Raw genomic sequence first — 72,089 nt, 5'->3', positions numbered from 1 at the left:
GGCTCCTGGGACCCATAGGGTCCAATGTTAACCAATGCAGCATTGTGCCGCGGTCTTCGACCGCCTACCGCGACGGTGTACAACGCCAGCGCAGTTACCTCACATCCCATTGTCCCACTTTACAGGTCAGGCAGCTGCCATTTCAGGGGCCCACATGGCTTCATTTTCAACTGCGTCACACATACCTAGGCCTAGACTCAACACACATACAGGACACTTTTTGAGTATGAATGGTGTTCTGTGTAAGCTGTGGGTACGTACCTCTGAGTTGTTTGATTCTGTGTTCGCTGTTGTCCTTCATAGGCACCGTCCGCTGGGACATCTGAGGAGATGGTGGCATCCTCCGGTGTACCGACCGTTGGTGGACCTGTCGACAATGGAGGAAAGACACGTGATAATCACATACAGGTTTGACCGTGCCACAATCCAGGAACTGTGGCCCATATTTATACTATGTGACGCAAAACTGCGCTGGCACAGTTTTGCGTCAAAAATTTTACCGCCGCCTAACGCCATTTTGGTGTGCCGTGCGGGCATCATATTTATACCACAGATGAGAGTCATTATTTTTTGGGCACACCGCAGCGTCAACTCGTAAAGCAAAACGACGTTAACGTGGCGTAAATGACTGTGGGTCGATTTACGACCCTGCAAACCGGATATGCGCCGTTTTTTGACGCAATAGCATTAAAAAAAACGCAAACACCGCCATTACACCATAGGAGAGCAAAAATGGATCCCAGATGCCACTACAGACCCCAGAAAGATGACAGCAGACCAGGAACCAGCCAGGAGGACCTACACAAGAACCAGGACACTTTTAAGAATAAAAGAAAGTGTTGCTTTAGTGCAGAGGAGCAGGAAATTCTGGTGAAAGAGGTGACGGGACACCAGCACCAACTGTTTGTCACATCAAAGTTACCAATCAGTAGGAGAGAGGCTATATGGCAACAAATTGGCGACAACATTAACAGTGTGACTGAAGTACGCAGAACAGTCATCGAGTGCAAGAAACGCTGGCATGACTGCAAGCCCAGGACCCAGGAAAAGATGGCCAGGAACAGGAAGGCAGCACTGCAGACTGGAGGGGGGAGTCCAGCACACCAGGAGGCCCTGGCCCACATGGAGGAGATGGTCGCAGCCGTCATCCCTGAGGAGATCGTAACAGGGATTCAAGGACAGGACAGCGCAGACTACCAGGAGACAACGCACATGCAGGGTAAGTCGCATGGGAAACTAAAATGCACTAATGTCAATTGTGAGCAGGGGGGGACACCGACCACTAAATGCATGGAAATCATCTAATACATGGAGTGGCATGGGTAAAGGGGTACGGCATGGGGGCATGGTCTGTTCTGAGAAGACCTGGGGCACACCATTACACAACACCAACAACAGTCCCATGGGGGCATGCTGTCATGCCAACGATGGAGCAAAGGCAAAGCCACGCCAGGAGGGAAGGCCACAACGTCAAACTGACATCCCGGCACACGTCAGCCACCATACCCCCTACATTAACTAGGGCCCTATTAACAACCTCTAGCCATACCGACAACTGGAATGTAACTGCTACAACAGTTGCCACTACCATCTCCGCTCTGTGTGCAGCTCAAGTAGCCAATGGCAGTAACCTCCCCATGGATCATACACACCTAAATTAGGGGGTGAGGATGAGAAACTTCAACAATCCCCAGAAACAAGACAAAGGCCCCAGTACTCTCAAATGTCAATGCCCATAGTTGTCGCAAACATCAGCCAATGTAAAGAACAATAGAAGCTACACAGCACTAAGGACACACCCATGCTGCATACGTCAGGGTCCATCCTGTGCCTGGGTAACAATGCTACATCCCAAATGTCATACTGCTCAGAAAACAGCATTGGGGGGGCACATGTAACTGGTCACTGAAATACACCTGCACAGTGAGAGGAGGAAATAGGACACTGATACGATTATCAGGGCAATCCAATATAACACACATTCCCCAACATGAGCAGGACACATTACCAATGTCAACATCCATATCGGATCATAACATTGCCATGCATAGGATATGCCACATGTCAATTGCATTTAGGTGGATGTGAAAGATCAGAGATTGGGGCAGGTCCAAATTGTTAAGTGTGCAGCCAGGGCCATCAGTACACCCACAGCCATTGAAAGGTCTCACCATGAGAATGGATGTAGACGGAGGCTTGAGTAGGAAAAGAAGGTGGCAATTCTCTATTTGGCATAAACCAACACCTAGAAGCAATGAGGCTGACAAGTCTGATAACTCAATAACATACATGTGACACACAGGTGGGCCATAGGCCTGGAAGAATGCCCATCTGAAGGACTGGAGAAATTAACACAACACAAGATCACAAAGTGAATTCATCAAAAGGCAGGCACGTCACATCAAAATTGCCACAACACAGACACACTAATTGTACCCTGTTTCATTGCAGAGGAAGATGGATCTCCTGCCGATATGCCTGTCCCAGAATTCCCTGATGACATGGATGACGAGCCGATAAACATTCCCCAGGAGACTATCCAAAAGGTCCTTGACACCCTCCAGACCCCACCTTCAGTCACAAGGAGGAGCACAGAACAAGCAGCCATCGCAGAGGATCCACCCACCACCCCAATTGTAAGACCTGCCAGCTCCAAAACAGCTGAGGACTCAGACGGCACCAGCTTTGAGGGAACTGTAGTTGGAGTACAGCGGGAGCTGGCCAAGGAGGTGCGGGTGGGGATGCAAACTATGGCAGCCAAACTTGAGGGGATGCGTTCGTGCATGATGTAATCTGCAGATCAGGCAGCAACTATGCAAGCCCTAACATCCATACTGAAAGGACTACAAGAAACTGTCAAGGAATTCACCACTGCAGTAAGGGAGTTGCCACAACACCTCGCACCCCAAACCTTCCACTGCATGCACAAATGGAATCATGACTCCCTCAGGGCCGACCTGGCTGCCTACCATCGTGATGTGGCTGTTATTCTCAAGAACCAGCAGACCTTCCTTGCTGCAGTACTGCCCTTAAGACCTTCACAGGGAGCAGCGACCGGGATGTCTGACTCCACGTCTTCTAACACTGAGGTGTGTGTTCCCCTTGACAACCAACAACAACAAGGACAGAGGAGGCAACACACACATCAGAAGAAGAAGACATGGAACAGATCACATTCACAAGGAAAATGACCCGGAAGCACTAGTCCCTGCCACATGGCCCACATTTACCAAGGTCCTGCGCTTTGTAACTTGCCAGTCTTGCAACAAATTTACTCAAGCACTGTTCTGCAAACCACTGTATATCTTGTCACCCAGCCCAGTGATTGTCTCTATCCTACTCATTGCCAAATCCTGTCCCTCTGCACTGTCTGAAACATCAACCCCAGCATGTCAAAAGCATTTCCGTAACCCCTTGTGTTGGATCACAATGTAAGATGTCACTATAATGGACTCACAATCATGGACAATGTACAGATAGCACTACAGCACGTTTCAATAAATAGCACTTACACAACAAATCTGTCTCTGGGTAATGTGACATATCAACTGTGCAGTAGATAACTGAAATGTGCCTACTGTCAAATTACGTAGCTTGTCAATACAACTGTCCTGATAATATGTAGTCAGAGAATTCTGCACAGTGCCCATGATTGCATCATACTCTGCCCATCCTGAAGGACAAATCTGATGAAGTGAGAAACCATACACTACCATGCTGTGGTGGACAGAAGAATGCTTCCTCAAAACCAAGTCTGGAAGCACTGTTTGTGACTTTCAAAACACACTAATCAACAGAAACACATTGGGATCCATATTAACTGTGATTGGTGGTTGCAACGAAGGGTCGACACTTTGCAAAGTAGCTCTGGGCTAGCTGCCAATTGTACAGCTCAGTTGGGATTTGTTTGTAGCATAGGACACAGATGTTATAGTAGAAAATTGATGTACACTGAATCAAAACACACGATCAAGTACCATTCAACACATTCAATTAAGGGTTAACCAAATATTTTTTTTCATGCTAATCACAGATGAGGATCTTACCTACCCTAATCTACCCTGACTACTCATTATCCACAACTGTCCCTAACTAACCTAAGCTACACTTACTTATCACATGTAACGAAACGTTCTAAACATCTACCCCCCACCCCCCTTATGAGACGGGACACATGGAGGACAACACATACTAACCTAAACACATACTATACTATCCTATACAAACATATATTTTTTTGTAATTTTTGGGTAATTTCTTTTTGTTTTTTAGGATTTTTTTTTTTTTAAACACACAAAAACCCCAACATAGCCCCCCACCCACACACTCACACATGTAATAAGTAAAACTAGAAACAAGCAGGACCCCCACCCACTAACACTAACTAACGTAACAGCCTATACTAACCTAACACTAAGCCCCCTAACTATAAGAACAAGGAAAGAGGAGGGAGGGGAGGGAATCATGTCCATAGCAAAAAGTCTAGAGGTTGGCCCTCCGGAGGGTCCTCTTAATGGACTTAGCACGCCGGTTAATGTGGCGCACATCCCGGCTCAGGTGGCTCAACTTGCGCAGCACTTTGTCCATCTTGCGATCCATTTGGTTGAAGGCTGCAGGGTCAACAGATGGAGCAGTGGCAGTCTGGGTACCAGTGGAGGAGGTCTGTGTGGGTGTGGTGCCAGGCCTAGTGGGCTGTCCTGCACCGGTGGCAATGCTGGGGCCTGGAAGTCCAGCATATTACGTACCAACAGTGGCAGCTGTGGGTGGGGCCACCTGGCTCGGATTGGTGGTTGTGCTGGTGGTGGCTGTGGTGGGCAAAGTAGGCCCACCCTGTGGGAAGGTACTCCATGCCCCGGAGGCCCGTTCATGGCGATATCGCCGGGCCTAGCAGGATGTGCTCCACCAGCAGGATGTGTTGGTATCGCATGGCCCGGCGCTGAAATTCACGGACCTGGTCTGGCGTCATGTTAGCAGCTGTGAAGACAAATGCAGATATTCTACATTAGTAACTGCATTGTGTGAAATGGCACAGCAAGTTAATCAGACAATACATCTACTGTACTTGTAACAGCTCATATCACAATACAGATCATTGAATGTCCCTGAGGAAGTACATGGCAGGCCAGACTACAAAGGTCACATCACACATAGCACATCCATAACCTACAAGATGGGTAACAACTGGCTTTGACTTGCAATCTGAGTTATGCCAGTTTTCAGCTAAGAATCATGCTGCATATCCTTCGCCAAGACCTGTGCTACAAATGTCAGTATATGGAAAGCAATACTAAAGCCACATGGTCTGCAAGTTGTAGCTGGACTTGCCAGTATAGTACCAAGTGCCAAACCTGAGTGTGTATACTAGTTTGCAACCAAACCGTCACTTATTCAAATGTATGTGTAACATACTGGTAGCATCAGTACTAGGCACCCCATTCACAAACCCATGCCCGTGGTTGAGGGGGGGTGGACAAACAACTATAATTTGCCAACAACATGTACACCGAGGAGTGTATAGAAAACTCCACACATGTTTGTCTCTACAGACACACCACAGGTAAGGTCTATCTACAATTAGGAGTCAGCAAACCCTAGAGCACTCATAGGGTCAGACATGTCAGGAAATGCAGAACTTGGTACACAACATATACTTCAGTGAGGCCTGACTTACATCAGACACAGAGTTGCTAGAACACCCATGATCATGAATTGCATGCACACCTAGGCCATTGCACTCAAGTTCCACATACTTGTAGCTCTACATGTGGAAGTACATGTGGCTAGGAGGTTCTACCTACTGCTTCAAAATTACGTAGGTAAATAGGGAAGCAGATGTCTTTTGGAAAGCAATTTGCTGTACCAATATTAGAGAATGTGGGAATGACAGGCTGACAAAATCGGGGCTGACTTCCAGTGCGACTCTTGGTGATACAAGTGTCATACACTTGACTAACCCCTGTAATCACAGTGGGGCTTACAGGAATGGCCTACAATCCCTACATGATACCATTGGATATGCATTGGCCAACTCAGAACATGTGAGAAACTGAATTCCCACTCATGGAACAAGAGAAAAGCTTGCCCAACGCATCACACCTTGCTATGCGTCCAACTCACACGAGTCCATAACCAGCAAACACAACACATAACAGACATATCAACACTTACTGGAGTGGTCGGGGTCCTCAAATGTCGCCACCTCTCCCACAGTGTAGGGTGCCGGTCCACCTGTAAGGTATGGAAGGAAGAAATGTGCTCAAAATCTGTGCACAGCGCAACAATTTCATAAACATATACAATGTGTAGGCTGAATAAGGAAATGGCAGCCATTCAGACATGATGGTACTGCATCTGCTATGTCACGGCCAACTTGTACATAGCATGGGTCTCCTGTGACAGTTACACACATATCTGCACACATACATTGGCCCTAACTATCATGTGGTTGCAAACATGCCCCGTAATTGGTGAGCAGAAAAAAATATGGAGTGTAATCGTCTCATCATGTGCATCCAAGAGAGACATCCAAAGCCTGGTTACTTGAGGACTGCATTACCAGTCAAACATGCCTTGTGGCCATGACACATTTATTACACATAGGTCCAATGTACAGAGGGAGGGGCAGGGACTTTTGTAAGCCATCCTGTTGTTACAGTTTATTCAATTGATGTGGCCCAGCTATTGTGATTTGCACCAACCATGGAGATGTGAAGCCATGTGCATGCACTTGGACTGCCATCCATATTTGGATTGTGGCACAACTAACTCCAACAAACATTCTAAGATGTTAGCTAAGGGCACCTTACACCTTTTCACGATGTTTTCAAATCCAGAACTGACATGTATCCAAAAAGATCAAGGAACACAATAATCCCACACATTCATAGCACTTCTGTGAACGCTTTCCTTCCACACTCACCAGACTCACATGAGACATATGTCTGAGCCACTTTGCTATTATCAATTGACGTGAAGGCAGCACTCATTTTCTGCATCATGTAGTGATTCTAAAGTCAGTCTAGCAATTGCGTCAACAAAGTTGGCCAAAATGTTGGTACATCTGTACTTCTCTGTCAATAGTACCCTATATAGACAAGATTGGCTTATATTTTGTTGAGCACGTGCTACCTGACAGCTAGCAATTGTAAGCCTTGCCATAGTGCATCAATGATCCCTTCATATTTCTCCAGCATTACACACAGTCAGCAAGTTAGCTGGCAGACATTGTACTAATCCCCTTATGTCACTACAGAGCATTTAATTGTGCACATTAACATGAGTCGTACTCACCAACAGTGCCACCAATCCACATTATAGTACACGGCCTGTAAAAATATCTGGATGCTGGCTAAATTTCACTCCTGTGTGTCAAAAAAAATGACGCAAATACAGTTTTGGTAGTCAAAAAATGACGCATAACGCTAGGGACGTCAAAATTACAGTGCATTAAGTTGTTTTGGGCAATTTTACTTGTTTTTTGGTTATGTTACATTTGGGACACATCAGAGATAGGCTGACTGAAGACAGTATGGTGTTGATGGTGTATGTTCACATGTGTGACATCATACTGCAGTGGACCATGATCGGCTACTCCCTTCACAGTACTTTTACTGTTGGCTGACGCAATAGTTGGTCATAAGTGTGGCCTACATACATGTGTTGCACAAATTGTGCATGTTTGGCATAAGGAGAGGATAGCAATGTGACGCACATATGTACAATACTTAAATGCCTTTGGCTCAAATTGTGTGCTTTGGCAACTAATGTATTTGTTGATCAAGTGTGTGTGTATCACATGAAGCATATTTGTACATATGCTTGTATGAATGTGACGTCCATGTGTCCAATCCTTAGATGCAAGTCATATTGGAAATGAGCGAGGGCATGTGTTAGTCATACACGTAACAACACCCGTAAAGTGGACTTCCAAGTTTTAGGGTCATGTAGACACCACATGTGACATAGCATGCACCAGATGGATGGCAGACGCTTGTTCAGGTCAAAGGTCCACATTTTCTACATCCTATGTCCTACAGTATTGGTAAGAGCTTCCTAGGCACTACTTGGTGAATCCCACAGTGAGTCATACACATGCATTGAGGAAGTGGGTACCATGTTGTTTGCACAGACAGACAAGGGTGAATCTCAAATGTATGACTACACCACAGTTGAGGCCATAGAATTGAGCCCCAACTATCAAGTGGCTGTGGTGGACCAGCATACAAGACAGCACGTGTCCACCTATTTCCAGTGATAAATTGCACATAGGTGTCTTGTTCATGTGTGTGGTCCAATGATGATCCTGTATATTTTTTGGGGTATAATTTGTCACAGTTCGGTCCAGGACTCATCATGAGTCAGTGGCAGTTATTCCTGTATCTACTGAGTATCCTTGGTTGATCAATGTGAGTAAAGTGGATGTGGACATGTGAACCAACATGTGGATGGTCCCACCCTGTCAATAAAGATGTGTAATGAGACAGTCAACAAGGCAACTTTGGTGTGCTAAGTGAGATAATGTTTCAGGTGTCATGTTCCGGCAGGTGTCATTACAACATTTGTACACAGGTTGGCCTCTGCACTTTCCACTGCATCTGGGAACATTATAGCCTCTGTGCTGATTATTCTCGCAGCTATTCACCACACACGGCACATCACTATGTTGTACGCACTGTGATTCTGTATGTGAACTGTCATGATCCTGACATTTGTGTATTATTCATGAACATTATCAGAGGTTGCTGGTTGTGCTGAAAGCCCCGTACTCAATCCCTGCCTACGGCCCTGGGACACTGTCATACTTTGTCATTCATGCATAAATGCAACCCAGACAAGGGATGGGCCATGAATTTTGCTTTTCCAAGAGTATGTAACTCAAGTGGTACAGTTAAAAGGCAGATGATGCTATACAATGTATTTGTGTATGCAGTGAAGAAGCCCATGCCAAATACCCCCTGATGAATGAGAGGTTTGCTAACGCAAGTGTGGTACATATGTAGACACAGGGATACTTTAGTGTGACGCACAGACAGTTGCCAGTCAGGCTGACAGAATGCAACGTGATTCAGGATCCAGCTACTTGACAAGTTACATAATCAGTGGTCTGACTAAGACTGTTTGGAGGACAAACTAGACAGTTGACATGTAAAACTGGGTATGTCCTGTGTTTTTGAAGGTGACAAATGAACCCAGTGGCTGTGTTACACAGCTTAATTAGTATCAATGCTTAACTGTGTATTTGACATAATGGCAACTCCTATGCTGTTCCAGGCATCAGCAGGGGCAGTGCTTTTTGAAATGGGTGGTGTGCATGGAGGTGATCAGAGGTGTGGGCTGCATCTGTTTCTCACCAGTCCTGTAGGTGAGACTTGCATTCTAAGGGCCAACAGACATTTTCATACGGGAAGCAATCTACAGGTGCTAACATGGCTTTGAAACTAGAAGACAGTGTATAAATTAACCTGACGTCCTTGCAGTCAGATGTTCTATGACAATGGCATACCATAGGAAAGGGTGTAGCACACTGGTTTGCTAATGTTGGTCTGTGTGTGTAGAGGAGGGAATATCAAGGTACAGATCTTAGTATTCCAGGGACCTCTTCCGACAGGTGGGTTGTGACCAGGTGCATGGGTGTGTCAGGAGTTAGGAAATGGGCTGACATGTACATGGAATGTCATGTGTGCAATGATGCTCATATGAGTGGCACTTGTGCTGTCTCTGTTCTGCTTCTATGGGACTCTGGTCACAGATAGTCCTTGCAAATATTGGATGCAGTTGGACTTACTGCTGTCAAGGGTCTGGTCAGGCATTCCTATTACTGATGCCAAAGCACATTGACTGCCTCATGTATGAGGCTTGTTTTCCCCTTATTGAGTGATGGTGTCTTAGTTGTGTGCCATATGCTGCGTTGGACCTTGATTTCAACATGTATGTGTGAAATAGTTGTGGTCCTCTGCTATTGGCCTTCAAAGGAGAAATGTACATGATATATGTCATTAAGAGTGTGTGTGTATGTGACCATTGTATGTTAGGCATCACATTAGCTCTGGGATGTTCTGTGTCCTACTCAGTATCTCAGCAATGCTCCATGAGGCAACACTCTTATTCAGATAAGTAGAGATGAAGGTGTGCAAAAAGGAATAGCCAGACCATGATATGGTGATTAGAATAGGTGTTTATTTAAATTTGTTAACTAAAGTGGTGAAGGTGATCATATTCAAAAGAAATTGTTGATGATCTGTTGCCGCCTGCGTATACCAGCGGCCGTGTTCTGTAGTTCCCCCTCATGTTTCAGGCCAGCATCCTCCTCTTCCTCCTCTACAGGCATGTGTGGCTCTGATTCCAGGAGGGGAATGTTTCTTTTGATGCAAATGTTGTGCAATATTGCACATGTTAGGATGATCCTACAGATCATCTCTCGGGAATATAGGAGGCTACCACCAGTGATGTTGAGGCACCAGAACCTTGACTTGAGGATGCCGAAGGTCCTCTCGACAATGCTGCGTGTCCTCCTATGGGCATCGTTGTAGGCACGCTCTGCAGCAGTACTTGGGTTGCCAAATGGTGTCATAATCCATGGCTTGATGCCATACCCCTGATCACCTGCAAGAGAAAATAATTGGGATCATGTGGATGTAGTTGGCACTATTGAAATGACCTTTCATGGCAGTAGTTGTCTTGTGTTGTCTGTGACTCTGTTGTGTAATAATGTGGCATCCTATGCTTGTAGGATGTACCATCTGCATTGTGTTGTTTCCTTGGCTGAACGAGTGTTTGTCTGCTAACCGTTTGTCAGCAGTACGTTTTGAAATTTGCAGTACAGTGTGCCCTCCCTAGCATTGTGACTTGTGATCCAGGTGTCCGTGTGTCTTCACTGGGGGTGAGATGATAGTTCCATGCACAGTTAAAATTGACAGTGTTGTTAACACGTTCATATCAATGTACCCTGGACATCCCATACCTTTAGACTTAGGCAATGGATTAATGTAAAGGTCATTGGGACACTTACATTTTGCAAGATGACATTTGGGCAACCCACTCCACACGTTGTGATCTTTGACGTATTAACATTAGGCTGTACAGTAATTTCCAATGTGTGACAGGTTCAATGGTGAGCTAAGAAACATGGCTAGCGATGTCACAACCTCAGTATGTTCCTGTTCACATGTTGCTGTTGTGGTGTATGTGTTGTGTGTCCTAGAGGGTTGCTGTGCAGTGTGTATATAAGTAGGTTTTTGTACTTACCAACAAGTAGTCCATTGCCATACCGTCCATCCTGGAAGTGGTCATTGATGGTGCAGTGACGGAAGATGAATGAGTCATGTACACTCCCAGGATATTTAGCCACAATGTTGGTGATCAATCCCTGGTGATCGACTATGGCCTGCACGTTGATGGAATGTGTGTGCTTCCTGTTGCGGTAGAGGTGTTCAGTTGCAGCAGGTGGCACAAGGCGTACATGTGTGCAGTCGATTACACCAAGGACGTGTGGGAAGCCCCTGATGAGGTAGAACCCCTTTTTTGTTTCCTGCTGCTTCTGCAGTGTGTTAGGGAAGCACATGTGGCGGGGTATCAGTCCAATGATGGCATCCAGTACTTTGGGCAAAAAGGCAGAGAATGATGGTTGTGATATTCCGGCAACCAGGGCACCAGTTGTTTGGAAAGAGCCACTTGCCAGCATGTGAAGTACGGCAAGCAGCTTGGTTTCTGTTGGGATGGTGCGGGGTGTCACCAAAGTGGGGGCCAACTGCGGTTCAATGTTGCGCAGCAGCTGCTGAATGGCCTGCCAGTTCAACCGGTACCTCTGGATGATGTCGTGTTCCCTGAGGCCCTGAAGGGTGGTTATGGGGCGGAATATCCTCTCCTGCATTCTGGGCTACCTTTAGGGTCCCTGCTGGTGTTGTTGTAGCTGCTGTTGTTGCTGCTGGGCTCTGCGTCTGCGTGCACGCTGGATTAGAATCACCTCCATGGCTCCCTGTTGCTGCTCTGCTGCTCTGCTGTTTGTTCTGTGTGTTCTGATTAAATACAGGTGTGTTTGCCCCCTTTTAACGCCTGCCCTGGCCCAAAAGCATAAATACGACGCACAGCCGTTTAAGCCATTTTTGGGACGGGGACGCCTACCTTGCATATAATTAACGCAAGGCAGGTTTCCGCATCCAAAAAATGACGCACATGGCGGAATTTTGTCGTCCGCGGGCTCGGGCATCAAAGTTTAAATACGGGGCAACGTTTGCACTGATTGTGCGTCAAAGTTTTTGACACACAATCGGCGCAGACGGAGTATAAATATGCCCCTGTGTACCCAGCTGGAGCCAGACCTGATGTCAGCTATCCGCCATCCCACAGGAATCCCCCCTCAAGTGCAGGTGCTGTCAGTGGTCCATTTCTTTCCAAGTGGGTCATTTCACACAACAGTGGCCATAGCATCAGGGATGTCCCAGCCTATGTTTTCCAACGTGTTGTCAAGAGTGTTGTCTGCCCTGCTGAAACACATGCGGAGCTACATCGTTTTCCCTCAGGTGGAGGATTTGCCTACAATAAAAGGTGATTTCTATGCCCTGGGACATATCTCCAACATCATCGGTGCCATTTATGGGACCCATGTGGCTTTGCCCCCCCCCCTCCACAGGAGAGAACAGGTGTACAGAAACCGGAAGAGTTATCATTCGATGAATGTACAGATGGTATGTTTGGCAGACCAGTACATCTCCCATGTGAATGCCATGTTCCCTGGCTCAGTGCAAGACGCTTACATCCTGCGGAATAGCAGCATCCCTTATGTGATGGGTCAACTTCAGAGGCACCTTGTGTGGCTATTAAGTGAGCACCTGGAAGCTAGTTATTGGGAATGGTTGTCTAGGTCTGGGGATATCCCTCCAGGTTAGTGTGTGTTTAACAGTTGTCCCTTGCCATTTGCAGGTGACTCTGGTTACCCCAACCAAGCGCCGTGAGCGGAGGAGGGGCAGGAGCCCTTTATATTTCTGTCGCGCTCCCGCCGTCGCGGGAAGCGCCGTGAGCGGAGGAGGGGCAGGAGCCCTTTATATTTCTGTCGCGCTCCGCCGTCGCGGGAAGCGCCGTGAGCGGAGGAGGGGCAGGAGCCCTTTATATTTCTGTCGCGCTCCCGCCGTCGCGGGAAGCGCTGTGAGTGAAGGAGGGGCAGGAGCCCTTTAATTTTGAAATCGCGCTCCCGCCGTCGCGGGAAGCGCCGTGAGCGGAGGAGGGGCAGGAGCCCTTTATATTTCTGTCGCGCTCCCGCCGTCGCGGGAAGCGCCGTGAGCGGAGGAGGGGCAGGAGCCCTTTATATTTCTGTCGCGCTCCCACTGCGCGGGACGGGCGCGGGCGGCGCCCGGGCGAAGCCCGGGCCAAGGGCGGGCCCGTCCTTCGCCCGTCATCAACCGGAAGAGGCCGGGCTGGGCCCCCCCCCTAACGTCTACTTCTTCTGCCTGTGGAATCTCCATCGGGGTGCTGTTTCAGATACTGTGTGAGTTTGTTATCAAATATGGGGAAAAGAAAGTCTAATGTTCAGAAGGGGGAAGCCGGGTCCAGCTCCTTTCAGTCCTCTATTACTAGTTATTTATCTTCTGTGATGGGGGCCATTGAATCCGAACTTGAACATGTAGAAGAAAGGATTGGGGCTGTCCAAAGTACTGTTCAACACCCCCCCTTGGAACCTACCATCCATATTTCCACTTTTCCAAGGACTGGTCCTGCATCACTGATCTTGCCTCTGAATACCAGCCAGTTGGGCGCCGATATACTCCCCATTACCGACCAAATTAATTCTTCTCTCCTTTTAGCTATTCCTCCTCCTGAAAGCTCTTGCTCTCAGGCCGATTCTCCCCCTTTGAAGAAGAGGAGAGCCGGGAAAAAGCTCAAAAATACAAAAAAGGCCCTGGGCTCCAATAAGAATCTACCTACCTCCCTGGCCCATAGTGACCAACCCCCAATCCCCCTGGTCTCCTTCCCCAAATGCCCTCCGAGTAAGGATGCTCCTGAAGATCTTTCTAGTTTTATTGACTTGACACTCAAATCCTTTTGCGCAACTCTTGAGGCAAAAATTTCCACCTTGATCGCTAGGAAGCTCGATTGCTTTTGTAACGATGTGACCAGGTTTTTATCTAGTTTTTTAAAACCAGGTCCTTTATGCACGGGAATACTTCATAGCCCCGAACCAGCACATCAGTCTACTCCTCCCCCTACTTTGGTACCCCAAGGAGTAAGTAATTTTTTGCCTGATCCACGAACCGTCTCTGGTCAAGGACCTTTCGCTGACAACCCTGCATCAGGGCCGATAAGGGAAGTCTATTCCTCTAGAACGCATGACAAAGATCCTACTAAACTTACTAACCATGCAGACTTTTTACATTTACCACCTGCCTGCAACCCGTACGTTCTGGTTCTCTCAAATGTTCCTCCTCTGGAGTGCTCCAAACAAGAAGATACCCACTCCCTAATTAGAAAAGCTGGTCACTGGTTCAACTTTAATTTCAAATCCAATTGTTTCCACAATGATAAGATTCTCATGGCCCGAAGAGTGAGGAGGGTAGGACACTCCAAAGTATTGGAGGAGGGAGACTATGTTGTTTTAAATTTTGCTAATCCTCGCTCAGTAGACAATTTTTTGACCAATTTGGACTACTGTAAAATGTCAACTAACAGGATTCAAATACATCCCCTGTATCATTTTTACGACCCTGTGCTCCTACCAAACCGCATTGTCACTAATTCTAGTATTCGCAGACCAGATTTTGAAAGGCAGGTAAATGTACCCTCTAGCAACCGGTTCTCGACTCTCAGTCACCTTGACGTGAACGATTGACTTTCGGTGACCCACCCCTGTTCTTCTAAAAAGGAGAGACCAAAGGCTGGGAATGTCCACGCTGAATGTATCTGGGACACAGGAAAGCCTGATTTGGACCTGAAAGCTCCTATAAATACTAAAGTTCTAATGTCATGTCCTGTGTCTAGACCATTAACTCTGCTTAGCTGGAACATAGCAGGGCTGCGATCCAAATCTGACAATTCGGACTGGAAGAGCTTCATTTCCTCCTACGATATAATCTGTCTACAGGAGACCTGGTCCAAAGACACGTTCCTCCTGAACGGTTTCACCTCTTTGTGTCAGCCGGCTTTAACCTCCCAGATGGGGAGAGCTAGTGGCGGCCTCTTAGTTCTCGTTTCCGTACATCTCCCGCTTTTAAAAGTGTCTTTAATCTGGTCTTCCCTTTATTTTATGGTTGTCCTAGTCTCTATTTGTGGCCAAAAGGATATCCTTATTTTAAACTTTTATAACAATATCCCTCGGGGCCTCCTTATGGGTCATTTGGAAGAGGTAACGGATTTTATAGATTCTTCACATGCTTTGCAGAATAGTGACCTAATCATTATATGGGTGGGCGATTTCAACACTCCTCTGTGCAGCAAAGAACACATGGACCTGTGTGCCTTTCCTGCTGAGGGCAGAGAGTCAGTATTTCATTTTAACCATACATCTGAAGGAGATGCCTTAAACCTTTTTACTTGTAAATTTGACTTGGTCCATGTTACCGAGAAATTGGCCCCTGACGCCTGCAATATACCAACCTTTACAGGGAATTTGAGGGGGAGTATTATCGATTTCATACTTATCAGCTCCTCTGATTTTTACGTAATTCAAGAATTCAAGATTACGCCCCACTGTGCGAGTGATCATAACCCCCTTAGTATTATATTGGACCTAAAAATTATTCAGGCACCTAATAATAAAAGCTTGAGCGCTGCTACTGTTTATAATCCAAACTGTGGCATACGTTTAAAATGGGACAAAATAGATCCAAAACTTTTTAACCAGGAAATTGTAAGAAGTAGGTCGGACTCGATTCATATGTGTCTCTCCCAGCAGTTAGATTCTGACCGCATAGTGCGTGAATTTGAATTTTTAAGCACTGACATTTCACGCGCCTTGGCGGTGGACAGGCCTGCGAAGGGGCCGGCGGCCCACAGATGGTTCGACTCCGCGTGTTCATCTGCCCACAAAAAACTCAAAGATGCACTTAAAGCAGTTCCTCTCTCCCGTCAATTAGTTAAAATAGCCAGAGTTGATTATAAGGCTGCCATTGACAAACGGAAATCAGAAATTAGGTCCAGGGCCTGAGGCGATCTTTTGGCTGCATCTGAGCAGAAGGACACTTCTAAATTTTGGAAAGTGATTAATCACTCATACTTTTCTGGTCACCACTCTTTGGCCGATGACTGTCTTATTACTGAGGATGTCTGGTTAACTCATTTTAGGAAAGTCTTCTGTTCAGGAACCTATGAGAATTTGCATGTAAATCCCTCTGCACCTTTCAATTTAGATTCCAAAACTAAGGCCCCAAACATTATTTTTGACCTCCACGAGGTCAAAAATGCTATTAATAGATCAAGGCAGGGAAAAGCTCCCGGCCCCGATGGGGTTCCCGCTGATCTTTTTAAATCAGAAATTGATCTTTGGGGTCTGCTAGTTACAAATGTTTTGAATAGTGTGGTAAACAGTAATGTGCCCCTTTCATGGAAATCGGCCATTATTGTTCCTATCTTTAAAAAAGGTAATAGACAAGATCCTTCCTGTTACAGACCAATCTCTCTTATTGATTCGACGGCAAAGATTTTAGGTAGTGTGATCTTGTCCCGGTTAGAAGACTGGGTGTCCGAGGCCCAGATTTTATCCGCTATTCAATTTGGTTTTAGACCTGGTGTAGGCACAGTTGAGCAAGTTTTAAACTTGCAGCTGATACTCAGCAAATATGTGACAGTCAAAAAAGAGTCTATTCACATGGCTTTCATTGATCTAACCAGTGCCTTTGATATGGTTAATAGGTCAAAGTTATGGCAAATTTTGGAAGCCTTAGGCTGTGATCCGCCTCTATTGGAGCTTATTAAACGCCTACACACAGACAATTTCTGTTCAGGTCGGCTCACATGGGCAGAGAACCTCCCCCATCCCGTCAACTAGGGGCGTAAGGCAGGGATGTATCTTAGCCCCTTTTCTCTTTCTGATTTATATAAATGGGCTCTATGATTCACTTTTAAAACATGCAAAGGACATACCGAAGATGGGTCAGAGACACCTTCCAGTTTTATTATACCCTGACGATGCAGTTTTAATTGCCCGTACTGCAAACGGTTTACAGGGACTACTGGATGCATTTTACGATTTTATGCTGAATCTGGATCTGAAAGTAAATTACCCCAAGACTTTTGTTATGACTTGTGGCCCACGCAATACAAAGTCTAAACTATTTTCTATGGGAGGGCACACTCTTAATAAGGTCAAAGAATTTTGTTATCTAGGCATGTACATGAGTTCTTCTTTGTCCTGGAAGACACACATTAATTTTAAGCTCCAACAGTTGATAAGGAACAATGAAGCAATTTTTCGCTTTTCAAATAAACTAGGTCACAGACCCCCTGCTCAGTTGAAAACTCTTTATAATTCCAAATGCACTGCATCAGTCCTTTATGGGGCAGGCGTCTGGGGCTATAATAAAATACCGTCTCTTCAGAGTGCAGAAAATAAATTCCTGCGCAGATTATTGTTGGTTCCAAAATGCACCGCAAACATAATCTGCCATGAAGAACTGGGTCAGTGCTTTTTGGAGGACAGGGTCTTTATGGCTCCCCTACTGCTGTGGATCAAATGTTGGTCAAACCCTATGGCAAGTTTGGTCCAAGACTGTATCTCTGATTGTCTTCAATTGGAATACTCAAATAGGATTCCCTGGCTTATGTTTCTGCAAAACTCCTTTGAGAACCTAGGGCTTAGATATATGTTTGACGATCCCCATCTATTAACCACAAACTCTAGGTCTGTTTTTAAGTCTACTTATTCCAAGCACATATCAGAGCTGAGATTTTATAGTTCCCTGAAATTGAAATCTTTCGATTCTTAATCTCGGATTGTGACTGTTCCATGCCTTGAACCCTATTTGTCTTGGTTTTCAAGTTTTAGAATAATTTCCTTTTTAACACTTTTTAGACTTAATCTAATTCATTTTAAGGTAGCTTTCCCTGAACCATGTTTCTGGAAAAAGGATTTACCACTTTGTCCCTGTGACTCCAAATCAACCCAGAGCACTTTGCATTTTTTTCTTTTTTGCCCTTTATATGCTGCACCTAGAGGGGCCTTTATTTTACCCACGTTACGTCTTTTTAGACCTATTCATTATAAGGAAGCCCTGCTATACTTTCAGAGATTGCCTAATATCCAAATTTGTCACCATGTATTAGACTTTGTCACAGCTTCTTTACGTATTAGGAAAAGGCCTACTCCTTTTTAAATATCTTATGTACGTATAGTATATCTTTTTAACGCTAACATTTGTACTTTTCTGACTTTGGGATTTTTAATCATGTCTAGTATATTTATCTATGTATGTTAAGGGGTTTCAGATTGGATGTTCATCTGGTGCTTCCAGTAATGGTTTTAAAGTTTTATTTTACTATTTATAGATTGGGAAATGTGTCTTGGTTTGTACTTTTATGGCATTTGCCGAATAAAGTTATTTGACTGACTGACTGACTGAATGCCATGTTCCCTGGCTCAGTGCAAGACGCTTACATCCTGCGGAATAGCAGCATCCCTTATGTGATGGGTCAACTTCAGAGGCACCGTGTGTGGCTATTAGGTGAGCACCTGGAAGCTAGTCATTGGGAATGGTTGTCTACGTCTGGGGATATACCTCCAGGTTAGTGTGCGTTTAACAGTTGTCCCTTGCCATTTGCAGGTGACTCTGGTTACCCTAACCTGTCATGGCTACTGACCCCAGTGAGGAATCCCAGGACAAGGGCAGAGGAACGCTACAATGAGGCACATGGGGGAACCAGGAGGGTGATTGAACGCACCTCCGGCCTCCTGAAGGCGAGGTTCAGGTGGCTCCATATGACAGGTGGATCCCTATTCTACTCACCAACGAAGGTGTGCCAGATCATCGTGGCCTGCTGTATGCTTCACAACTTGGCTTTGCAACCACAGGTGCCCTTTCTGCAGGAGGATGGTCCAGATGGCGGTGTTGTTGCAGCTGTGGAGCCTGTGGACAGTGAAGACGAGGAAGCAGAGGAAGAAGACATGGATAACAGGGACTCAGTGATCCAGCAATATTTCCAGTGAAACACAGGTAAGAATACAAACTTGCCTACTACATGTACTTATACACTACTACCTCTCTACTGTCTGTCTTTTTCAACCAGTGTATGGTCACTGAGTTGTCACTTTCCCTTACAATTTCACAGATCTGGGTCCCACAGTGTGACATCTGCTTTGATTCCTCGTGGACTAGAGCTGTGTGACAGGTATGTTGACATTACAAATGAAAGAGCTTTTTGCCACAGTTATTGCTAATACAGTATTCCGAAATCACAGACAGACTCCAGATTGTTTTGTGCTTTAAGGGTGTTTATTTCAGTGCTCAAAATTGGAGAGGGTAGCAAAATGGTGAGGGGTGATGGCGGAGGAATGTCCATGGCAGAGTCCAGTCTATTAATCTCACAGGTGCATTGCCCAAATGGGCATAGGAAGTGGAGTTAGGGCAGTTTAAGGATGGACAGGGTGACAAAGTGGGACAGTAGGATGACAATCATGGTGGTCTCATTTCTTGGCGGGGGTCTTGGCATCGTTCTCTGTCTTGTTCCTGGATCTCAGGGACCGTTTGCGAGGTGATTCTCCCTCTGCAGGGGGTGGGGTGCTGGTGTGGTGGTCCTACGGCAGTGCCTCCTGTCCACTAGCACCGGCGGAGGTGGTGGGCAGTTCATCGTCCAGGCTAGTGTCAGGAGCCCCTTGCAGTGCCACAGTGTCCCTCCTGGTGTTGAGTACTTCCTTCAGCACCCCTGCGATGGTGCCCAGGGTGGAATTGATGGTTCTGAGTTCTTCCCTGAAGCCCATATACTGTTCCTCATGCAGGCGCTGTGTCTCCTGAAACTTGGCCAGTAACGTTGCCATTGTCTCCTGAGAGTGGTGGTATGCTCCCATGATGGAGGAGAGGGCCTCGTGGAGAGTGGGTTCCCTTGGCCTGTCCGTCCCCTGTTGCACAGCAGCCCTCCCAGTTCCCCTGTGTTCCTGGGCCTCCGTCCCCTAGACCGTGTGCCCACTACCACAGCCCCCAGGTCCCTGTTGTTGTTGGGTTGGTGGGTTAGCCTGGGTTCCCTGTAGTGGTGAACACACTGCTTATTGACGTGTCCTGGGGACGGAGGTATGGGCCCGCTGGGTGGGTGCTGGGCTGGTGTTTCCAGAGGGGGGAAGCTCTGTAGTGGCCTGTGACTGGGTGTGGGGAACCGACTGTCCCGAGGACCCCAATGGGCTGGGCTGGTCATCTAGATCCAGTTGGACAGAGGTGCTGTCATCACTGTGGGCCTCTTCTGTTGGTGGTGTGGACATGTGTGGACCCTCCTGTCCGGTGACGTTCGGTAGGGGTCCTGCAGGGGTATAAAGGCATGATTATTGCATCTGTGTGTGTCAAGGTGTGCAATGGGTTGGTGACTGTGTACCCCAGTGCTAGCATTCCTGTGTGGGACCTTGTGTGATGATGGTTTAGGGGGGTGTATGGGTATGTACAGTGGGCATGCTTTAGTGATGGGTGTCCATGCTTTGGTGTTGCATGCAGGGCTTTGGTTTGGGATGTGTGGTTTGTGATAGTGGGACATTTGTGAGGAGTAGGAGTGATGGGGTGAGGGCAAGGGTGGGGGTAGGTGATAGCATGCAGGTGGGTGGGGGATGAAGTAGTTAAATGTTTGACTTACTAGAGTCCATTACTCCACCTACTCCTGCGAGGCCCTCAGGATGCAGAATTGCCAAGACCTGCTCCTCCCATGTTGTTAGTTGTGGCGGAGGAGGTAGGGGTCCGCCTCCAGTCCGCTGAACCGCCAGGTGGTGTCTGTAGACCACGGAACACACCTTCCCCAGTAGGTCGTTCCACCTCTTCCTGATGTCCTCCCGATTTCTTGGGTGCTGTCCCACTGCGTTGACCCTGTCCACTATTCTTCGTCATAGCTCCATCTTCCTTGCAATGGAGGTGTGCTGCACCTGTGATCCGAATAGCTGTGGTTCTACCCGGACGATTTCCTCCACCATGACCCTGAGCTCCTCCTCCGAGAACCTGGGGTGTCTTTGCCGTGCCATGGGGTGGTGTAGATGATGTGTGGGGTGGTGTGTGGGGTGATAAGTGTGCTGATATGTAGTGGGATGTTGTGTGAGGTGCGTGGAAGTTATGTGGGTGATGGTGTTGTGTGCCTGTGGATGCTAGTGTTGTTGATGGTGGTGTCTCTCTCTGGCTTTCGGTCGTGATTTGTTGTCGTAAGGGTTTGTGGGTGATGTAGGTGTGTGTTTTATAGTGTATTGGGTGTGTGGGAGTGGTGTGTGTATGTGTATCAGGTGTGTGTATTTGGAATTGTCTAATGTGGCTGTGTTTTGTAAGAGTGTGTGTATTTTGAGCGCAGCGGTGTGTACCGCCAATGGAATGCTGCGGTTGAAAGACCACTGCGTGGATTTGTGTGTTGTGATAGTGTGGGCGTATTTCTGTTGGCGTGATGGTGGAGGTTTTTTTTATCACCAGTTTATCACTGACCTTTGGTGCAGCGGACTTGTGTAGGTGTCTGAATTTTGGCGGATTCCCAACTGTGGGTCATATTAGTTGTGGTGGAATTCCGCGACCGTGGCGGTCTTCTGCGCAGCGGTAAGTGGATTTTACCGCCAATGTCATAATGAGAGCCAAAGTCTTTAAGCATAGGATTGACACAATGTCAACCTTGCCAAGCTGTAAAATGACAAAAGCCATTTATCACTCCAGGCACAGTATTACAGCTTTGGACTAGTAAACTACCGTCCAAGCCAACCTGGAATGAGGAAAAGCAACCCTGACACGTGTTTTGCTCTCATTAGAGCTCATCAGAGAGGTTTATCTTTGTCCAGACACAAGGGAGCACCCAGTATAAGTCAAAACAAATGCCTTTCAGGGTTAGAGTGATGCATAAATTATGTAAAAAAGAATAGAGAACTCTGGGTAGTTCTCAAGTTTAGGTGGAGAGCAGCTCTAGTGAGGAGCACCCTGCAACACCAGCGACACTCTAGATTTGCTCACCTCAAATGCCTGTTTTTCTAGCAAAGTTTTTAAGCATTGGATCAGCCCAGTGCTACCCATGCCGAGCTAGATAGTGACAAAGTCTTTTGCTGTTTGTACAGCAAAGTCTTTAAGCACACGTTTGACACAGTGTCAACCTTGCAGAGCTGTAAAATGACAAAAAATGTTTACCACTCCAGGCACTGTATTACAGCTTTGGACTCGTAAAACACCATCCAAGCCAACCTAGAATGAGTAAGAGCAACCCCTGACACGTGTTTCGCTCTCATTAGAGCTCATCAGAGAGATTTAGCTTTGTCCAGACACAAGGGAGGACCCAGTATAAGTCAAAACAAATCCCTTTCAGGGTTAGAGTGACTCATAAATTATGTAAAAAAGAATAGAGAACTCTGGGTGGTTCCCAAATTCCCAAGTTTAGGTGGAGAGCAGTTTAGGTGAGAGCAGCTCCAGTAAGGAGCACTCTGCAACACCAGCGATACTCTAGATTTGCTAACTTCAAATGCCTGTTTATCGAACAAAGGGGCATATTTATACTCCGTCTGCGGCGAATGTGCGTCAAACATTTTGACGTGCATTCAGCACAAATGTTGCCCTGTATTTAAACTTTGACTCCCGAGTCCGTGTGCGTCATTTTTTTAATCATATGCAAGGTAGGCGTTCCTGTCCAAAAAATGACTTAAACGGCCGTGCATCGTATTTATGTTTTCGGGCAAAAATGATGCACGGCCGGGAGGCGGAGCCAGAAAATGACGCACAGCCCAATTTGCATCAAAAGTTAACGCCTGGGTCAGGGCAGGTGTTAAAATAGGACAAACACACCTGTATTTAATCAGAACACACAGAAGCAACAGCAGAGCAGCAGAGCAGCAACAGGGAGACATGGAGGTGATTCTAATCCAGCGTACACGCAGACGCAGAGCCCAGCAACAACAACAGCAGCTACAACAACATCAGCAGGGACCCCAAAGGCAGCGCAGAAGGCAGGAGAGGATATTCCACCCCAGAACAACCCTTCATAGCCTCATGGAACACAACATCATCGAGAGGTACAGGTTGAACTGGCAGGCCGTTCAGCAGCTGCTGCGCAACATTGAACCGCAGTTGGCACCCACTTTGCTGACACCCCGCACCATCCCAACAGAAACCAAGCTGCTTGCCGTACTTCACATGCTGGCAAGTGGCTCTTTTCAAACAACTGGTGCCCTGGTTGCCGGAATATCACAACCATCATTCTCTGCCTTTTTGCCCAAAGTACTGGATGCCATCATTGGACTTACACCCCGCCACATCTGCTTCCCTAATACACTGCAGAAGCAGCAGGAAACAAAACAGGGGTTCTACCTCATCAGTGGCTTCCCACATGTCCTTGGTGTAATTAACTGCACACATGTACTCCTTGTGCCACCTGCTGCAACTGAACACCTCTACCGCAACAGGATGCACACACATTCCATCAACGTGCAGGCCATTGTCGATCACCAGGGATTGATCACCAACATCGTGGCTAAATATCCTGGGAGTGTCCATGACACCTTCATCTTCCGTCACTGCACCATCAATGAACACTTCCAGGATGGACGGTATGGCAATGGACTACTTGTTGGTAAGTACAAAAACCTACTTATATACACACTGCACAGCAACCCTCTAGGACACACAACACATACAGCACAACAGCAACATGTGAACAGGAACACACTGAGGTCGTGACATCGCTAGCTGTGTTTCTTAGGTCACCATTGAACCTGTCACACATCTGAAATTAATGTACAGCCTAATGTTAAGACATCAAAGATCATAATGTGTGGAGTGGGTTGCCTAAATGTCACCTTGCAAAATGTAAGTGTCCCAATGACGTTTACATGAATCCATTGCATAAGTCTAAAGGAATGGGATGTCTAGGGTATATTGATATGAACGTGTTAACAACACTGTCAATTTTAACCTGTGTACGGAGCTATCATCTCACCCCCAGTGAAGACACAGGGACACCTGTATCACAAGTCACAATGCTAGAGAGGGCACACTGTACTGCAAATCCCAAAACATACTGCTGACAAACTGTCAGCAGCCAAACACTCGTTCACCCAAGGAAACAACACAATGCAGATGGTACATCCTACAAGCCTAGTATGTGACATTATTACACAAAAGAGTCACAGACAACACAAGACAACTACTGCAATGCAAGGTCAATTTAATAGGGCCAGCTACATCAACATGATCCTATTCATTTTCTCTTGCACCTGATCAGGGGTATGGCATCCAGCCATGGATAATGACACCTATTGGCAACCTGAGTACTGCTGCAGAGCGTGCCTACAACGACGCACATAGGAGGACACGCAGCATAGTCGAGAGGACCTTCGGCATCCTCAAGTCAAGGTTCCGGTGCCTCGACATCACTGGTGGTAGCCTCCTATATTCCCCGGAGATGATCTGTAAGATCATCCTAACATGTGCAATATTGCACAACATTTGCATCAAAAGGAACATTCCCCTCCTGGAACCAGAGCCACACATTCCTGAAGAGGAGGAAGAGGAGGAAGAGGAGGATGCTGGCCTGCAACATGAGGGGGAACTACAGAACACGGCCGCTGGTATACGAAGGCGGCAACATATCGTCAACAATTTCTTTTAAATAGAATCACCATCACCACTTTAGTTAACTAATTTATATAAACACCTATAATAATCACCCCTTTAGTTAACTAATTTAAATAAACACCTATAATAATCACCATATCATGGTCTGGCTAATAATTTTTGCACACCTTCATCTCTACTTATCAGAATAAGAGTGTTGCCTCATGGAGCATTGCTGAGATACTAATTAGGACACTGAAAATCCCAGGGCTAATGTGATGCCTAACATACAATGGTCACATACACACACACTGTAAATGACATATTTCATGTACATTTCTCCTTTGAAGGCCAATGGCAGAGGACCACACCTATTTCACATATACATGTTGAAATCAAGGTCCAACGCAGCATATGGCACACAACTAAGACACCATCACTCAATAAGGGGAAAACAGGCCTCATACATGAGGCAGTCAATGTGCTTTTGCATCAGTAACCGGAATGTCTGACCAGACCCTTGACAGCATAAGTCCAACTGCATCCAATATTTGCAAGGACTATCTGTGACTAGAGTTCCATAGAAGCAGAACATAGACAGCACAAGTGCCACTCATATGAGCAGCATTGCACACATTACATTCCATGTACATGTCAGCCCATTTCCTAACTCCTGACACACCCATGCACCTGGTCACAACCCACCTGTCTGAAGAGATCCCTGGAATACTAAGATGTGTACCCTGATATTACCTCCTCTACACACACAGACTAACAATTGCAATCCAGTGAGCTACACCCTTTGCTATGGTATGCCATTGTCATAGAACATCTGACTGCATGGACGTCAGGTTAATTTATACACTGTCTTCTAGCTTCTAAGCCCTGTTAGCACCTGTAGATTGCTTCCCGTGTGAAAAAGTATGTTGGCCCTTAGAATGCAAATCTCACCTACAGGACTGGTGAGAAACAGATGCAGCCCACACCTTTGATCACCTCCATGCACACCACCCATTTCAACAAGCACTGCCCCTGCTGATGCCTGGAACAGCATAGGAGTTGCCATTATGTCAAATACACCGTTAAGCATTGATACTAATTAAGCTGTGTAACACAGCCCTTGGGTTCAATTGTCACCTTCAAAAACACAGGACATACACAGTTTGACATGTCAACTGTCTAGTTTGTCCTCCAAACAGTCTGAGGCAGACCACTGATTATGTAACTTGTCAAATTGCTGGATCCTGAATCACCCTGCATTCTGTCAGCCTGACTGGCATCTGTCTGTGCGTCACACTAAAGTATCCCTGTGTCTGCATATGTACCACACTTGCGTTAGCAAACCTCTCATTCATCAGGGGGTATTGGGCAAGGGGCTTCTTCAATGCATACACAAATACATTGTATAGCATCATCTGCCTTTTAACTGTACCATTTGAGTTAAATCCTCTGGGAAAAGCAAAATTCATGGCCCATCCCTTGTCTGGGTCTCATTTATGCATGAATGACAAAGTGTGACAGGGTCCCAGGGCCGTGTGCAGGAACTGGGTACCGGGTCTTCAGCAGAACCAGCAACCTATGATAATGTCCTTGAAAAATCCACATATTTCAGGACCCTGACAGTTCAAACACAGAATCACAGTGCTCACAACATATTGATGGGCCGTGTGTGGTTAATAGCTGCGAGAATAATCTACACAGAGGCTATGATGTTCCCAGATGCAGTGGGAATTGCAGAGGCTAACCTGTGTACAAATGTTGTAATGACACCTGCCGGAACATGACACCTGACACATTATCTCACTCAGCACACCAAGGGTGCTCTGTTGACTGTCTCATTACACGTCTTTAGTGACAGGGTGGGAACATCCCCATGTAGGTTCACATGTCTTCATCCACCTTACTCACATTGATCAACCAAGGATACTCAGTAGATACAGGAATAGCTGCCACTGACTCATGATGAGTCCTGGACCGAACTGTGACAAATTACACCCCAAACAATTTACAGGATCATCATTGGACCACACACATGAACAAGACACCTATGTGCAATTGATCACTGGAAATATGTGGACATGTGCTGCCTCGTATGCTGGTCCACCACAGCCACTTGAGAGTTGTGGCTCACTTCTATGACCTCAACTGTGGTGTCATCATACATTTGAGATTCACCCTTGTCTGTCTGTGCAAACAACATGGTACCCACTTCCTCAATGTATGTGTATGACTCACTGTGGGATTCACCAACTAGTGCCTAGGAAGCTGTTACCAAAACTCTAGTACATAGGATGTTGAAAATGTGGACCATTGACATAAACAAGCATCTGCCATCTATCTGGTGCATGCTTTGTCACATGTGGTGTCTACATTACCCTAAATCTTGGAAGTCCACATTACGGATGTTGATACATGTATGACTAACACATGCCCTCTCTCAGTTCCACAATGACTTGCATCTAAGGATTGGACACATGGACGTCACATTCATACAAGCATATGTGCAATAATGCTTCATGTGATACACACACACTTGGTCAACAAATACATTAGTTGCCAAAGCACGAACTTTGAGCCAAAGGCAATTAGGAATTGTACATATGTGCGTCACATTGCTAGCCTCTCCTTATGCCAAACATGCACAATTTGTGCAACACATATATGTAGGCCACACTTATGACCATCTATTGCGTCAGCCAACCGTAAAAATACTGTGAAGGGAGTAGTGGATCATGGTCCGCTGCAGTATGAGGTCACACATGTGAACATACACCATCAACACCATGGTGGGTGCAATCAGCCTATCTCTGATGTGTCCCAAATGTAACATAACAAAAAAACAGAAAAATTGCCAAAAACCAGTTCATGCACTGAAATGTTTAAGTTCCTCGCGTTATGCAGCATTTTTTGCCCACCAATACTGTATTTGCGTCACTGTTTTTGACGCACAGGAGTGAACATTAGGCCGCATCCAGATATTTGTACAGGCCATGTACTATTATTTGGATGCGGGCTAATTTTCACTCCTGTGCGTAAAAAAAAATGACGCAAATACAATATTGGTGGACAAAAAATGACGCATAACGCGAAAAAGGGCGGACATTTCATACAGGAAGTGATGTAATAGGATATCCTGTTTACAGATCATGTACAGTGGGTGTAATTTCACTTTCACTTTGCAGTCTATGATTCTTCTAGACTGTGTGGCTGTCCTGAGATTTTGTGCTTTTCTGTCCTGTGTGCTATCTGTATTGTCAATTTGTGAAATAAATATTGTTGGTGTATACTGTACTACTGTGTTTTGTGTACATTTGTCCATTTACCTAGTGTTTTTGTTGTTTGTGGAAGTCTGTTGTGGGTAGTGGTAGTTTGGGGATAGTTGGGCTCTTTTAGTGGTTAAGTTTACTTTTCATCTGTATTTGTACCCCTACTTTCCCCCTTTTCCCCTTTCTATTTCTTTAACCCCTATTCCCTTTCACATTTCTACTATGTCAGGTAGGCCACGTCTTGGCAGGATGGGTGAAGAGGAGTTGGGGGGGTTCATATGGCTTGTGTGCCATTTCTTGCCACTCATGATCGAGGCGGGGGCAGGGTGATACAGGGGTATCAAACAGAGGCGCACAGAATCAGGTGGGGAAAGGTGCTACATCACCTGCAGCGTGTGTATGCCAGCCAGAGGGGTGACCACCAGCTGAAGCACCGGTGGGCTGACCTCATCACCAGGGAGCAGGATCTCTTGGACCACTTGGGAATTGTGATTGGTGGCACTGTTGGTGAGTACTAATCATGTAAATGTGCACGATTAAATGCTCTGTAGTGACATAAGAGGATTTGTACTATGTCTGCCAGCTAACTTGCTGACTGTGTTTAATGCTGGGGAAACATACAGGGATAATTGATGAACTATGGTAAGGATCACAATTGCTAGCTGTCAGGCAGCACGTGCTCAGCAAACTTACAGGATACTTTTCCATGAAGTAAATTGGTGCGGCCTTTGTGTCAGACAACCAAACAAAGTAGGAGCCAATCATGTCTATATAGGGCACTTTTGACAGAGAAGTAAAGATGTACCAACATATTGGCTAACTTTGTTGACGCAATAGCTAGACTGACTTTAGAATCACTACATGATGCAGAAAATGAGTGCTGCCTTCATGTCAACTGATATTAGCAAAGTGGCTCAGACATATGTCTCATGTGAATCTGGTGAGTGTGGAAGGAAAGCGTTCACGGAAGTACTATGAATGTTTGGGATTATTGTGGTCCTTTATCTTTTTGGATACATGTCAGATTTGGATTTGAAAACATTGTGAAAAGGTGTAAGGTGCCCTCAGCTAACATCTTAGAATGTTTGTTGGAGTTAGTTGTGCCACATTCCAAATATGGAAGGCAGTCCAAAGGTATGCACATGGGTTCACATCTCCATGGTTGGTGCAAATCACCATAGCTGGTCCACATCAATTGAATCAAATGCAACAACAGGAGGGCTTACAAAAGTCCCTGCCCCTCCCTCTGTACATTGTACCTATGTGTAATAAATGTGTCATGGCCACAAGGTATGTTTGACTGGTAATGCAGTCCTCAAGAAACCAGGCTTTGGATGTCTCTCTTGGATGCACATGATGAGACGATTACACTCCATATTTTTTCTGCTCACCAATTACGGGCATGTTTGCAACCACATGATAGTTAGGGCCAATTTATGTGTGCAGATATGTGTGTAACTGTCACAGGAGACCCATGCTATGTACAAGTTGGCCGTGATATATCAGATGCAGTATCATCATGTCTGAATGGCTGTCATTTCCATATTCAGCCTACACATTGTATATGTTTATGAAATTGTTGCTCTGTGCACAGATTTTGAGCACATTTCTTCCTTCCATGCCTTACAGGTGGACCGGCACCCTACACTGTGGGGTGGTGGTGACATTTGAGGACCCCGACCACTCCAGTAAGTGTTGATATGTCTGTTATGTGCTGTGTTTGCTGTTTATGGACTCGTGTGTGTTGAACGCATAGCAAGGTGTGATGCGTTGGGCAATCATTTCTCTTTTTCCATGAGTGGGATTTCAGTTTCTCAAATGTTTTGAGTTGGCCAATGCGTATCCAATGGTATTATCTAGGGATTGTAGGCCATTTCCTGTAGGCCCCACTGTGAGTACTGGGGTTAGTCATGTGGATGACACTTGTATCAACAAGAGTCGCACTGGAAGTCAGCTCCGATTTAGTCAGCCTGTCAGACCCACATTCTCCAAGATTGGTACAGCAAATTGCTTTCCAATAGACTTCTGCTTCCCTATTTACCAACATACTTATGAAACTGTAGGTAGAACCTCCTAGCAGCATGTACTTCCACATGTAGTGCTACAAGTATGTGGAACATGAGTGCAATGGCCTAGGTGTGCATGCTAATCATGATCATGGGTGTTCTTGCAACTCTGTGTCTGATGTAAGTCAGGCCTTACTGGAAGTATATGTTGTGTACCAAGTTCTGCATTTCTTGACATGTGTGTCCCTATGATTGGTCTAGGGTTTGCTGAATCCTCATTGTTGATAGACCTTACCTGTGGTATGTGTGTAGAGCAAAACACATGTGGAGTTTTCTATACACTCCTCGGTGTACATGTTGTTGGAAATTGATAGTTGTTTATCCACCCCCTACCCTCAAACACGGGCATGGGTTTGTGAATGGGGTACCTAGTACTGATGCTACCAGTATGTTACACATACATGTGAATAAGTGACTGTTTGGTTGGAACCTAGAATACACACTCAGGTATGGCACTTGGTACTATACTGGCAAGTCCAGTTACAACTTGCAGACCATGTAGCTTTAGTTTTGCATTCCGTACACTGACATTTGTAGCCCAGGTCTTGGCGGAGGATATGCAGCATGATTCTTAGCTGATAACTGGCAGAACTCAGATAGCAAGTCAAAGCCAGTTGTTACGCATCTTGTAGGTAATGGATGTGCTATTTGTGATGTGACCTTTGTAGGCTGGCCTGCCATGTACTTCCTTAGGGACATTCAATGATCTGTATTGTGATATGAGCTGTTACAAGTACAGTAGATGTATGGTCTGATTAACTTCTTGTGCCATTTCACACAATGCAGTTACTAATGTAGAATATTTGCATTTGTCTTCACAGCTGCAAACATGACTCCAGACCAGGTCAGTGAATTCCTGGGCAGCAGGGATGATGGCGGTCTTCTCCGCCGTGCTGCTCTTCCCAGACTTGCCGGGTTTCTTGTGGCCCTTCCCCAGTGTCACAGCTGACTCCACACTCCGACCAGGACCCCTGGGAGCGGCTTTGGTGGCTGCTTCACAGGTGGGGGACTGTGCTGTGGCTCCGTGCCACACTGGCTGCCCTGAGTGCCGGTGCACTCCAGATTCCCGTGACTACAGGCACCACTGGTCCCGGAGATGTTGTGGCTGAGGTGCTAGTTCAACACTGGGACGGGTAGTTGGAGGGGGTTTGGGAGTGGAGGAAGAGGTTGTGGTTGTAGGAGGTGTTCGTTTGCTGACTTTGGGTGAAGGTACATTCGCTGGAGGCTGTCGTGAGGTGGATGGCTGTTGGGTGGGTGTGTGCCTGCGTTTGTGTATCTTCGGAGAGGTTGTCACAGACACACTGGGAGAGGACACAGTGGATGTTTGAATGGTAGTGGGGGTGGTGACTGCACATGAGCGGGGTGTGGTGGTGGGTGTGCTGGAGAGGGACGTAGTGGCTGTAGAGGTAGTGCATGCCGGTGTGAGTGTAGATGAAACAGGGAGGGAGGAGGGAGACAAGAAGGAGGGGGACACAGTGAAGGCAGTGGATGTTGGGGTGTCTGCATGTGTGTGATGCTTGCGTGATTGCCTGTGGGATGTGTGGTGCTTATGTTTGCCTGAGCTTCCCTTGTGTGTTGAGGTGTGTGCATGCTGGTCTAGCGGTGTGCTTGGGATAGGCTGAGGTACAGGGGATTGGTTCGGGGTGGAGGAAGTTGGAGGGGGGACACAGGGACAATGGCTGCCATGAGTGCTGAGGCCAGTGTCTTAAAAGCTTGCTGAAGGAGTGCCTGACCAGAATGAATGCCCTCCAGGAATGCATTTGTTTGTTGCAAATGCCTTTCTTCACCCTGGATGGCATTCAAAATGGTTGACTGCCCAACAGTGAGGGACCTGAGGAGGTCAATGGCCTCCTCACTGAGGGCAGCAGGGGTGACTGGGGCAGGGCCTGAGGTGCCTGGGGCGAAGGTGATGCCCACCCTCCTGGGTGAGCAGGCACGGGGCGAAGGCTGAGGGGCTGCTGGGAGGGCGGTGCTGGAAGGGGGGTGGCGGCTGTACCTGTAGATGGGGGGGCACAGATGTTGCCGCCACCAAAAGGGAGCTCCCATCAGAGGACGAGTCTGTGTCACTGGTCTCAGCTCCTGTCCCCGCCGTGGAGCTCCCCTCACCCTCCGTCCCACTGGGGAACTCCGAGTCTCTAGTGTGGCCCTCCATGGCCATGTGGGATGCAGCTCCCTCGTGCTCCGGTGCCACTGCTCCTCCGCCTGGTGATGCTAATGCACACAAGAACAGGGAGACCACAAAAAGGGGGGGGGAGACAGAAGAAAGACATGTTGAGTGCATGTATTACCGCTACTGTTGGTGGACACGACAGACACAGAAGCCCCCTGCACTACGCCGCGCTCTTGGGCTCCACTGTTCAATTCCTGGGAAATGGCCTACAAGGCTATGGATGACATCTGCACACATAGATGACACAAGGGCATGACTAGGTGTAGTTGTCACTCTACAGAGGTGGGGTGGGGTGCCACATGGCCTACCTTACGGAGGGACCTGGCCTAGGGAAATCCACAACCCACCTCCCCCACCCAGACCCCTCCACTGCGCGTAAGGTCAGCAGAATACGAATGTACTCACCCCCTTGTGGCTGCTGTGATGCCCTCAAGCGCCCATACAACTCTTGGTACGCCACCGCCAGGATCCTGAACATCAGGGGGGTCATGGTGCGACGGGCACCCTTCCCACGTTGGGAGGCCATCCCCAGCTGAGCCTCCGCCGTCTTCTTGCTCCATCGGCGAATGTCCTCCCATCTTTTCCAGCAGTGGGTGCTCCGTCTGTGGTAGACCCCCAGGGTCCGGACGTCCTTGGCGATGGCACGCCAAATATGTTTTTTCTGGTGGGCGCTGACCTACGTGATTTGTACAGGGGGAAGAGAAAGTTATTACCAACTGCACCGTCAAAGTGATTGGCCCCCATCCCTACCCTTGCCATGTGGCACATGCACTCACCATTGTTTCATGCACCCCGCACTCTCCCCCCTTCCTTCTTACATCCACCCCTCTCCACACAGGCATAGCCCATACATCATGCTCCCAGTGTACTTACCTGTTTGTCTGGAGGACCGTAGAGTAGCGTGTACCTGGGGAGGACCCCATCCACGAGTTTCTCCAACTCCTCCGATGTGAAGGCAGGGGTCCTTTCCCCAGACACTCGGGCCATTGTCTCTTACAGACCGAGGTCACAGCAGCACTTGCAGTGTAGGTCCTCTCCTGTCGAAGAGCAGGTATCGAGTGATTGAACAGATATAAAATGGCGGTCACGTCCTCAGCGGTGCGTACCGTCACCGCCGGCGTACATCGTCATTGGCTCCTGGGACCCATAGGGTCCAATGTTAACCAATGCAGCATTGTGCCGCGGTCTTCGACCGCCTACCGCGACGGTGTATAACGTCAGCGCAGTTACCTCACATCCCATTGTCCCACTTTAGAGGTCAGACAGCTGCCATTTCAGGGGCCCACATGGCTTAATTTTCAACTGCGTCACACATACCTAGGCCTAGACTCAACACACATACAGGCCACTTTTTGAGTATGAATGGTGTTCTGTGTAAGCTGTGGGTACGTACCTCTGAGTTGTTTGACTCTGTGCTCGCTGTTGTCCTTCATAGGCACCGTCCGCTGGGACATCTGAGGAGATGGCGGCATCCTCCGGTGTACCGACCGTTGGTGGACCTGTCGACAATGGAAGAAAGACACGTGATAATCACATACAGGTTTGACCGTGCCACAATCCAGGAACTGTGGCCCATATTTATACTATTTGACGCAAAACTGCGCCGGCGCAGTTTTGCATCAAAAATGTTACCGCCGGCTAACGCCATTTTGGTGTGCCGTGTGGGCGTCATATTTATACTTTGACGCACGTCGGCGCAAACCACAGATGGGAGTCATTATTTTTTGGGCACACCGCAGTATCAAGTCGTAAAGCAAAACGACGTTAACGCGGTGGAAATGACTGTGGGTCAATTTACGACCCCGCAAACCGGATATGCGCCGTTTTTTGAAGCAATAGCGTAAAAAAAAAACACGAACACCGCCATTACACCAGAGGAGAGCCAAAATGGATCCCAGGTGCCACTACAGACCCCAGGAAGATGGCAGCAGACCAGGAACCACCCAGGAGGACCCACACAAGAACCAGGACACTTTTAAGAAGAAAAGAAAATGTCGCTTTTGTGCAGAGGAGCAGGAAATTCTGGTGAAAGAGGTGACGGAACACCAGCACCAACTGTTTCTCACATCAAAGTTGCCAATCAGTAGGAGAGAGGCTACATGGCAACAAATTGGTGACAAGATTAACAGTGTGGCTGAAGTACGCAGAACAGTCATCGAGTGCAAGAAACGCTGGCATGACTGCAAGCGCAGGACCCAGGAAAAGATGGCCAGGAACAGGAAGGCAGCACTGCAGACTGGAGGGGGGAGTCCAGCACACCAGGAGGCCCTGGACCACAAGGAGGAGATGGTCGCAGCCGTCATCCCTGAGGAGATCGTCACGGGGATTCAAGGACAGGACAGCGCAGACTACCAGGAGACAAGGCACATGCAGGGTAAGTCGCATGGGAAACTAAAATGCACTAATGTCAACTGTGAGCGGGAGGGATACCGACCACTAAATGCATGGAAGTCATCTAATACATGGAGTGGCATGGGTAAAGGGGCACGGCATGGGGGCATGGCCCGTTCTGAGAAGACCTGGGGCACACCATTACACAACACCAACAACAGTCCCATGGGGGCATGCTGTCATGGCAACGATGGAGCAAAGGGAAAGCCACGCCAGGAGGGAAGGGCACAACGTCAAACTGACATCCCGGCACACGTCAGCCACCATACCCCCTACATTAACTAGGGCCCTATTAACAACCTCTAGCCATACCGACAACTGGAATGTAACTGCGACAACAGTTGCCACTACCACCTCTGCTCTGTGTGCAGCTCAAGTAGCCAATTGCAGTAACCTCCCCATGGATCATACACACCTAAATTAGGGGGTGAGGATGAGAAACTTCAACAATCCCCAGAAACAAGACAAAGGCCCCACTACTCTCAAATGTCAATGCCCATAGTTGTCGCAAACATCAGCCAATGTAAACAACAATAGGAGCTACACAGCACTAAGGACACACCCATGCTGCATATGTCAGGGTCCATCCTGTGCCTGGGTAACAATGCAACATCCCAAATGTCATACTGCTCAGAAAACAGCATTGGGGAGGGCACACGTAACTGATCGCTGAAATACACCTGCACAGTCAGAGGAGGAAATAGGACACTGATACGATTATCAGGGCAATCCAATGTAACACACATTCCCCAACATGAGCAGGACACATTACCAATGTCAACATCCATATCGGATCATAACATTGCCATGCATAGGATATGCCACATGTCAATTACATTTAGGTGGATGTGAAAGATCAGAGATTAGGGCAGGTCCAAATTGTTAAGTGTGCAGCCAGGGCCATCAGTACACCCACTGCCAGTGAAAGGTCTCACCATGAGAATGGATGTAGACGGAGGCTTGAGTAGGAAAAGAAGGTGGCAATTCTCTATTTGGCATAAACCAACACCTAGAGGCAATGAGGCTGACAAGTCTGATAACTCAATAACATACATGTGACACACAGGTGGGCCATAGGCCTGGAAGAATGCCCATCTGAAGGACTGGAGAAATTAACACAAAACAAGATCACAAAGTGAATTCATCAAAAGGCAGGCACGTCACATCAAAATTGCCACAACACAGACACACTAATTGTACCCTGTTTCATTGCAGAGGAAGATGGATCTCCTACCGATATGCCTGTCCCAGATTTCCCTGATGACATGGATGACGAGCCGATAAACATTCCCCAGGAGACTATCCAAAAGGTCCTTAACACCCTCCAGACCCCACCTTCAGTCACAAGGAGGAGCACAGAACAAGCAGCCATCGCAGAGGATCCACCCACTACCCCAATTGTAAGACCTGCCAGCTCCAAAACAGCTGAGGACTCAGACGGCACCAGCTTTGAGGGAACTGTATTTGGAGTACAGCGAAGCTGGCCAAGAAGGTGCGGTGGGGATGCAAACTATGGCAGCCAGCCTTGAGGGGATGCGTTCGTGCATGATGTAATCTGCAGATCAGGCAGCAACTATGCAAGCCCTAACATCCATACTGCAAGGACTACAAGAAACTGTCAAGGAATTCACCACTGCAGTAAGGAAATTGCCACAATACCTCGCACCCCAAACCTTCCACTGCATGCACAAATGGAATCATGACTCCCTCAGGGCCGACCTGGCTGCCTACCATCGTGATGTGGCTGTTATTCTCAAGAACCAGCAGACCCTCCTTGCTGCAGTACTGCCCTTAAGACCTTCACAGGGAGCAGCGACCGGCATGTCTGACTCCACGTCTTCTAACACTGAGGTGTGTGTTGCCCCTTGACAACCAACAACAACAAGGACAGAGGAGGCAACACACACATCAGAAGAAGAAGACATGGAACAGATCACATTCACAAGGAAAATGACCCGGAAGCACTAGTCCCTGCCACATGGCCCACATTTACCATAGTCCTGCTCTTTGTAACTTGCCAGTCTTGCAACAACTTTACTGAAGCACTGTTCTGCAAACCACTGTATATCTTGTCACCCAGCCCAGTGATTGTCTCTATCCTCCTCATTGCCAAATCCTGTCCCTCTGCACTGTCTGAAACATCAACCCCAGGATGTCAAAAGCATTTCTGTAACCCCTTGTGTTGGATCACAATGTAAGATGTCACTATAATGGACTAACAATCATGGACAATGTACAGATAGCACTACAGCACGTTTCAATAAATAGCACTTACACAACAAATCTGTCTCTGGGTAATGTGACATATCAACTGTGCAGTAGATAACTGAAATGTGCCTACTGTCAAATTACGTAGCTTGTCAATACAACCGTCCTGATAATATGTAGTCAGAGAATTCTGCACAGTGCCCATGATTGCATCATACTCTGCCCATCCTGAGGGACAAATCTGATGAAGTGAGAAACCATACACCACCATGCTGTGTTGGACAGAAGAATGCTTCCTCAGGGGATAACTAAGTCATCAAATAGTGGCCGCAAAATGTTGTCAACATGCAAAAATAACACAATAAACATGCCACATTAATCTAAGTAAACACTAAAAAAACTGCATAAATGAAGGTGTCTGAGTTAACACACAAATAGGTAATCATGCCGAACTGTGTCACAAATGATGTATGAGGGTCATGAAGACAAGAATACAAGATTGCAATGAGAACTCATCTTATAAGGGTGTGCATGATCATCACACTGCAGTCAGACCTAAAACTGTTTCCACAAAACCAAGTCTGGAAGCACTGTTTGTGACTTTCAAAACACACTTATCAACAGAAACACATTGGGATCCATTTTAACTGTGATTGGTGGTTGCAACAAAGGGTCGACACTTTGCAAAGTAGCTCTGGGCTAGCTGCCAATTGTACAGCTCAGTTGGGATTTGTTTGTAGCATAGGACACAGATGTTATAGTAGAAAATTGATGTACACTGAATCAAAACCCACGATCAAGTACCATTCAACACATTCAATTAAGAGTTAACCAAATATTTTTTTAAATGCTAATCACAGATGAGGATACTGAGGGAAAAATCTTACCTACCCTAATCTACCCTGACTACTCATTACCCACAACTGTCCCTAACTAACCTAAGCTACACTTACTTATCACATGTAACGAAACGTTCTAAACATCTACCCCCCACCCCCCTTATGAGACGGGACACATGGAGGACAACACATACTAACCTAAACACATACTATACTGTCCTATACAAACATATATTTTTTTGTAATTTTTTGGTAATTATTTTTTGTTTTTTAGGATTTTTTTTTTTTTTAAACACACAAGAACCCCAACATAGCCCCCCACCCACACATGTAATAAGTTAAAATAGAAACAAGCAGGACCTCCACCCACTAACACTAACTAAAGTAACAGCCCATACTAACCTAACACTAAGCCCCCTAAGCCCACTAACTATAAGAACAAGGAAAGAGGAGGGAGGGGAGGGAATCATGTCCATAGCAAAAAGTCTAGAGGTTGGCCCTCCGGAGGGTCCTCTTAATGGACTTAACACGCCGGTTAATGTGGCGCACATCCCGGCTCAGGTGGCTCAACTTGCGCAGCACTTTGTCCATCTTACGATCCATTTGGTTGAAGGCTGCAGGGTCAACAGATGGAGCAGTGGCAGTCTGGGTACCGGTGGAGGAGGTCTGTGTGGGTGTGGTGCCAGGCCTAGTGGGCTGTCCTGCACCGGTGGCAATGCTGGGGCATGGAAGTCCATCAGATGTCGTACCAACAGTGGCAGCTGTGGGTGGGGCCACCTGGCTCGGATTGGTGGTTGTGCTGGTGGTGGCTGTGGTGGGCAAAGTAGGCCCACCCTGTGGGAAGGCTCTCCATGCCCCGGAGGCCCGTTCATGGCGATATCCCCGGGCCATCCTCCGGAACCCCGACTCCACCAGCAGGATGTGCTGGTATCGCATGGCCCGGCGCTGAAATTCACGGACCTGGTCTGGCGTCATGTTAGCAGCTGTGAAGACAAATGCAGATATTCTACATTAGTAACTGTATTGTGTGAAATGGCACAGCAAGTTAATCAGACAATACATCTACTGTACTTGTAACAGCTCATATCACAATACACATCATTGAATGTCCCTTAGGAAGTACATGGCAGGCCAGACTACAAAGATCACATCACACATAGCACATCCATAACCTACAAGATGGGTAACAACTGGCTTTGACTTGCAATCTGAGTTATGCCAGTTTTCAGCTAAGAATCATGCTGCATATCCTCCGCCAAGACCTGTGCTACAAATGTCAGTATATGGAAAGCAATACTAAAGCCACATGGTCTGAAAGTTGTAGCTGGACTTGCCAGTATAGTACCAAGTGCCAAACCTGAGTGTGTATACTAGTTTGCAACCAAACCGTCACTTATTCAAATGTATGTGTAACATACTGGTAGCATCAGTACTAGGTACCCCATTCACAAACCCATGCCCGTGGTTGAGGGGGGGTGGATAAACAACTATAATTTGCCAACAACATGTGCACCGAGGAGTGTATAGAAAACTCCACACATGTTTGTCTCTACAGACACACCACAGGTAATGTCTATCTACAATTAGGAGTCAGCAAACCCTAGAGCACTCATAGGGTCAGACATGTCAGGAAATGCAGAACTTGGTACACAACATATACTTCCAGTGAGGCCTGACTTACATCAGACACAGAGTTGCTATAACACCCATGATCATGAATTGCATGCACACCTAGGCCATTGCACTCAAGTTCCACATACTTGTAGCACTACATGTGGAAGTACATGTGGCTAGGAGGTTCTACCTACTGTTTCAAAATTACGTAGGTAAATAGGGAAGCAGATGTCTATTGGAAAGCAATTTGCTGTACCAATCTTAGAGAATGTGGGTCTGACAGGCTGACTAAATCGGGGCTGACTTCCAGTGCGACTCTTGGTGATACAAGTATCATACACATGACTAACCCCTGTAATCACAGAGGGGCCTACAGGAATGGCCTACAATCCCTACATGATACCATTGGATACGCATTGGCCAACTCAAAACATGTGAGAAACTGAATTCCCACTCATGGAACAAGAGAAAAGCTTGCCCAACGCATCACACCTTGCTATGAGTCCAACTCACACGAGTCCATAACCAGCAAACACAACACATAACAGACATATCAACACTTACTGGAGTGGTCGGGGTCCTCAAATGTCGCCACCTCTCCCACAGTGTAGGGTGCCGGTCCACCTGTAAGGTATGGAAGGAAGAAATGTGCTCAAAATCTGTGCACAGCGCAACAATTTCATAAACATATACAATGTGTAGGCTGAATAAGGAAATGAAAGCCATTCAGACATGATGGTACTGCATCTGCTATGTCACGGCCAACTTGTACATAGCATGGGTCTCCTGTGACAGTTACACACATATCTGCACACATACATTGGCCCTAACTATCATGTGGTTGCAAACATGCCCCGTAATTGGTGAGCAGAAAAAAATATGGAGTGTAATCGTCTCATCATGTGCATCCAAGAGAGACATCCAAAGCCTGGTTACTTGAGGACTGCATTACCAGTCAAACATGCCTTGTGGCCATGACACATTTATTACACATAGGTCCAATGTACAGAGGGAGGGGCAGGGACTTTTGTAAAGCGTCCTGTTGTTACAGTTTATTCAATTGATGTGGCCCAGCTATTGTGATTTGCACCAACCATGGAGATGTGAAGCCATGTGCATACACTTGGACTGCCATCCATATTTGGATTGTGGCACAACTAACTCCAACAAACATTCTAAGATGTTAGCTAAGGGCACCTTACCCCTTTTCACGATGTTTTCAAATCCAGAACTGACATGTATCCAAAAAGATCAAGGAACACAATAATCTCACACATTCATAGTACTTCTGTCAACGCTTTCCTTCCACACTCACCAGACTCACATGAGACATATGTCTGAGCCACTTTGCTATTATCAATTGACTTGAAGGCAGCACTCATTTTCTGCATCATGTAGTGATTCTAAAGTCAGTCTAGCAATTGTGTCAACAAAGTTGGCCAAAATGTTGGTACATCTGTACTTCTCTGTCAATAGTACCCTATATAGACATGATTGGCTCATATTTTGTTGAGCACGTGCTACCTGACAGCTAGCAATTGTAAGCCTTGCCATAGTGCATCAATGATCCCTTCATATTTCCCCAGCATTACACACAGTCAGCAAGTTAACTGGCAGACATTGTACTAATCCCCTTATGTCACCACAGAGCATTTAATTGTGCACATTAACATGAGTCGTACTCACCAACAGTGCCACCAATCATGATTCCCAGGTGGTTCAAGAGATCCTGCTCCCTGGTGATGAGGTCAGTCTACCGGTGCTTCAGCTGGTGGTCACTCCTCTGGCTGGCATACACACGCTGCAGGTGATGCAGCACCTTTCCCCAGTGGATTATGCGCACCTCTGTTGGATACCCCTGTATCACCCTGCCCCCTGCCTGGTCATGAGAGACAAGAAATGCGTCACAAGCCAGATGAACCCCCCCAACTCCTCTTCCCCCAACCTGCCAAGACGTGGCCTACCAGACATACTTGGGAGTGAAAGGGAATAGGGGTAAAAGAAATAGAAAGGGGAAAAGGGGGAATGTAGGGGTACAAAGACAGATGAAAAGTAAACCTAACCACTAAAAGAGCCCAACTATCCCCAAACTAACGCTACCCACAACAGACTCCCACAAACAACAAAAACACAAGATAAATGGACAAATGTAGACAAAATACAGTAGTACAGTATACAGCAACAATATTTATTTCACAAATTGACAATACAGATAGCACACAGGACAAAAACAGCACAAAATCTCAGGACAACACTCTCTACACAGCCACACAGTCTAGAAGGATCATAGACTGCAAAGTGAAAGTGAAAGTGAAAGTACAACCACTGTACATGATCTGTAAACAGGATATCCTATTACATCACTTCCTATATGAAAAGTCCCGCCTTTTTCGCATTATGCGTAATTTTTTGTTTACCAAAACTGTATTTGCGTAATTTTTTTTGACGCACAGAAGTGAAAATTTGTTGCGGGCTAAATTTCACTCCTGTGCGTTAAAAAAAATTACGCAAATACAGTTTTGGTAGTCAAAAAATGACGCATAACACTAAGGACGTCAAAATTACAGTGCATTAACTTGTTTTGGGCAATTTTACTTGTTTTTTGGTTATGTTACATTTGGGACACATCAGAGATAGGCTGACTGAAGACAGTATGGTGTTGATGGTGTATGTTCACATGTGTGACATCATACTGCAGTGGACCATGATCGGCTACTCCCTTCACAGTATTTTTACGGTTGGCTGACGCAATAGTTGGTCATAAGTGTGGCCTACATACATGTGTTGCACAAATTGTGCATGTTTGGCATAAGGAGAGGATAGCAATGTGACGCACATATGTACAATACTTAAATGCCTTTGGCTCAAATTGTGTGCTTTGGCAACTAATGTATTTGTTGACCAAGTGTGTGTGTATCACATTAAGCATATTTGTACATATGCTTGTATGAATGTGACGTCCATGTGTCCAATCCTTAGATGCAAGTCATATTGGAAATGAGCGAGGGCATGTGTTAGTCATACATGTAACAACACCCGTAAAGTGGACTTCCAGGTTTTAGGGTCATGTAGACACCACATGTGACATAGCATGCACCAGATGGATGGCGGACGCTTGTTCTGGTCAATGGTCCACATTTTCTACATCCTATGTCCTACAGTATTGGTAAGAGCTTCCTAGGCACTACTTGGTGAATCCCACAGTGAGTCATACACATGCATTGAGGAAGTGGGTACCATGTTGTTTGCACAGACAGAAAAGGGTGAATCTCAAATGTATGATTACACCACAGTTGAAGCCATAGAATTGAGCCCCAACTATCAAGTGGCTGTGGTGGACCAGCATACAAGACAGCACGTGTCCACTCATTTCCAGTGATCAATTGCACATAGGTGTCTTGTTCATGTGTGTGGTCCAATGATGATCCTGTATATTTTTGGGGTGTAATTTGTCACAGTTCGGTCCAGGACTCATCATGAGTCAGTGGCAGCTATTCCTATATCTACTGAGTAACCTTGGTTGATCAATGTGAGGAATGTGGATGTGGACATGTGAACCAACATGTGGATGGTCCCACCCTGTCACTAAAGATGTGTAATGAGACAGTCAACAGGGCAACCTTGGTGTGCTGAGTGAGATAATGTCTCAGGTGTCAAGTTCCGGCAGGTGTCATTACAACATTTGTACACAGGTTGGCCTCTGCACTTCCTACTGCATCTGGGAACATTATAGCCTCTGTGCTGATTATTCTCGCAGCTATTCACCACACACGGCACATCACTATGTTGTGCGCACTGTGATTCTGTATGTGAACTGTCATGGTCCTGACATTTGTGTATTATTCATGAACATTATCAGAGGTTGCTGGTTGTGCTGAAAGCCCCGTACTCAATCCCTGCCTACGGCCCTGGGACACTGTCACACTTTGTCATTCATGCATTAATGCAACCCAGACAAGGGATGGGCCATGAATTTTGCTTTTCCAAGAGGATGTAACTCAAATGGTACAGTTAAAAGGCAGATGATGCTATACAATGTATTTGTGTATGCATTGAAGAAACCCATGCCAAATACCCCCTGATGAATGAGAGGTTTGCTAACGCAAGTGTGGTACATATGTAGACACAGGGATACTTTAGTGTGACGCACAGACAGTTGCCAGTCAGGCTGACAGAATGCAACGTGATTCAGGATCCAGCTACTTGACAAGTTACATAATCAGTGGTCTGACTAAGACTGTTTGGAAGACAAACTAGACAGTTGACATGTAAAACTGTGTATGTCCTGTGTTTTTGAAGGTGACAAATTAACCCAGTGGCTGTGTTACACGGCTTAATTAGTATCAGTGCTTAACTGTTTATTTGACATAATGGCAACTCCTATGCTGTTCCATGCATCAGCAGGGGCAGTGCTTTTTGAAATGGGTGGTGTGCATGGAGGTGATCAGAGGTGTAGGCTGCATCTGTTTCTCACCAGTCCTGTAGGTGAGACTTTCATTCTAAAGGCCAACAGACATTTTCACACGGGAAGCAATCTACAGGTGCTAACAGGGCTTTGAAACTAGAAGACAGTGTATAAATTGACCTGACGTCCTTGCAGTCAGATGTTCTATGACAATGGCATACCATAGGAAAGGGTGTAGCACACTGGTTTGCTAATGTTGGTCTGTGTGTGTAGAGGAGGGAATATCAGGGTACAGATCTTAGTATTCCAGGGACCTCTTCAGACAGGTGGGTTGTGACCAGGTGCATGGGTGTGTTAGGAGTTAGGAAATGGGCTGACATGTACATGGAATGTTATGTGTGCAATGATGCTCATATGAGTGGCACTTGTGCTGTCTCTGTTCTGCTTCTATGGGACTCTGGTCACAGATATTCCTTGCAAATATTGGATGCAGTTGGACTTACTGCTGTCACGGGTCTGGTCAGGCATTCCTGTTACTGATGGCAAAGCACATTGACTGCCTCATGTATGAGGCTTGTTTTCCCCTTATTGAGTGATGGTGTCTTAGTTGTGTGCCATATGCTGCGTTGGACCTTGATTTCAACATGTATGTGTGAAATAGTTGTGGTCCTCTGCTATTGGCCTTCAAAGGAGAAATGTACATGATATATGTCATTAAGAGTATGTGTGTATGTGACCATTGTATGTTAGGCATCACATTAGCTCTGGGATGTTCTGTGTCCTACTCAGTATCTCAGCAATGCTCCATGAGGCAACACTCTTATTCAGATAAGTAGAGATGAAGGTGTGCAAAAAGGAATAGCCAGACCATGATATGGTGATTAGAATAGGTGTTTATTTAAATTCGTTAACTAAAGTGGTGAAGGTGATCATATTCAAAAGAAATTGTTGACGATCTGTTGCCGCCTGCGTATACCAGCGGCCGTGTTCTGTAGTTCCCCCTCATGTTGCAGGCCAGCATCCTCCTCTTCCTCCTCTACGGGCATGTGTGGCTCTGGTTCCAGGAGGGGAATGTTTCTTTTGATGCAAATGTTGTGCAATATTGCACATGTTAGGATGATCCTACAGATCATCTCTGGGAATATAGAAGGCTGCCACCAGTGATGTCGAGGCACCGGAACCTTGACTTGAGGATGCCGAAGGTCCTCTCGACAATGCTGCGTGTCCTCCTATGGGCGTCGTTGTAGGCACGCTCTGCAGCAGTACTTGGGTTGCCAAATGGGGTCATAATCCATGGCTGGATGCCATACCCCTGATCAGCTGCAAGAGAAAATAATTGGGATCATGTTGATGTAGCTGGCACTATTGAAATGACCTTTCATGGCAGTAGTTGTCTTGTGTTGTCTGTGACTCTGTTGTGGAATAATGTGGCATCCTATGCTTGTAGGATGTACCATCTGCATTGTGTTGTTTCCTTGGCTGAACGAGTGTTTGTCTGCTAACCGTTTTTCAGCAGTATGTTTTGGAATTTGCAGTACAGTGTGCCCTCCCTAGCATTGTGACTTGTGATCCAGGTGTCCGTGTGTCTTCACTGGGGGTGAGATGATAGTTCCATGCACAGTTAAAATTGACAGTGTCGTTAACATGTTCATATCAATGTACCCTGGACATCCCATACCTTTAGACTTAGGCAATGGATTAATGTAAAGGTCATTGGGACACTTACATTTTGCAAGGTGACATTTGGGCAACCCACTCCACACGTTGTGATCTTTGACGTATTAACATTAGGCTGAACAGTAATTTCCGATGTGTGACAGGTTCAATGGTGAGCTAAGAAACATGGCTAGCGATGTCACAACCTCAGTATGTTCCTGTTCACATCTTGCTGTTGTGGTGTATGTGTTGTGTGTCCTAGAGGGTTGCTGTGCAGTGTGTATATAAGTAGGTTTTTGTACTTACCAACAAGTAGTCCATTGCCATACCGTCCATCCTGGAAGTGTTCATTGATGGTGTAGTGACGGAAGATGAATGAGTCATGTACACTCCCTGGATATTTAGCCACGATGTTGGTAATCAATCCCTGGTGATCGACTATGGCCTGCACGTTGATGGAATGTGTGTGCTTCCTGTTGCGGTAGAGGTGTTCAGTTGCAGCAGGTGGCACAAGGAGTACATGTGTGCAGTCGATTACACCAAGGACGTGTGGGAAGCCCCTGATGAGGTAGAACCCCTGTTTTGTTTCCTGATGCTTCTGCAGTGTGTTAGGGAAGCAGATTTGGCGGGGTAACAGTCCAATGATGGCATCCAGTACTTTGGGCAAAAAGGCAGAGAATGATGGTTGTGATATTCCGGCAACCAGGGCACCAGTTGTTTGGAAAGAGCCACTTCCCAGCATGTGAAGTACGGCAAGCAGCTTGGTTTCTGTTGGGATGGTGCGGGGTGTCACTAAAGTGGGGGCCAACTGCGGTTCAATGTTGCGCAGCAGCTGCTGAATGGCCTGCCAGTTCAACCGGTACCTCTGGATGATGTTGTGTTCCCTGAGGCCCTGAAGGGTGGTTATGGGGCGGAATATCCTCTCCTGCATTCTGGGCAGCCTTTGGGGTCCCTGCTGGTGTTGTTGTAGCTGCTGTTGTTGCTGCTGGGCTCTGCATCTGCTTGCACGCTGGATTAGAATCCCCTCCATGGCTCCCTGTTGCTGCTCTGCTGCTCTGCTGTTTGTTCTGTGTGTTCTGATTAAATACAGGTGTGTTTGCCCCATTTTAACGCCTGCCCTGGCCCAAAAGCATAAATACGATGCACGGCCGTTTAAGCCATTTTTTGGACGGGAACGCCTACCTTGCATATAATTAACGAAAGGCAGGTTTCCGCGTCCAAGAAATGATGCACATGGCGGAATTTTGTCGGCCGTGGGCTCGGGCATCAAAGTTTAAATACGGGGCAACGTTTGCACTGATTGTGCGTCAAAGTTTTTGACGCACAATCGGCGCAGACGGAGTATAAATATGCCCCTGTGTACCCAGCTGGAGCCAGACCTGATGTCAGCTATCCGCCATCCCACAGGAATCCCCCCTCAAGTGCAGGTGCTGTCAGTGGTCCATTTCTTTCCAAGTGGGTCATTTCAAACAACAGTGGCCATAGCATCAGGGATGTCCCAGCCTATGTTTTCCAACGTGTTGTCCAGAGTGTTGTCTGCCCTGCTGAAACACATGCGGAGCTACATCGTTTTCCCTCAGGTGGAGGATTTGCCTACAGTGAAAGGTGATTTCTATGCCCTGGGACATATCTCCAACATCATCAGTGCCATTGATGGGACCCATGTGGCTTTGCCCCCCCCCCCACAGGAGTGAACAGGTGTACAGAAACCGGAAGAGTTATCATTCGATGAATGTACAGATGGTATGTTTGGCAGACCAGTACATCTCCCATGTGAATGCCATGTTCCCTGGCTCAGTGCAAGACGCTTACATCCTGCGGAATAGCAGCACCCCTTATGTGATGGGTCAACTTCAGAGGCACCGTGTGTGGCTATTAGGTGAGCACCTGGAAGCTAGTCATTGGGAATGGTTGTCTAGGTCTGGGGATATCCCTCCAGGTTAGTGTGTGTTTAACAGTTGTCCCTTGCCATTTGCAGGTGACTCTGGTTACCCCAACCTGTCATGGCTACTGACCCCAATGAGGAATCCCAGGACAAGGGCAGAGGAACGCTACAATGAGGCACATGGGTGAACTAGGAGGGTGATTGAACGCACCTCCGGCCTCCTGAAGGCGAGGTTCAGGTGGCTCCATATGACAGGTGGATCCCTATTCTACTCACCAACGAAGGTGTGCCAGATCATCGTGGCCTGCTGTATGCTTCACAACTTGGCTTTGCAACCACAGGTGCCCTTTCTGCAGGAGGATGGTCCAGATGGCGGTGTTGTTGCAGCTGTGGAGCCTGTGGACAGTGAAGATGAGGAAGCAGAGGAAGAAGACATGGACAACAGGGACTCAGTGATCGAGCAATATTTCCAGTGAAACACAGGTAAGAATTCAAACTTGCCTACTACATGTACTTATACACTACTACCTCTCTACTGTCTGTCTTTTTCAACCAGTGTATGGTCAATGAGTTGTCACTTTCCCTTACGATTTCACAGATCTGGGAACCACAGTGTGACATCTGCATTGATTCCTCATGGACTAGAGCTGTGTGACATATGTATGTTGACATTACAAATGAAAGAGCTTTTTGCCATAGTTATTGCTAATACAGTATTCCGAAAACACAAACAGACTCCAGATTGTTTTGTGCTTTAAGGGTGTTTATTTCAGTGCTCAAAATTGGAGAGGGTAGCAAAATGGTGAGGGGTGATGGCGGAGGAATGTCCATGGCAGAGTCCAGTCTATTAATCTCACAGGTGCATTGCCCAAATGGGCATAGGAAGTGGAGCTGGGGCAGTTTAAGGATGGACAGGGTGACAAAGTGGGACAGTAGGATGACAATCATGGTGGTCTCATTTCTTGGCGGGGGTCTTGGCATCGGTCTCTGTCTTGTTCTTGGATCTCAGGGACCGTTTGCGAGGTGATTCTCCCTCTGCAGTGGGTGGGGTGCTGGTGCGGTGGTCCTATGGCGGTGCCTCCTGTCCACTAGCGCCGGCGGAGGTGGTGGGCAGTTCATCGTCCAGGCTAGTGTCAGGAGCCCCTTGTAGTGCCACAGTGTCCCTCCTGGTGTTGAGTACTTCCTTCAGCACCCCTACGATGGTGCCCAGGGTGGAATTGATGGTTCTGAGTTCCTCCCTGAAGCCCATATACTGTTCCTTCTGCATGCGCTGGGTCTCCTGAAACTTGGCCAGTAACGTTGCCATCGTCTCCTGGGAGTGGTGGTAGGCTCCCATGATGGAGGAGAGGGCCTCGTGGAGAGTGGGTTCCTTGGGCCTGTCCGTCCCCTGTTGCACAGCAGCCCTCCCAGTTCCCCTGTGTTCCTGGGTCTCCGTCCCCTAGACCGTGTGCCCACTACCACAGCCCCCAGGTCCCTGTTGTTGTTGGGGTGGTGGGTTAGCCTGGGTTCCTTGTAGTGGTGGACACACTGCTGATTGACATGTCCTGGGGACGGAGGTATGGGCCCGCTGGGTGGGTGCTGTGCTGGTGTTTCCAGAGGGGGGAAGCTCTGTAGTGGCCTGTGACTGGGTGTGGGGAACCGACTGTCCCGGGGTCCACAATGGGCTGGGCTGGTCATCTAGATCCAGTTGGACAGAGGTGCTGTCATCACTGTGGGCCTCTTCTGTTGGTAGTGTGGACATGTGTGGACCCTCCTGTCCGGTGACGTTCGGTAGGGGTCCTGCAGGGGTATAAAGGCATGATTATTGCATCTGTGTGTGTCAATGTGTGCAATGGGTGGGTGACCGTGTACCCCAGTGCTAGTATTCCTGTGTGGGACCTTGTGTGATGATGGTTTAGGGGGGTGTATGGGTATGTGCAGTGGGCATGCTTTAGTGATGGGTGTCCATGCTTTGGTGTTGCATGGAGGGCTTGGGTTTGGGATGTGTGGTTTGTGATAGTGGGACATTTGTGAGGAGTAGGAGTGATGGGGTGAGGGCGAGGGTGGGGGTAGGTGATAGCATGCAGGTGGGTGGGGGATGAAGTAGTTAAAGGTTTGACTTTCTAGAGTCCATTACTCCACCTACTCCTGTGAGGCCCTCAGGATGCAGAATTGACAAGACCTGCTCCTTCCATGTTGTTAGTTGTGGGGGAGGAGGTAGGGGTCCGCCTCCAGTCCACTTAACCGCCAGGTGGTGTCTGGAGACCACGGAACGCACCTTCCCCCGTAGGTCATTCCACCTCTTCCTGATGTCCTCCTGATTTCTTGGGTGCTGTCCCACTGCGTTGACCCTGTCCACTATTCTTCGTCATAGCTCCATCTTCCTTGCAATGGAGGTGTGCTGCACCTGTGATCCGAATAGCTGTGGTTCTACCCGGATGATTTCCTCCACCATGACCCTGAGCTCCTCCTCCGAGAACCTGGGGTGTCTTTGCCGTGCCATGGGGTAGTGTAGGTGATGTGTGGGGTGGCGTGTGGGGTGATAAGTGTGCTGATATGTAGTGGGATGTTGTGTGAGGTGCGTGGAAGTTATGTGGGTGATGGTGTTGTGTGCCTGTGGATGCTAGTGTTGTTGATGGTGGTGTCTCTCTCTGGCTTTCGGTCGTGATTTGTTGTCGTAAGGGTTTGTGGGTGATGTGGGTGATGTGGGTGTGTGTTTTATAGTGTATTGGGTGTGTGGGAGTGGTGTGTGTATGTGTATCAGGTTTGTGTATTTGGAATTGTCCAATGTGGCTGTGTTTTGTAAGAGTGTGTGTATTTTGAGCGCAGCGGTGTGTACCGCCAATGGAATGCCGCGGTTGAAAGACCACTGCGTGGATTCGTGTGTTGTGATAGTGTGGGCGTATTTCTGTTGGCGTGACGGTGGAGGTTTTGTTATCGCCAGTTTATCACTGACCTTTGGTGCGGCTGACTTGTGTGGGTGTCTGAATTTTGGCGGATTCCCAACTGTGGGTCATATTAGCTGTGGCGGAATTCCGCGGCCGTGGCGGTCTTCTGCACGGCGATAAGCGGATTTTACCGCCAATGTCATTATGAGGACCAAAGTCTTTAAGCATAGGATTGATACAATGTCAACCTTGCCAAGCTGTAAAATGACAAAAGCCATTTACCACTACAGGCACAGTATTACAGCTTTGGACTAGTAAACTACCGTCCAAGCCAACCTGGAATGAGGAAAAACAACCCTGACACGTGTTTTGCTCTCATTAGAACTCATCAGAGAGGTTTATCTTTGTCCAGACACAAGGGAGCACCCAGTATAAGTCAAAACAAATGCCTTTCAGGGTTAGAGTGACGCATAAATTATGCAAAAAAGAATAGAGAACTCTGGGTAGTTCTCAAGTTTAGGTGGAGAGCAGCTCTAGTGAGGAGCACCCTGCAACACCAGCAACACTCTAGATTTGCTCACCTCAAATGCCTGTTTTTCTAGCAAAGTTTTTAAGCATTGGATCAGCACAGTGCTATCCATGCCGAGCTAGATAGTGACAAAGGGGGTCATTCCGACCCTGGCGGTCCATGACCGCCATGGCGGAGGGCGGCGGAAGCACTGCCAACAGGCTGGCGGTGCTTCCTGGGCTATTCTGACCGCAGCGGTAAAGCCGCGGTCAGAAAAGGGGAACCGGCGGTTTCCCGCCGGTTTTCCCCTGGCCAAGGGAATCCTCCATGGCGGCGCTGCTTGCAGCACCGCCATGGGGATTCCGACCCCCTTCCCACCAGCCTGTTTCTGGCGGTGTCCACCGCCAGAACCAGGATGGCGGGAACGGGTGTTGTGGGGCCCCTGGGGGCCCCTGCACTGCCCATGCCAATGGCATGGGCAGTGCAGGGGCCCCCCTAACAGGGCCCCACAAAGATTTTCACTGTCTGCTTTGCAGACAGTGAAAATCGCGACGGGTGCCACTGCACCCGTCGCACCCCTGCAACTCCGCCGGCTCCATTCGGAGCCGGCTTCCTCGTTGCAGGGGCTTTCCCGCTGGGCCGGCGGACGGCCTTTTGGCGGTCGCCCGCAGGCCCAGCGGGAAAGTTGGAATGACCGCTGCGGTCTTTTGACCGCGGTGCGGTCATTCGGCGGTAACCGCATGGCGGGCGGCGACCGCCGCCCGCCGCGGTCAGAATGACCGCCAAAGTCTTTTGCTGTTTGTACAGCAAAGTCTTTGAGGACACGTTTGACACAGTGTCAACCTTGCAGAGCTGTAAAATGACAAAAAAACATTTACCACTCCAGGTACTGTATTACAGCTTTGGACTCGTAAAACACCATCCAAGCCAACCTAGAATGAGTAAGAGAAACCCCTGACACGTGTTTCGCTCTTATTAGAGCTCATCAGATAGATTTAGCTTTGTCCAGACACAAGGGAGCACCCAGTATAAGTCAAAACAAATCTGACTCATAAATTATGTAAAAAAGAATAGAGACCTCTGGGTGGTTCCCAAATTCCCAAGTTTAGGTGGAGAGCAGTTTAGGTGAGAGCAGCTCCAGTAAGAAGCACCCTGCAACACCAGCGATACTCTAGATTTGCTCACCTCAAATGCCTATTTATCCAACAAAGGGGCATATTTATACTCCGTCTGCGGCGAATGTGCGTCAAACATTTTGACGCGCATTCAGCGCAAACGTTGCCCTGTATTTAAACTTTGACTCCAGAGACCGCGTGCGTCATTTTTTGGATGCAGCAACCCAACTTGCGTTAATCATATGCAAGGTAGGCGTTCCCGTCCAAAAAATGACTTAAACAGCTGTGCATCGTATTTATGATTTTGGGAAAAAATTATGCACGGCCGGGAGGCGGAACGGAAAATTATGCACAGCCCAATTTGCGTCAAAAGTTAACGCCTGGGTCAGGGCAGGCGTTAAAATGGGGCAAACACACCTGTATTTAATCAGAACACACAGAAGCAACAGCAGAGCAGCAGAGCAGCAACAGGGAGACATGGAGGTGATTCTAATCCAGCGTGCACGCTGACGCAGAGCCCAGCAACAACAACAGCAGCTACAACAACATCAGCAGGGACCCCAAAGGCAGCGCAGAAGGCAGGAGAGGATATTCCGCCCCAGAACAACCCTTCATGGCCTCAGGGAACACGACATCATCCAGAGGTACAGGTTGAACTGGCAGGCCGTTCAGTAGCTGCTGCGCAACATTGAACCGCAGTTGGCACCCACTTTGCTGACACCCTGCACCATCCCAACAGAAACCAAGCTGCTTGCTGTACTTCACATGCTGGCAAGTGGCTCTTTTCAAACAACTGGTGCCCTGGTTGCCGGAATATCACAACCATCATTCTCTGCCTTTTTGCCCAAAGTACCGGATGCCATCATTGGACTTACACCCCGCCACATCTGCTTCCCTAACACACTGCAGAAGCAGCAGGAAACAAAACAGGGGTTCTACCTCATCAGTGGCTTCTCACATGTCCTTGGTGCAATCAACTGCACACATGTACGCCTTGTGCCACATGCTGCAACTGAACACCTCTACCGCAACAGGAAGCACACACATTCCATCAACGTGCAGGCCATTGTCGATCACCAGGGATTGATCACCAACATCGTGGCTAAATATCCTGGGAGTGTCCATGACTCCTTCATCTTCCGTCACTGCACCATCAATGAACACTTCCAGGATGGACGGTATGGCAATGGACTACTTGTTGGTAAGTACAAAAACCTACTTATATACACACTGCACAGCAACCCTCTAGGACACACAACACATACAGCACAACAGCAAAATGTGAACAGGAACACACTGAGGTCGTGACATCGCTAGCTGTGTTTCTCAGGTCACCATTGAACCTGTCACACATCTGAAATTAATGTACAGCCTAATGTTAAGACATCAAAGATCACAACGTGTGGAGTGGGTTGCCTAAATGTCATCTTGCAAAATGTAATTGTGCCAATGACGTTTACATGAATCCATTGCAGAAGTCTAAAGGTATGGGATGTCTAGGGTACATTGATATGAACATGTTAACAACACTGTCAATTTTAACCTTTGTATGGAACTATCATCTCACCCCCAGTGAAGACACAGGGACACCTTTATCTCACGTCACAATGCTAGGGAGGGCACACTGTACTGCAAATCCCAAAACATACTCCTGACAAACTGTCAGCAGCCAAACACTCGTTCAGCCAAGGAAACAACACAATGCAGATGGTACATCCTACAAGCCTAGTATGTGACATTATAACACAAAAGAGTCACAGACAACACAAGACAATTACTGCAATGCAAGGTCATTTTAATAGGGCCAGCTACATCAACATGATCCCATTCATTTTCTCTTGCACCTGATCAGGGGTATGGCATCCAGCCATGGATAATGACACCTATTGGCAACCCGAGTACTGCTGCAGAGCGTGCCTACAACGACGCACATAGGAGGACACGCAGCATAGTCGAGAGGACCTTCGGCATCCTCAAGTCAAGGTTCTGGTGGTAGCCTCCTATATTCCCCGGAGATGATCTGGAAGATCATCCTAACATGTGCAATATTGCACAACATTTGCATCAAAAGGAACATTCCCCTCCTGGAACCAGAGCCACACATGCCTGAAGAGGAGGAAGAGGAGGATACTGGCCTGCAACATGAGGGGGAAATACAGAACACGGCCGCTGGTATACGCAAGCCGCAACATATCGTCAACAATTTCTTTTAAATATAATCACTATCACCACTTTAGTTAACTAATTTAAATAAACACCTATAATAATCACCCCTTTAGTTAACTAATTTAAATAAACACCTATAATAATCACCATATCATGGTCTGGCTAATAATTTTTGCACACCTTCATCTCTACTTATCAGAATAAGAGTGTTGCCTCATGGAGCATTGCTGAGATACTGATTAGGACACTGAAAATCCCAGGGCTGATGTGATGCCTAACATACAATGGTCACATACACACACACTGTAAATGACATATATCATGTACATTTCTCCTTTGAAGGCCAATGGCAGAGGACCACACCTATTTCACATATACATGTTGAAATCAAGGTCTAACGCAGCATATGGCACACAACTAAGACACCATCACTCAATAAGGGGAAAACAAGCCTCATACATGAGGCAGTCGATGTGCTTTTGCATCAGTAACAGGAATGTCTGACCAGACCCTTGACAGCAGTAAGTCCAACTGCATCCAATATTTGCAAGGACTATCTGTGACTAGAGTTCCATAGAAGAAGAACATAGACAGCACAAGTGCCACTCATATGAGCAGCATTGCACACATGACATTCCATGTACATGTCAGCCCATTTCCTAACTCCTGACACACCCATGCACCAGGTCACAACCCACCTGTCTGAAGAGGTCCCTGGAATACTAAGATTTGTACCCTGATATTACCTCCTCTACACACACAGACTAACAATAGCAATCCAGTGTGCTACACCCTTTCCTATGGTATGCCATTGTCATAGAACATCTGACTGCATGGACGTCAGGTTAATTTATACACTGTCTTCTAGCTTCTAAGCCCTGTTAGCACCTGTAGATTGCTTCCCGTGTGAAAAAGTATGTTGGCCCTTAGAATGCAAATCTCACCTATAGGACTGGTGAGAAACAGATGCAGCCCACACCTTTGATCACCTCCATGCACACCACCCATTTCAACAAGCACTACCCCTGCTGATGCCTGGAACAGCATAGGAGTTGCCATTATGTCAAATACACCATTAACCATTGATACTAATTAAGCTGTGTAACACAGCCCTTGGGTTCAATTGTCACCTTCAAAAACACAGGACATACACAGTTTAACATGTCAACTGTCTAGTTCGTCCTCCAAACAGTCTGAGGCAGACCACTGATTATGTAACTTGTCAAATTGCTGGATCCTGAATCACCCTGCATTCTGTCAGCCTGACTGGCATCTGTCTGCGCGTCACACTAAAGTATCCCTGTGTCTGCATATGTACCACACTTGCGTTAGCAAACCTCTCATTCATCAGGGGGTATTGGGCATGGGCTTCTTCAATGCATACACAAATACATTGTATAGCATCATCTGCCTTTTAACTGTACCATTTGAGTTAAATCCTCTGGGAAAAGCAAAATTCATGGTCCATCCCTTGTCTGGGTCTCATTTATGCATGAATGACAAAGTGTGACAGTGTCCCAGGGCCGTGTGCAGGGACTGGGTACGGGGCCTTCAGCAGAACCAGCAACCTCTGATAATTTCCTTGAAAAATCCACACATGTCAGGACCCTGACAGTTCAAACACAGCATCACAGTGCTCATAACATATTGATGGGCCGTGTGTGGTTAATAGCTGCGAGAATAATCTACACAGAGGCTATGATGTTCCCAGATGCAGTGGGAATTGCAGAGGCTAACCTGTGTACAAATGTTGTAATGACACCTGTCGGAACATGACACCTGACACATTATCTCACTCAGCAAACCAAGGGTGCCCTGTTGACTGTCTCATTACACGTCTTTAGTGACAGGGTGGGAACATCCCCATGTAGGTTCACATGTCCTCATCCACTTTACTCACATTGATCAACCAAGGATACTCAGTAGATACAGGAATAGCTGCCACTGACTCATGATGAGTCCTGGACCGAACTGTGACAAATTACACCCCAAACAATTTACAGGATCATCATTGGACCACACACATGAACAAGACACCTATGTGCAATTGATCACTGGAAATATGTGGACATGTGCTGCCTCGTATGCTGGTCCACCACAGCCACTTGAGAGTTGTGGCTCACTTCTATGACCTCAACTGTGGTGTCATCATACAGTTGAGATTCACCCTTGTCTGTCTGTGCAAACAACATGGTACCCACTTCCTCAATACATGTGTATGACTCACTGTGGGATTCACCAACTAGTGCCTAGGAAGCTGTTACCAAAACTCTAGGACATAGGATGTTGAAAATGTGGACCATTGACATAAACAAGCTTCTGCCATCTATCTGGTGCATGCTTTGTCACATGTGGTGTCTACATTACCCTAAATCTTGGAAGTCCACGTTACGAATGTTGATACATGTATGACTAACACATGCCCTCTCTCAGTTCCACAATGACTTGCATCTAAGGATTGGACACATGGACGTCACATTCATACAAGCATATGTGCAATAATGCTTCATGTGATACACACACACGTGGTCAACAAATACATTAGTTGCCAAAGCACGCACTTTGAGCCAAAGGCATTTAGGTATTGTACATATGTGCGTCACATTGCTAGCCTCTCCTTATGCCAAATATGCCCAATTTGTGCAACACATATATGTAGGCCACACTTATGACCATACATTGCGTATAAGGGAGTAGTGGATCATGGTCCGCTGCAGTATGAGGTCACACATGTGAACATACACCATCAACACCATAGTGGGTGCAATCAGCCTATCTCTGATGTGTCCCAAATGTAACATAACAAAAAAACTGAAAAATTACCCCAAACCAGTTCATGCACTGAAATTTTGACGTTCTTGGCGTTATGCAGCATTTTTTGCCCACCAATACTGTATTTCCGTCATTGTTTTTGTCGCACAGGAGTGAACATTAGGCCGCATCCAGATATTTGTACAGGCCATGTACTATTATTTGGATGCGGGCTAATTTTCACTCCTGTGCGCCCAAAAAAATGACGCAAATACAGTATTGGTGGACAAAAAATGATGCATAACGCGAAAAAGGGCGGACATTTCATACAGGAAGTGATGTAATAGGATATCCTGTTTACAGATCATGTACTGTGGGTGTACTTTCACTTTCACTTTGCAGTCTATGATTCTTCTAGACTGTGTGGCTGTGTAGAGAGTGGTGTCCTGAGATTTTGTGCTTTTTTGTCCTGTGTGCTATCTGTATTGTCAATTTGTGAAATAAATATTGTTGGTGTATACTGTACTACTGTGTTTTGTGTCCATTTGTCCATTTACCTAGTGTTTTTGTTGTTTGTGGGAGTCTGTTGTGGGTAGTGGTAGTTTGGGGATAGTTGGGCTCTTTTGGTGGTTAAGTTTACTTTTCATCTGTATTTGTACCCCTACTTTCCCCCTTTTCCCCTTTCTATTTCTTTAACCCCTATTCCCTTTCACATTTCTACTATGTCTGGTAGGCCACGTCTTGGCAGTATGGGTGAAGAGGAGTTGGGGGGGTTCATATGGCTTGTGTGCCATTTCTTGCCACTCATGATCGAGGCAGGGTGATACAGGGGTATCAAACAGAGGCGCGCAGAATGCGGTGGGGAAAGGTGCTACATCACCTGCAGCGGGTGTATGCCAGCCAGAGGGGTGACCACCAGCTGAAGCACCGGTGGGCTGACCTCATCACCAGGGAGCAGGATCTCTTGGACCACCTGGGAATCGTGATTGGTGGCACTGTTGGTGAGTACTAATCATGTAAATGTGCACGATTAAATGCTCTGTAGTGACATAAGAGGATTTGTACTATGTCTGCCAGCTAACTTGCTGACTGTGTGTAATGCTGGGGAAACATACAGGGATAATTGATGAACTATGGTAAGGATCACAATTGCTAGCTGTCAGGTAGCACGTGCTCAGCAAACTTACAGGATACTTTTCCATGAAGTAAATTGGTGCGGCCTTTGTGTCAGACAACCAAACAAAGTAGGAGCCAATCATGTCTATATAGGGCACTTTTGACAGAGAAGTAAAGATGTACCAACATATTGGCTAACTTTGTTGACGCAATAGCTAGACTGACTTTAGAATCACTACATGATGCAGAAAATGAGTGCTGCCTTCACGTCAACTGATATTAGCAAAGTGGCTCAGACATATGTCTCATGTGAATCTGGTGAGTGTAGAAAGAAAGCGTTCACGGAAGTACTATGAATGTTTGGGATTATTGTGGTCCTTTATCTTTTTGGATACATGTCAGATCTGGATTTGAAAACATTGTGAAAAGGTGTAAGGTGCCCTCAGCTAACATCTTAGAATGTTTGTTGGAGTTAGTTGTGCCACATTCCAAATATGGATGGCAGTCCAAAGGTATGCACATGGGTTCACATCTCCATGGTCGGTGCAAACCACCATAGCTGGTCCACATCAATTGAATCAAATGTAACAACAGGAGGGCTTACAAAAGTCCCTACCCCTCCCTCTGTGTGTAATAAATGTGTCATGGCCACAAGGCATGTTTGACTGGTAATGCAATGCTCAAGAAACCAGGCTTTGGATGTCTCTCTTGGATGCACATGATGAGACGATTACACTCCATATTTTTTTCTGCTCACCAATTACGGGGCATGTTTGCAACCACATGATAGTTAGGGCCAATGTATGTGTGCAGATACGTGTGTAACTGTCACAGGAGACCCATGCTATGTACAAGTTGGCCGTTATATATCAGATGCAGTATCATCATGTCTGAATGGCTGCCATTTCCTTATTCAGCCTACACATTGTATATGTTTATGAAATTGTTGCTCTGTGCACAGATTTTGAGCACATTTCTTCCTTCCATGTCTTACAGGTGGACCGACACCCTACACTGTGGGGTGGTGGCGACATTTGAGGATCCCGACCACTCCAGTAAGTGTTGATATGTCTGTTATGTGTTGTGTTTGCTGTTTATGGACTCGTGTGTGTTGAACGCATAGGAAGGTGTGATGCGTTGGGCAATCATTTCTCTTTTTCCATGAGTGGGAGTTCAGTTTCTTAAATGTTTTGAGTTGGCCAATGCGTATCCAATGGTATTATCTAGGGATTGTAAGCCATTCCTGTAGGCCTCACTGTGAGTACTGGGGTTAGTCATGTGGATGACACTTGTATCAACAAGAGTCGCACTGGAAGTCAGCTCCGATTTAGTCAGCCTGTCAGACCCATATTCTCCAAGATTCCCTCCCCTCCCTCCTCTTTCCTTGTTCTTATAGTTAGTGGGCTTAGGGGGCTTAGTGTTAGGTTAGTATAGGCTGTTAGTTTAGTTAGTGTTAGTGGGTGTGGTGTGGGGGGTCCTGATTCTTTCTATTTTTACTTATTAAGTGTGTGGGTGGGTGGGGGGCTATGTTGGGGTTATTGTGTGTTAAAAAAAAAAAAAACCCAAAAAACAAAATAAAAACCTGAAAAAAAATATTAAAAAAATATATATTTGTTTAGGATAGTATAGTATGTGTTTAGGTTAGTATGTGTTGTCCTCCATGTGTCCCATCTCATAAGGGGGGTGGGGGATGGATGTTTGGAATGTTTCGTTACATGTGATAAGTAAGTGTAGCTTAGGTTAGTTAGGGACAGTTGTGGGTAATGAGTAGTCAGGGTAGATTAGGGTAGGTGAGATTTTTCCCTCAGTTTCCTCTTCTGTGATTAGCATTTAATAAATATTTGGTTAACCCTTAACAGTATATGTTAAATGGTACTTACTCTTGGGTTTGGAATCAGTGTACATGAATTTTGTACTATTACATTTGTGTCCTATGCTACAAACTAATCCCAACTGAGTTGTACAATTGGCAACTACTCCAGAGCTAACTTGCAAAGTTTCCATCATTCGTTGCAACCACCAATCACAGTTAATATGGATGACAATTTGTTTCTGTTGATAAGTGTGTTTTCTACGTCACAAACTGTGCTTCCAGACTTGGTATTGGGGGAACAGTTTTAGGTCTGACTGCAGTGTGATGATCAAGGACACCCTTATAAGATGAGTTCTCATTGGCACTCTTGTATTCTTGTCTTCATGACTCTCATACGTCATTTGTGACACAGTTCAGCATGATTACCAATTTGTATGTAAACTCAGACACCTTCATTTATGCAGTTTTTGTAGAGTTTGCTTAGATTAGTGTGCACTGTTATATGTCTTAGAATTGCATGGTGACAACATTTTGTGGCCACTATTTGATGACTTGGATTCTTCTGTCCAACACAGCATGATGGTGTATGGTTTCTCACTTTATCAGATATTACCCTCAGGAAGGGCAGAGTATGATGCAATCATGGGCAGTGTGCTGATTTATCTGACTACATAATATCAGGACAGTTGTATTGACAAGCAACGTAATATGACAGCAGGCACATTTCAGTTATCTACTGCACAGTTGATATGTCACATTACCCAGAGACAGATTTGTTGTGTAAGTGCTATTTATTGAAAAGTGCTGTAGTGCTATCTGTACATTGTCCATGATTGTGAGTCCATTATAATGACATCTTACATTGTGATCCTACACAAGGGGTTCCGGAAATGCTTTTGACATGCTGGGGTTGATGTTTCAGACAGTGCAGCGGGACAGGATTTGCCAATGAGTATGAGAGAGACAATCACTGGGCTGTGTGACAAGATATACAGTGGTTTGCAGAACAGTGCTTGAGCACAGTTGTTGCAAGACTGGCAAGTTACAAAGCGCAGGACCTTGGTAATAGCTGGACATGTGGCAGGGATTAGTGCTTCCGCGTACTTTTCCTTGTGAATGTGATCTGTTCCATGTCTTCTTCTTCTGATGTGTGTGTTGCCTCTTCTGTCCTTGTTGGTGGTGGTTGTGAAGGGGCAACAACCACCTCAGTGCTAGAAGATGTGGAGTCAGACATCCCGGTCGCTGCTCCCTGTGAAGGTCTTAAGGGCAGTACTGCAGCAAGGAGTATCCGCTGGTTCCTGAGAATAGCAGCCACATCACGATGGTAGGCAGCCAGGTCGGCCCTGAGGGGTTCAATGTTGCATTCGTGCACGCGTTGACAGGATTGCTGTTGTAGGTGTTGGGTCAACTGTATTACAGCTGTGCTGATTTCCTTCTGGGTTTTTTGCAGTTCCTGCAAGATATATGTTAGGGCTTGCATAGCTGCTGCCTGATCTGCAGATGACATCATGCATGAACGCACCCCGTCTAGGCTGGCTTCCATAGTTTGCATCCCCACCTGCACCTCCTTGGCCAGCTCCCGCTGTACTCCAACTACAGATCTCTAAAAGCTGGTGCCAGTGTCGTCTGAGTCCTCAACTGTATAGGAGCTTACAATCTTACAATTGGGGTGGTGGGTGGATCCTCTGCGATGGCTGCTTGTTCTGTGCTCCTCCTTGTGACTGAAGGTGGGGTCTGGAGGGTTTCAAGGACCTTTTGGATATCTCCTGGGGAATGGGTGTTTATCTGCTTGTCATCCATGTCATCAGGGTAATCTGGGACAGGCATATCCACAGGAGATCCATCTTCCTCTGCAATGAAACAGGGTACAATTAGTGTGTCTGTGTTGTGGCATGGGTGATGTGACATGCCTGCCTTGTGATGAATTCACATTGTGATCTAGTTTCGTGTTCATTGCTCCAGTGCTTCATATGGGCATTCTTCCAGGCCTATGGCCCACCTGCAGGTCAATGTATGTTATTGAGTTATTAGACTTGTCGGCATCATCTCCTCTACGTGTTGGTTTTGGCCAAATAGAGAATTGCCACCTTCTTGTCCTACTCAAGCCTCCGTCTACATCCATTCTCATGGTGAGACCTTTCACTCACTGTGGGTGTTCTGATGGCCCTGGCAGCACACTTAACAATCTGGACCTGCCCCAATCTCTGATCTTTCACATCCACTTAAATGTATTTGACATGTGGCATATCCTATGCATAGCAATGTTATGACACGATATGGATGTTGGCATTGGTAATGTGTACTGCTGATGTTGGGGAATGTGTGTTAAATTGGATTGCCCTGATAATCATATCAGTGTCCTATTTCCTCCTCTGACTGTGCAGGTGTATTTCAGTGACCAGTTACATGTGTCCCCCCCTCAATGCTGTTGTCTGAGCAGTATGACATTTAGGATGTTGCATTGTTACCCAGGCGCAGGATGGACCCTGACAAATGCAGCATGGGTGTGTCCTTAGTGCTGTGTAGCTCTTATTGTTGTTTACATTGGCTGATGTTTGCGACAACTATGGGCATTGACATTTGACAGTACTGGGTCTTTGTCTTGTTTCAGGGGACTGTTGAAGTTGTCATCCTCAACCCCCTAATTTAGGTGTGTATGATCCATGGGGAAGTTACTGCCATTGGCTACTTGAGCTGCACACAGAGCGGAGGTGGTAGTGGCAACTGTTGTCGCAGTTACATTCCAGTTGCCGGTATGGATAGCGGTTGTTAAGAGGGCCCTGGTTAATGTAGGGGGTATGGTGGCTGACGTGTGCCGGGATGTCAGTTTGACGTTGTGCCCTTCCCTCCTGGCGTGGCTTTCCCTTTGCTCCATCGTTGGCATGACAGCATGCCCCCATGGGACTGTTGTTGGTGTAGTGTAATAGTGTGCCCCAGCTTCTGTTTGTGAAGGCCATGCCCCCATGCCGTGCTCCTTTACCCATGCCACTCCATGTATATGATGACTTGCATGCATTTTGTGGTCGGTATCCCCCGCTCACAGTTGACATTATTGCATTTTAATTCCCCATGCGACTTACCCTGCATGTGCGTTGTCTCATGGTAGTCTGCGCTGTCCTGTCCATGAATCCCTGTGACGATCTCCTCAGGGATGACGGCTGCGACCATCTCCTCCATGGGGTCCAGGGCCTCCTGGTGTGCTGGACTCCCCCCTCCAGTCTGCAGTGCTGCCTTCCTGTTCCTGGCCATCTTTTCCTTTGTCCTGCGCTTGCAGTCATGCCAGCGTTTCTTGCACTCGATGACTGTTCTGCGTACTTCTGCCACACTGTTAATCTTGTCGACAATTTGTTGCCATATAGCCTCTCTCCTACTAATTGGCAACTTTGAGGTGACAAACAGTTGGTGCTGGTGTTCCGTCGCCTCTTTAACCAGAATTTCCTGTTCCTCTGCACTAAAGCAACACTTTCTTTTCTTCTTATAAGTGTCCTGGTTCTTGTGTGGGTCCTCCTGGCTGGTTCCTGGTCTATTGTTATCTTCCTGGGGTCTGTAGTGGCATCTGGGATCCATTTTGGCTCTCCTCTGGTGAAGTGGCAGTGTTCACGGTTTTTTTTGAAGCTTTTGCGTCAAAAAATGGCGCATATCCGGTTTACGGGATCGTAAATCGACCCACAGTAATTTCCGCCGCGTTAACGTCGTTTTGCTTTACGACTTGACGCTGTGGTGTGCGTCAAAAATAATGATTCTCACGTGTGGTTTGTGCCGCCGTGCCTCAAAGTATCAATTTGACACCTGCACGGCACACCAAAATGGCGTTAGCCGGCGGTTCTATTTTTGACGCAAAACTGCGTCAGCGCAGTTTTGCGTCAAAAAGTATAAATATGGCCCAAAGTTTTTAAGCATTGGATCAGCACAGTGCTATCCATGCCGAGCTAGAAAGTGCCAAAGTATTTTGCCATTTGTACAGCAAAGTCTTTAAGCATAGGTTTGACACAGTGTCAACCTTGCCGAGCTCTAAAATGACAAAAGCCATTTACCACTCCAGGCACAGTATTACAGCTTTGGACTGGTAAAATACCATCGAAGCCAACCTGGAACGAGTAAAAGCAACCCCTGACACGTGCTTTGCTCTCATTAGAGCTCATCAGAGAGGTTTAGCTTTGTCAAGACACAAGGGAGCACCCAGTATAAATCAAAAAAATCCCTTTCAGGGTTAGAGTGTTGCATAAATTATGCAAAAAGGAATAGAGAACTATAAATCTAGAGTGTCGCTGATGATGCAGGGTGCTCCTTACTAGAGCTGCTCTCCACCTAAACCTGGGAACTACCCAGAGTTCTGTATTCTTTTTTGCATAATTTATCTGTCACTCTAACCCTGATAGGGATTAGTTTTGAATTATACTGGGTTCTCCCTTGTGTCTGGAGAAAGCTAAACCTCTCTGGTGAGTTCTAATGAGAGCGAAACACGTGTCAGGGGTTGCTTTTACTCATTCCAGGTTGGCTTGGACAGTATTTTACCAGTCCAAAGCTGTAATACTGTGTCTGGAGTGGTAAATGGCTTTCGTCATTTTACAGCTCAACACGGTTGACACTGTGTCAAACCTTTGATTAAAAATATTGCTGCACAAATGGCAAAAGATTTTGGCCCATATTTATACTTTTTGATGCAAAACTGCAACAATGCAGTTTTGCGTCAAAAATATTACTTTCGGCTAATGCCATTTCTTTGCGCTGTGCGGGCATCAAATTTATACTTTGACGCACGGTGGCGCGAATCACAGGTGTGAGTCTTTTTTTTTTTTATTCAAGCTGCTGCATCACGTCGTAAGTGAAAACGATATTAACGCAGCGGAAATGACTGTGAGCTGGTTTATGACACCACAAATCAGATATGCGGTGTGTTTTGACGCAATAGCGTCAAAATTCACCACAAACACAGCAATTTGTGCAGAGGAGAGCCAAAATGGATCCCAGATGCTTGCACAGACCCCAGGAAGATGACAACAGACCAGGAACCAGCCAGGAGGACCCACACAAGACCCAGGAGAGGGAGAAGAAGAAAATAAAGTGTTGCTTTAGTGCAGAGGAACAGGAAATTCTGGTGAAAGAGGTGACAAAACACCAGCACCAACTGTTTGTCTCCTCAAAGTTGCCAATCAGTAGGAGAGAGGCAATATGGCAACAAATTGTTGACAAGATCAACAGTGTGGCATAAGTACGTAGAACAGTCATCAAGTGCAAGAAAAGCTGGCATGACTGCAAGCGCAGGACCAAGGAAAAGAAGGCCAGGAACAGGAAGGCAGCACTGCAGACTGGAGGTGGGAGTCCAGCACCACAGGAGGCCCTGGACCACATGGAGAAGATGGTCGCAGTCGTCATCCCTGAGGAGATCGTCACAGGGATTCAAGGACAGGACAGCACAGACTACCAGGAGACAACGCACATGCAGGGTAAGTTGCATGGGGAATTAAAATGCACTAATGTTAACTGCAAGCGGGGGTGGGCATACCTACTACACAATGCATGTCAGCCATGATATTCAGGGAGTGGAATGGGTAAAGTGGCACGGCACGGGGGCATGGGCCGTACTGAGGAAACCTGGGACACACCACTACACAACACCAACAACCTTTGCAGGGGTTTATGCTGACATACCAAGGATGTTGCAAAGGTTAAGCCAGACCAGGAGGGCAGGGTACAACATAAAACTGGCAGCCCGTCACACGTCAGCCAGTATACTCCCTACATTAACTAGGGCCCAATTAACAACCTCTGGCCATACCTGGAAGTGGACTATAAGATTGACAACAGTTGCAACCACCACCTCTGCTGTGTGTGCAGGTCAAGTAGCTAATGGCATTTACATCCCCATGGATCAAACACACCCACATTAGAGGGTTTAGGATGACAACGTTATCAATCCCCTGAAATCAAGACAAATGTTCCAATCCTGTCAAATGTGATTGCCAAAAGTTGCCACAAACTTCACCCATTGTCATGAACATTAGGAGGTACACAGCACTAATGTCATACCCATGCTTCATATGTCACGGTCCACCCTGTGCCTCGGTCACTATAGCTTCAATGACACCATGCAACATCCCAAATGTCATACTGCTCTGACAACAGCATTGAGGGGGCGGACACATGTAACTGTTCACAGAAATACACCAGCACAGTCAGAGGAGGAAATAGGACACTGCTACGACTATCAGTGCAATCCTATGTACCACACATTCCCCAACATCAGCAGTACACATTACCAATGCTGACATCCATATCGTGTCATAACAATGCTATACATAGTATATGCTACATCTCAACTACATATAGGTGGATGTGAAAGATCAGAGAGTGGGGCAGGTCCAGATTGTTACGTGTGGTGCTAGTGCCATCAGAGCACCCACAGCCAGTGAAAGGCTTCACCATGAGAATGGAAGTAGACGGAGGGTTGAGTAAGACAAGAAGGTGGCAATTCACTATTTGGCCAGAAACAGCACCTAGAGGATATGATGCTGACAAGTCCACTAACTGACCACAATACATGTGACATGCATTTGGGGCATAGGCCTGGGAGAATGCCAATCTGAAAGACAGGAACAATGAACAGGAACCAAGATCACAATGTGAAAATAATCGGAAGGCAGGCATGTCACATTACAAAGCCCACAACACTGAAACACTAATTGTACCATATCTCATTGCAGAGGGCGATGGATCTCCTGTGGATATGCCTGTTCAGGACTACCCTGATGACATGGATGACGAGCTGACCAACATCAGCCAGCAGACCCTCCAAGAGGTCCTTGGAACCCTCCAGACCCCACCTTCAGTCACAAGGAGGAGCACAGAACTAGCAGCCATCACAAAGGACCCACCCACAACACCAATTGTACGACCTGCCAGCTCCAACACAGCTGAGGACTCTGACGACACTGGCACCAGCTTTAAGAGAACTGTAGTTGTAGTACAGCGGGAGCTGACCAAGGAGGTGCAGGTGGGAATGCAAAATATGGCAGCCAGCCTAGAGGGGGTGCGTTTGTGCATGATGTCAACTGAAGAACAGGCAGCGGCTATGCAAGGGCGAACATCTATCTTGCAGGAAGTAGAAAAAAGGTTGAAGGAAATCAGCACAGCCGTAATACAGTTGACCCAACACCTACAACAGCAATCCTGTCAACGCGTGCACAAATTCAACATTGAACCTCTCAGGGCCGACCTGGCTGCCTACCACCGTGATGTGGCTGCTATTCTTAAGAACCAGCAGATCTCCTTGCTGCAGTACTGCCCTTAAGACCCCTACAGGTAGCAGCTACCGGGATGTCGGACTCCACGTCTTCAAACACTGAGGTGTGTGTTGTCCCTTCACAACCACCACCACCAAGGGCAGAGGAGACTACACACTCATCAGAAGATGAAGACGTGGAACAGATCACCTTCACACGTAAGAGTACCTGGTAGCACTAGTCCCTGCCACATGGCCACATATTACCAAGGTCCTGTGCTTTGTAACATGCCAGTCTTGTAACAACTGTACTCAAGCACTGTTCTGCAACCCACTTTTTATCTTGTCACCCTGCCTGGTGATTGTCTCTCACTAACTCATTGGCAAATCCTGTCCCTCTGCACTGTCTGACACTTCACCTCAGCATGTCCAATGACATGTCCTTTTGCACATGTATCTGATCACAATAGAAGATGTCACAATAGTGGACTCACAATCATGGACAATGTACATATAGCACTACAGCACTTTTAAAATAAATAGCACTTACAAACCCACTTTGTCTCTGTGTAATGTGACACATCAACCGTGCGGTAGATCAGTGATGTTTGCCTCCTGTCAATGATTAGAGATTGTCAATACAACTGCCCTGAAATAATGTGGGCTGATACCTATACACAGTGGCTGGATTGTACCATCATCTGCCCTTCCTAAGGGTTAATTCTGAGGGAAATAGAACTATACAGTATAAAGCTGTTGGACAGAATAACGCTTCCTCAAGGGATGTCTAAGCCAGAAAATACTGCCTTCAATTGTTGCTGAAAGTGAAAACATTCGTATTTGACATTTGCCCCAATTTAAACCTAACACACACCAAACTGCATGAAGGAATGTGTATGAGTTTCCATACAAATAAGTAACCATGCTGCACATTGTAACAATTGATATGTGTGAGTTATGTATACTACACTACAAGAGAGCATAACACGAATTTGGAAAACATCTAACTACGATAGAGTCATAGATTAAAACAGTGCAGTTGGTACCTAGAAAGAAAAAACAAATATGCATAATAGTCACATTTCAATTTATACCTATCCTCAGTATGAGTCAGCAAAGCAGAATCAGTCTTTGTCCTTAGGACATCAGTCGATCAGCAAGGCATTAGGCTCTCAGTTAGGGAAAACGAGCCCAATGTTGGTATGAATGTCTCTCTCCTAAAATCTTTAAAGTCTCTCCTTCTCCTAAAGTCTCAAATCTCTCCTAAAGTTCTGCTAACAATCTGAAATCTTTTCTCTGTGCCTCGTTGTTATATCAATGCCCCCTGAACTATCCCCTAACTCCCTATTGGTCAGTTAATCGTATGTTCGCACTTTCACACTCTGTCAAATAACACTACTATACCAAATCTATTACTTCTAATATTTCTCCGTTCTCATACTGATGATTGGTTCGTCTTACGATGTTCTCATCATCCGGCTTTTCAGGTAACAATATTGTTGCAGCTTCCACTCTAGTCGGTATCTTCATTGTTCTTGTCCTGGGAAAGTCCATCTCACACACGTTGCACAATAAACGCTGCATTAGCAACAAGATCATCTCCTAGCAGTTGATTCTCATGAAAAAACGTCCGTTAAGCACTTTTAACAATGCAATAGACATTTCACAGTTTAATTCACTTGGTCAGCATTTTTATTAAATGCTAAGAAATACAGCTTCTGCATGAGCCCTGGCAAAATAGGCCAAGACACTCACTAAGTTAAGGCCTACAGTTAATAAGCTAAAGCATACTTCATAACCCCTAATATGACATATTACTGCATTAATCTAATACTTTTTCAACATTTCGTATGTATTGATCATTAATTAGTACATTTCGTTAACATTGGTGGCCATTCTTCAAGGTCACATTTTCAAATGTGTGCATTATTTTTCTACGTTTTTTCATTTTCTACATAAACTCATTATTCAAAATACATAACCACTCATTCATCATTTTTATTAAAGACACCGGCGCTAGCAGACACCAGCTCATAGCCACGTGAACCGTTCGAGCTCCCAGCTCAGCCAGTTAGCCGTAGGTAGTACTTGCATTCATGCCAAAGACGGATTTAGGTGACAGGCCAAGCCGTTTTTAACGTGAGACTGAGATAGATACATTTTGTGTAGCACAAGGATGTAGCCTAAACCCATTAAAATAATTATAAATGTTGAGTGTTTTTTAAAGCGTATTTTATTGTTACATGTGTTAAATTTAGTCAAACATGAGCGCATGACCATCCTATTTGCTTTTGCAACTGTGCACCCCACTTATACTTTGCAATATCATGAAGGATGCTTTTATTGCTACAGTTTTATGTTGAAAAGATTAGCTGATTTGCAAGACTCTGAAAGAATAATTAGTGACAGCACTACAGAACAAGAAAAAAAAAACTACATAAGGATTGGGGAGAGAAATATTACCTCAATTGTGTCGGGAGCAGCGGAGGAGCACAGATTAAGTTTAATCAACCTGTGCTTGTCCGGTGCGCAACTGCAAGCACCGGAAGTGACATTTCGGCTGAATTAGCCAATTAGGTACGCTGGAATGAAGAGTGATGCTGCAGCACATAAATAGTAAGAATGGGAAAGCTCCAAGCCCTTTTCTGTATACAACATGGTCTCGCAAGCGAGACACATGCGCTAGCGCATGCACTCTGCAGGCTCGACCCAAAAAGGGGGAAACGGAAGTCAGGTCTGGAGCAGGTTCGTTCACCAAAGTCAAATAACATGAGATAACTGAAGGAGATTTAAAACAGTAGCTGAGTCCAATACCAAGTTCAGTCCAAAACAAATACAGGGGACAGTACAAGAAAGTGGGATAAGGGAGACCTAGGAAACTGACAAAGGGGAGAAAGAACAAACATGTAGAAATGGAATCATGGGTGCGAATTATAGTGCCAAGTGGAGAAGTCGAAACAACTGCTGCTGCCAGAGGCATGTTCTTTTGCATGTACTACCTCTTCTTCGGGTTCTATCCTCTATGACCTGGATGCCAACTACTAGTCCACTGGTGACTTGGACCCATGTTTCGATGCGACCCTGGAAGCTATAATCTTCCATGACTGCAGTTTCCATGGCCTTGTTATCCATCTCCTCCATGTGGTATATTTCCTGTCTCTGTTATGTGGTGTCTTACCTTCAAACCTGACATGACTTAAGTAGTAAACCACTTGGATAGTCAATTGGAATAAAATAGGACCTAGGCCCAGAGTAAAAAATGCTAAACAACAGTATCCATCTAGTCGCTTCATCCTGGTGTTACAAAGAGAATGTTCCAGTAACTCTAACTTGGAGCTCTGGCATGTAACAGGTTGGGATGAAATTTTTGTTTCGTAGGACAGAAAGAAAGGACCCCATAGCGCAATTTTTCAATGCATGTTTTCAAGTCTCACTGTTAAAGAACTGTAGCTGTTTGTCAGAGACCTCGTTTACAAACGTTGTATAACATTCATACAGATACATACATTCTAGAGAAAAGGCTTTTGGGCTGCCTCCTTAAGCCACTGGTGTTGGCATTTTTTAAAAGCTATTGGCGTGGTGGGTTGTCTTGAAATCATGGCATTTTGCAAAGGTTACACAGGGTCTTGAGTAGTCCCATGTTGTAACCTTTTAGTCATGCTGTGCTCACGGTATGAAAGGCGAGACCTACATGCTTTGCCTGTTCCTATTTATTTAGGGTCGAGCTCTGGCCCCTCTTGTAATCTCTCTTTGGACTTCTAAGCACACCCATATCACACCTGTCCCTTTCATTGGTTCGTGGGCTTGCCTTTTAAAATCCTCTTGATTTCATTAGTGAAAGTCATGCATACGACAAGACTTTTCTGGTGTTTAGCCCTCCTCGAGTGCACCAGCCAATTACTGAAAACATACATGTTTTCAGCTGATTTCTGGACTACCTTATCTTTTTATTTCCTACGCAGCGCGAACTCTCTGGGCAGAAGTGGAGCGATTTGCATGACATCGACCTTGGTACATGGATAATTGCACTTTTGCTGGTTACATTGATAATTGCACTTTTGCTGGTTACATTGATAATTGCACTTTTGCCGAAATGTTTCACTGCAAGCAAACTTCTGTTTCCTTTTCTGTGTCTCCTTCACGCTCATGGTGCCAATCCGCTCACATATATGAAACTGTTTTACTTTTCATTATTAGTTTATGTGGCAAGAAAAGGCCAGTTAGGAGTTTACAACGCTAACAGCTGTAACGCAAGCAAATGCGAAAACTATTGCATTGCAAATGCTCGTATCGCCATTGTTCAGCCATGGCAGGCAACTGCCACACAGAACACTGAGCTCATGCAAGTCAGAAATACACAGTGTGCACCATGCCACTACCAGGCAGTATGTACACATTTTCAATGACCAGGTGCACATAAGTGTGCCTTTGTAGTTTTTTAATCTATTTAAATATTGTTTTTGCTTATATTTAGGGAAAATCCTATGTTACATTACAAAGATATTGCAAATCTGTGACACTACAAATGCCAAAGGTCAAGGGCCAGATGTACAAAAGGATTTTACCCATTCTGTGTCTATAGGAAAAAGCTTTCGTACATATGGCCCCAAGTTCCTTTATTAAGTCATGCAAACTTGAGGCAACCTGTAATATGTTGTTTAAGTATGGAAAAGTGCACTTAACTCCTTAGATAACATGGTTAATGTCACTGCCTCTGCTTTTTCCATACTTTGAGCTTGATTTAAAGTTTGGCTGACACACTTCCCATTAGCAAGTGTGATGGAATTTCTACCCAGTCAAAGCAGCCTACAAAATGTGCCATAATTAGAGTGTGTTGCCAGGGTGGCAGAGGCTACTGCACTAAAGTGGATGTGTTTCCTACGAGTGGAGCCAAATTGATAGTGAAACAATGTGGTGAAAACACCACTAATGCACATCTTTGCTGTCAAACATTCCAGGAGCAAATGTGGATACTGTGAATGCTCCCCAAATGTACTGGGACCAGTGCTTAATTTGAGGTGGTGGTTTCTGGTGGAGGCCACCAACACTCATTTTTAGGGACTGGCACTTATTTCTCCTCATCAAACAACACAAAGTTAATAGTAGGAAACAACAAAGCTTAAAGAGAGAGTGAGATAGACGAGAAACCTTCATAAAGGGTGTGAGAAAAGGCCTCTTGACATTTTTAGCCCCCACTTTTTGCCTGATGTTTGATGTAGCTTAGAAGTTGTAGTGCCCAGGGCCCCTAGTAACCAGGGGCCAGATGTACGTATTTACTGAATTGCGACTCGCAAATTGCGAGTCAGAGAGACTCGCAATCTGTGAGTCACAATTCAGTATGGAGGTTGGTGTCCCTG

Source organism: Pleurodeles waltl, chromosome 7 (assembly GCF_031143425.1).
Source record: "Pleurodeles waltl isolate 20211129_DDA chromosome 7, aPleWal1.hap1.20221129, whole genome shotgun sequence".
Lineage (NCBI taxonomy): Eukaryota > Metazoa > Chordata > Amphibia > Caudata > Salamandridae > Pleurodeles > Pleurodeles waltl.
Note: the sequence above shows the minus strand (reverse complement) of the source record.